Genomic DNA, 72089 nt, shown 5'->3' with positions numbered 1-72089 from the left:
TCATAATAACATCTTCATCTACTATTTCATAATCATTTATTAGATCCCCAAAGGATTTCAGGTGCTCCTCAACACTAATTGCATTGTTCCTAGCAAATTTATGGAGTCTGTCTCTTAACTCAGTGGGAACATGATTGGGATATCCCAGAATCCCATCAAAGAACAATTGTCTATATTGTTCTAAATTGATTGGTCTTCTTTGAAAAGGGGTAATAGCATTGTTATTTCCCATGGTCATTTTAGCTTTTGGGATTGGAGATTGTGGTATTTGAGTGCACTATTTATTCACAGGGATTTGACTTACTGAGGCAATATTAGCTTGTACTGCAGGTTGAGTATTAGCCTGAGGAAAGGAAATGTGTTGGGGATTAGGCTTGCTAAGATCTTCTGATGGGAATGTAATAGGGGGAGCCTTTAAGTAATTAATCTTTCTTTTTACTTCTCGATTCGCTGCTTCTAACTCAGCCTTTTCTAATTCCATTTGGAGATCTTCCTTTTCTTTCCTCATCCTTTCCATTTCTCTCTCATGTGCTAAAAGCTTATGAGAGATCTCTTCTATTGTTTTAGATTCTATTCCATCATCTACCCATTTCTATTTTCCTTTACCCATATTAGCTTTAGGAAGCTGGGAGTCATTAAATACTTCCCTAGTTGGCTGGGCTACTGACTTACAAGCTTGTTTAGTTTTGGGGATTAGAATTTCTCTAACCACAGGGCCTTCCTCATCACTTTTTTCTTTCTCCTTAGCAAGTATTTCAAGATCAGCTACTTGTCTAAGGAGCCTCCATTAATTTGGCTTTAACTTCCCTCTCCTTATTTGCTTCCTTTTGGGCTCTTAGGGAGATTAAGTGATGGACTCTTCTATTTAAGTCTTCAATCTCTTGAGAAACTTTATCTTCATCAGGGAAGTTTTCTTCAGAGTCTGATGCATTAACTTGATCTATGTCAATCAAACTAATGTTCCCATCAATTGTCCTAGGAACGGAGTGCCTAATTGCATTTGAGCTGGTTCTATCTCTCGCAAAAACACTAACACGAGATAAATCTTGATTTAAAATAGGTGCATTATCAATATTTCCAAACAATCCCGAATGGAAACCTAATATATCATGTTCTGAATCTCTGGAAGATGAATTAGACTTTGCATAAATAGGTCGATTAGGCATCTTACCAGTATTATTATTTTTTTGCACCCAAGCAGCATTTGATGGCTCATGCAACATAGATCTCTTCTGGCCTCTCTGTGACTATTGTGGCAGACCTTCTTGCAAGGTTTCACGAGGATGTTTCTTCATGAATGATCTCGTGTTTTTTACTCCTTGCATCTCGCTTGTCTTCCTTTTACAAATATTTGTATCTCACAAGGACTGGTTCAAAAGTAACAGAGTTGCCACCCACAAAACTATGGGAAATATGAAAACAAGCAGTCTAATCCACAAACACACAACAATTTTCTTTATAAGCCTCAACACAGATCCGCGTTTATATCTTTATTGTGACTCTCCCTAGCAGAGTTGCCACTTTTGTTGTCCTCAAAATCTGATTCTCTTTAACATCCTTAAAATAATATGATTGAACTCGGTGTAGAAGAGACATCAAATATAAGGAAATTCTCAAGACAACATATGACAAGGTTTGATTGAACCTTCTACACTTCGGACTTACTCAGAGCCCAGGTGGGTATACCTTTGTGAATTAAATTCACACTTTCAAACATAAACCCACAACAAAGAACTGGGCTCCAATTAATTCTTGACACCTGTATCTGCTAGGTCATCTCCTAACTTGTGACCTGACTCACCTCTGGGGCCCACCTTTTAACCTTTAATCCTGACCTTTTGATTGTTGTGGCTTATGCCACATGCCACCATTTTACTTGCTCTCATCAACCAGCTAAATCACCTAGTTGGCATGCCACGTCATTTTCGCAACTTTGCTGGTTTTAAACTACGCTCGACTTCGCCTAGCAAAATAGCGAAAGCTATAGATCCATCCACGAGATGCACACTAGTTACTGGACCCGACAACTTTAGGAGGAATACACATAAGGCATATTTTTTTTTTGATTAATTAACATGACCGCCTAGGCAAACGACAAGGGGGGACACTTCCTACGATCCCATAACCCATTACTTAAGTGGATAAAGTAATGAAAGAATAGAAACCAAAGGGTTTTAAACAGACATTATGCGATTTAAAATAAAAAACCCTAAACCCTCAAGACCCTACACAGAGCTGAAGCAATTAAAAAAGCACCCTACTCAAAATTTCAAAAAACCATAGCCAATTATGGGAAAAGAAAAACCCATTTTTAATCAGCGATAATAGCCTTGAAGGATATTCCATACTTCATAGAAGAGACATCTACCTCCTCGAAGGAACACATCCAAGATGTGTCAAGCATCTGCACTGTGTTTAATGTCACTAAATACAATGTGGTAGTGAGGCCCCTTGCCTCCTCATTGAAAGGAAAGGCTCTACAATTGTATAGGGGTTTCCCCTCTGGCTCTATCCATAATTGGGATGAATTGGGAAAAAATTTATGCAAACTTTTTAAAGACAAAAGTGATCATTTGTCAATGGTTGAGCAGCTAACAACCATCAAGAGAGCACCCCATGAGTTCATGGGAGACTTAAACTATAAATTTCAAAAGACATGGGATAAAATCCCATCATTGGTAAAGCCTTCATCAAATCATGCTTTCTTGTATTTTCTTAGGGCTTTGAATAATGACATAGCTGCAATGATTCAATCTATGGGAGGAGATAACCTTCCAGGGGCATATGATACTGCCATAAAGGCAGAAAATTGCTTAATAGAGGTAGGAAAGTTGTCTCCTAGGCCTCCAATGCCCTTATTTCCAGAAGCTCCTACACAACAACCTATTTTAGCACCAATACCAATGACATTAACAAGCCATTTGCTCACACCTGCACTGACTCCATTATCTTTAGAGATTAGGGAGTTGCGAACCTTACTGCAGACTTCAATGGAAAAAATGGATCAGAGGATGGACCAATGGATGCAAGGATCAGGGAATGAACTAGTTTCAATTAGTAGTAGAGATCCAATTTCCAAGGGCAGAACCAATGGAGTAGTGCTAGGCTCTTGAATAACTTGAATCCCTCAGCTGCAAGTACCTCAAAGGCTATAGTGCCAATTCAGAACAATCTTTCTCAAGAATAAGACTGGTATACTCCATGCAATCAGCCACATAATCAAGCCACATGTCAGAATGGTGATTTCTCTTAGGTCTTAGTGGCACAAAATGAGCCAACAACATTAGGGTAGCAATAGTTTGTTGATGGCTCTAGTCATCCACATGGAGATACAACTTTTATGAATTGGCAGGAGGCTGATTTCTATGGAATAAATCAGACAAGTGGGGACAATGTGGCCAATAATACAAGATCAAAAAAGAGGGCCATAGACCCTAGTGCTTCTTCTACCATATAAGCTCAAGCTCCATAGGCTGCCATGAAGACTACAATGCCAAAGATCCTTGATAAGGTGGCTTCTCTAAATAAAGAGAAAGTTTTGACTCAAAAGGTCATGCAAGGGGAGTCACCTAGGGATCCTATAATGTTAAAATTGGGCCTTGTTGCTACCAAGACCTCTACTAAGGCTACCATCCCCTTTAATATTGTTGAATAGATGAAGAGGGCCAACTTCAATGTATCTATGTGGGATGATCTTTCTCTTCCATCTCAAAGAGATCTACTTCAAGAAGCCCTAAAGGGGATTGATGTTGCAGAGGGTGCCAATCAAGGTTGTAGTTCTTTAGTTTGTACAAGCTTGGTGTAACCTTTGGAGGAAGAGAATCGAAAGAAAATTAGCAAGCCTCCTACTTTTTATCTAACATTAATCATAGGAGATAAACTTGTTCATAATTGCATGATAGATAGTGGGGCTAGTAGTTTAGTTATGCCTAAGGGAATAGTTGACCGCCTAGGTATCAAGTATGAACCTATAACAAGAGGGGTGGTACAACTTGATGGCACATTAGTTCAGACTGTGGGGATCATTAAGGATTAAAATATAACCTTGCATGCTTTCCTGGGTTGCAGTGTGTTGCAAGACATCTCAGTGATTGACCTTCCTGCTTATTTTGCCATTTGTCTATCTAGGGAATTCACTACTAAGATAGGTGGCTACCTATCTTCTGATTGGTCTCACATGTTGTTTAGGACAAGATATGGAACAAAAGTAAATATTAGGGATGAGCCTATAGCCAATGATCATATAGAGCCCTATACCCCAAGTCCTATCAACATGAATTGTACTCTCCATGAAGAAAAAGAGGAAGTTTCAATCAAAGAGACTGCAACTTAGTTGGAGGAGTTTCTTGATTGCCTACTTTATGAGTGGGAAAATGCATTTTATTTTGACCCCATTGATGAGATCAAAGATACAAGGCTAGGTACCTATTGCATCCATGAAGAGGATTCCCCTATCCCCAATCTCTCAAAAGAAGACAATGATATGCATGGACTGTGGGATATGTTCTTTGATGGCTCAAGGAAAAATATGGTGCAGGGGCTGGTGTGCTTCTTATTTCTCCAAGAGGCGATAAATATTACTTTTCTTTTAGACTTGATTTTGGTTTCACTAACAACGTGGCTGAGTATGAAGCTTTGATTTTGGGTCTCCAAATGACACAAAAGAGAGGGATCAAATCCTTGAAGGTACATGAAGATAGTGAGTTGGTTGTGAATTAGATTAGAGACCAAAGCACCACCAAGAACAACCTTCTCAAAGCTTACAAGCATAGAGCATGGGATCTCATTGAAGGTTTTGAGGCCTTCAATATTTCTAGTGTGCCTAGAAATCAAAATAAACATGTTGATAGATTAGTAGTAATTGATTCTCAACATGATGTTCCATCTCCATGTTGCAACAGAGAAAGAACAACATATCAAACTTATGGTGAGACCACCAGTGCTTGATAACCAAGTGAATTGGCAAGTCTTTGACTTTGATCAACAAATTGTGAGCTTCCTAAAAGATGAAGTAGAGTTCTTACATAAAAAGCAAAGCATGCTACAGGACCAATATGGAGATCAGATTATGCAACTAAGCTCAAACAAGATTCCCAAGGGATTGATCACCTTGGAAGGGATCTTCAACATTGATGATTAGTTGAAAGGGAGAGCAATGAACCTATCCGCAAAGAAAGGAGACTACAAATCAATCCCTATATCTGATGGAAGAGCTCTCAACTTGGAAAAGGTATGTTCTCCAAGTGATCAAGGTACTTTTGTCAATCTTTGTCGAGAGTATAATGATATTTTTTCTTTTATATATGAGGATCTAAAAGGGTTTGACCCTAGTTTAGCTTAGCATACCATAGAATTAGATTTTAATGCTAAGCTAATTAGACAAAATCAAAGACCTATAAACCCCAAGATTAAGCCTTTGATGAGGAAAGAGCTATCCAAGCTTATAGAATGTAGTATTATTTTTCCAATCAAGCATTCTTCTTGGGCAGCTAATCTTGTTCCAGTTAGGAAGAAGAATGGGGAAATCAGATTGTGTGTATATTTTAGGGACCTCAATAGAGCCTCCCTCAAAGATCATTATCCCCTTCTATGGAACAAATTTTAGCCAAAGTTAGTGGCTCTGAAAGATTTTTATTCTTGGATGGATACTCAGGGTATAATCAGATCCTAGTCCAAGAATCAAACCAATTTAAGATTACATTTACTATTAAGTGGGGCACTTATTCCTATTGTAAAATTCCCTTTGGACTAACAAATGTAGGTAAAAACTTTCAAAGAGCCATGGATATGGCCTTTAAGGGAGTGTTAGCAGAATTTGTACTAGTATATCTTGATGACATCACTGTATATTTCAAGCATGCAACATACCACTTTGCTCACCTTGAGCAAGTATTCAAAAAGTACAAAGAATATGGTGTGTCTTTTAACCCCAATAAGTGCATATTTGCTACTGATCAGGGAAAACTACTTGGACACATTGTATCCAAAGATGGTCTAGCCATAGACTCAGAGAGAGTGGAAACCATTGTGTCTCTTCCACTTCCACATCACAAGAAAGGCCTTCAAAGATTTATGGGAAGAATCAACTTTGTTAAAAGTTTTATTCCAAACCTTGTAGCCTTGGTCAAACCTCTCACAACCATGCTTAAGAAAGACCTGCCTTTCAAATGGACCAATGAAGGGAAAGAGGGCTATGATCAGATCAAACAAGCCATTTCTCAGGCTCCTACCCTAGTAAATCCAAACTATGAGAAGGATTTCATCCTTTATACATTGGGGGGAGATGCAAGTATATTAGTTGTCCTAACATAATTGAATCCAGAAGGATTGGAGCAACCCATAAATTTTTTTAGTGAAGGCCTACAGGACTATGAATGCAGGTACAACTATGTGGAAAAGAAAGTCATCACAGTGGCGAGAGCATTAAAAAAGTTTAGGCACATGCTGTCAAACAACATGATTTAGTTGCTAGTTCCACATACCAGTGTTAAGGATTTCCTTCTCAACAAGGACATAGGTGATAAAAGAGCTAGATGGATCACTAAGGTCATGGAGTATGACCTTGATATCAAAATTACCAGGTTAGTGAGGGGAAGAGGACTTCGTGAGCAATTTAATTCATCTTTTGAGAAAGCTTCAAAGGTATCCCTCTTGCTGCAAGAAGAAGAACACATTGAAAACCAGGAAAATGTACAATTTGACCGGTTCCAGAATCTGACCACCTTCCTAAGGGATGACAACTATCCTCCTCACTTTGATAGAACCAAGATGAGACATCTCAGGTTGCAGTCCATACCCTAAGCTTTGGTGGATGGGATTTTGTTCAAAAGGGACCTAAATGGTGTCCTGCTAAGGTGCATCCATGGAGCTTAGACCAATAGGTTGCTAAAGGAATTTCATAATGAACCCTCAGGTGGCCATTTCTTAGCAAGGACCACCACCATGAAAATCATAGGGGTAGACTATTACTGGCCTTCTCTATTTGGTGATGCTTACAAATGGATCAGTTAGTGCAATGAGTGTGCACTCTTTGCAGACAAACAGAGGTTGGCAGCCCCACCCCTTCATCCTATCTCTACTGATCAACCTTTTGCACAATGGGGGCTTTATTTTATTGGCCCTATCAATCTAGTATCAAGTACAGTCCACAAGTGGATTTTGGCTGCCATAGACTATTTCACAAGGTGGACATAGGTTGTTGCTTTGAAGGATGCAACTAAAAATTTAGTGGTTCAATTGCTTGAGGGGATTGTAACTAGATTTGGAGCCCCTTCCACCATTGTATCAGACAATGCTAAGGCCTTTGTGGGATCCCAGATTAGTCTATGGGCAGTCCAACATGATGTGTTTTTGAAAACCTCATCAAATTGCTATCCCCAAGGCAATGGATCACTTGAGTCCTCCAACAAAAATCTCATTAGAATCATCTAGAGGACTCTTGAAGACAATCAGAGGTCATGGCACCTCAAATTGGGAACAACCCTATGGGCTAATAAAATCACTCCTAAAAGAGCTTTAGGCAACTCACCTTCATGCTAGTATATGGAAGGGAAGCAAGGATTCCCTTATCCCTTGAGTTGCTATCTCTAGACCTAGCACATCAGTTGGAGCTCCTAGAAAATGATGCCTTATTAGTGAGGTATGCTAAACTTACAAAGCTTGAAGAGGTTAGAGAGAAAGCCAATCAAACCTTAAATGTCCATCAAGGACAAGTGAAGAGGTACTTTGACAAGAAATCCATTTTGAGGACCTTCCATGTTGGAGATTTTGTCCTCAAACGGGATGCCGATAGAGAAAAACCAGGTAGGCACTCAAAATTTGATGCCATATGGAGTGGCCCTTATGTGATTATAGGCTGCAAGGAGGCTAATTCTTTCAATCTAGCCAATCTGCTACAAGTATACATTCATAGCTAAGAAGAGAAGATATCCACATCCACGCAAGATAATCCAAAAAAGAACATCCCAATGGAAGAAGGCATCAAACCACCCAACCATGTGGAACCATAAGGAACCACCTCCCATGCTAGGAGATGACACAAGATCCCACTCATACTCTAGATCTAGGATAACACCTAACAACCAAAGGAAAGACCAACACAACAAAAGCAAGAATGCAAAACATAGAATCCACTCTCAATACATCCAAACATGAAACCTCCAAACACAAACCTCAACAAGAATCTCACATGGCAAAAAAGTGACTTTTTAGGACCTTCGGAGAAGTTTGGAGCTCCCAAAATATAGCTCAGTGCCCCTGGTATGCAGTGCAGTGCTTTTGGTAGGTACTATGGCATTCTAGTACTTTACATAGCATTTTGGGATCAAAGGATATCGTTTTGGGTCCATTGGGTGGAGTTCTGGGTGATTAAGATCAATTACTCAGTTTCAGGACTTCAACTCCCTTGGTATGCATTCCAGCGTGCCTGGTTTCTAGAATGGTGCTCTTAGATCATATGGTAGTGCCCCTGGTCCATAGGATATCACTCCTAGTAGTTCTCATAATGTTTTTGGCAAAGAGATAAAAAATCTTGCAAAAAGAGCTCATTGGGTTAGGGCACTTGCCTAGATCTACAAAGGGGTCAAAAATGGCCCTCAAAGCCAACCCAGTAGGTCTAGAAACTTCAAAACTCAAAGAGGGAATACACAAATGCCAAGTTGCAGACTTAGGGAAAGAAAATTGCATAAAGATCCTTCTCCCAAAGGGATCAGAATGGCACTTAGACTCAAAACATCAAAGGAGAGAAGCACTAATTACACAACAACCTCAAGGAGACCTCAAAAAAGCTAAAAAGAGTTCAAATACAATTACAAAACCTTTCCCAAGGTCTGTCCCTGTAAAATACATATCACTACAACCAAAAATGGCTCCCGACAAGCTACAAGAAGCCCGAAATCACCTAAAACCAACACTGAGACTAGAAAGATTCAAAGAGCACATTACATAAGAAAAATCATAACAAATTCAAGGAATATCATCACATATCATTCACAAAGAGGAATAATGATCATTCACAATGAGAAGATGGAAAATGCACTCCCAACAAACAATATTTCAAGCTGAATATAAAAATATGCAAATTATCCTTCCAAAATCCCCTTTCTTTCTCAATCTTTTCCAATTACAATTCAATCCCTAAAACCATTCTAAAACCCAAAACAATCTTTCAATCAAACGCAGAGAATACAAGCTTTCAAAATTGAAATTGCAGAGAAGAGAACAAAATCTCCAACGAGAAAGACACACTCCAAATCAATAGAAATTTCGGTGAAGAGCACAACAATCGGCAACCAAGAACCAGTTCCTCAATCCAATCTTCAAGCAATCAAAAATCCAATCCAAAATTCTACCAAATGATTAACCCGACAACAAACTCAAAAAAACCATTAAATAAAAATCAAACTCAAACCATAAGGAAAATCCGGCCAATCATAAAATTCCAAAAACTATATAATATACCAACCATCCCAAAAATCTATGCACAAATAATACAAAATAATATTTATCTAACTTACCAAGATACTGACAAATGGTAAAACATGGTAGGTAGGATAAATTATAAAATTAAATAGCCAAGAGGATAATTTAAAACAATATGATCAGCCAATATAAAAACACATGGGCACAATTAATAAAATAAATCCCATAAATTAAATAATCAAAAGAATATAATTAAATAACCTCAATAATCAAATAAATAATAATTAATTAATTAATCCTTGATAAACTATAATAATATTAATTCATTACTCTAAATACCAAAGGATAAAATAACAATAATTACACAATAATATTTAAATATTTATATCAACTATTTATTTAATTTATTATTATAATAAACTATATTAATCCATTAATTTAATTTAAATTATTAAACTATATTAATCAATTAATTAATAATAATTAATCCAAACAATAAACACAACTTTGCATCACAAAATATCCCAAGGAATCATGAGATGCTAAACAACTCGCACCAAGACTCTAAACCGACAAGGCAATCAACCTAAACCTAGAGCATTGAATGGGTTCTCATGTCATCTCCGATCAACTTGCCATTGGGATAAGACACGCTCAGACTTGTGAAGCCAGGAGGAGTTAATGTTTGGTACCTGCAAACTTGTCATCACCAACACGTATACAACAACATATACAATAATTTTTCATAAAATAGACAATCAAGTGAAAGGAAATCGTAACGTCATATCATGCTCACGAATGAGTGGTATTGCATTGTTCCTTATCACGATTGCAATAGAAGACACTCAAAAACATCAAGTAATATCATAGTCATCCTCATCATAAGATAAGGTTATTACATAATATAATGCAATCGAATCAACCTAAGCAAACATGAAACACACATATAACACAAGTACATATCAATCATCAAAGAGTAATCCATCATCACAATAATCCAGGAATATCATTGTCTCAAGTAATCATGATGTCAAGCACAGTATAATATGTCTAATATCCATAATAAGGAATCTAAATCATAAGACAAATCCATAAGCATTTGATCAAAACATCACAAAATAGTCTAAGCTATATCAAAGAGATCTATTTCTGTTCAAAAGAGCAATATGGCTCAGGGAGAGACACTACACTAAATTAGGGGCACAAACATGAAGTGTAAATTGGCTTAGTGACAATTTACGACACTACATTTATCTGCCACTATAATAGGATTATGAGCCTATGCAAATACTCACAGTAAAGTAGATGAAAGAGAGGAGCAATTAGGAGCACAATCACAAGGAGTATAAGATGTCACTAATTTCGAGGAACTAAGCCCCCAATCTTAGGATCTTAACTCACTCAAACGCATGCAAGAGCACACAAAACAAGACAAAAAGAAAAAAGGAAAATAAAGAGAAAAGACACACAACACACAAAAGCTAAAAACCGAAAACAAGACCTCAAGTCAACTAGCCGAAGAGACCTCGATATGAAAATATCTCAACCATTAATATAATTCTTGAAAAATGTCATCTAAAAAACACAAGTGATCACATAAAAGAGAAAGAGCACACAACATCCATGAATTACAAATAAAAAATCTATGAGCTCATGAGAAGAAAGAGAGAAACATGGATACACATTCTAGATGTGTTTTTCTAGGTGATCCATGTTGGGGATGAGAGTAGGAATAGTATAGTTGTGTTTTGATAGTTCCACTCATCCTCATGCGTGTGTGCAAGTGATGTCTAGTTTTAGGTGTTAAGCATCTTGTATAAGAGTTTTTTTCTTTAGTTTTGAGCATGTGAAAACTTTTGTATGACATGAAATGAAAAATTCCAAGGGACATGTGTTTGGTATCGGGAAAATCTCGTATAAGAGTTTGTTTTCTCTAGTTTTGAGAATGTGTAACCCCGTGTAAGATAAATATATGCCTAGTTTTGAGGACACCTCATGTAAGATTTTGTTTGCTTTGGCTTCGAGAATGTGCACCCTGTATAAGACATATATCAATGTTGCTTCTAGTTTCAACCATGAAGTATCTCATGTAAGATTTTGTTTTCTTTGGTTTTGAGAATGAATGCCCTGCTTAAGACATGCAAAAATATAGTAAAATATAGTACAAATAGGGCAATATATATGCCCCCCCTTAAGATGTCAACATAGCCTTATGTTGATATCTTAAGGAAGATAGAAACAAGGATATCCACCTTCAACATTGTTATCCCCAATTTGGAAAAAATATGGTAATCCCGCAAATTTTGTCCAATTTATTTCTTATATGCTCTATGCATGCTTTTCGAGGTAATTTGTGTCACTTCCTGCATGATTTTCTGCCTTAGAACCTTCATTTGAAGTTTTTTGGTGTTTTGTGCATCTTGTAAATGCTAAGTGTTCAGGTGCAATTAGGGTTTACAAACCTAAATTACACCATTTAGTCATCCTGGTGCAAATTGGGTTTACAAACCCGAATTGCAACTCCTCCTTTCTTTACACCTTTTGGTGCTATTTGGGTTGGTAGACCTAGACTACATCATGTTATTGGTGTTGTTTGGGCCTACGAACCCAAACAACATCGTACGCCCCTTGCCATTGCTTATAAATGGGCAGTGCATGTCGAGGTCGTATGCCTGTCATGCATCGAAATCCATTGCTTGGTGCATGGCAGGTTTTCAACCCCACCTTTCACTTTGCAACCCTTTGTGCCATAGCCTTTGTGTATGGCAGGTTTGTAAACCCGCCTTATAGCAAGTTTGAGTTCTTCCCTTTTGAAGTGCATGGCGGGTTTATAAACCCACCATACACTTTGATCCTTCCACTTAGGTGTACATTGGACCTGTAGGTCCAACTTACACTTGATTTTGATATGTAGTCAATTAGTGTAGTTTGGACCTATAAGTCTGATTTACACAAATCACATGTTTCTCCCCAAGGTGAAATTCAGGTTTATAGGTCCAAACTACACCTAGCCTTTATTCCAAATGTAGTTCGGGTCTACAAACGCGAATTGCACCTTTTAGCCACACGTAGCCTTAAGTATAATTTGGGCATACAAACCTGAATTACACCAATTGCACACACATGTAAATTAGGATCATAGACCCAATTTACACTTGATCTACCATAATACAATGGGTTTTTTTTGGAAACCCTAATGGTACCAAATTCAACACATACATGATCCTGCTCAGTTCAAATGGTCAAGATGGTTAGTGATTGTTTCTTACAAGTATGGATGTTTTCCCAATGCTACAGTGTTGTTCTTGTATAGATGTCTAAACCATATCTAGGGAAAATACAATAAGGTTCAAGAAGCAAGACTCCTATCTGTGCTTCCTCTCATCCTCAATTGAATCAAACATTGAAAACACCTGATGATTTAGAAATACAGGTTACCTGGCAACAACATGAAGATTTTCTGAAGAAGGATGATCATAATAAAGATGTGTCTCTAGACACTTAGTCATTTTTATGCATCTCTGGTGTAGTGGCATTTTGTAATATCATTCAACACCTCAAGTGTCATTCTATGTATGCTCTAGTACACATGTAGGATTTCACGTGTCTTAAATCAAATGGGACTCTACCTTTGACTTGGTCACAAATTAGTTGTAACTTTCCTACTTTCATGTTGTACCTCTTCTCTATATATATGAGGGTTTTCATTGTAATGAGGATGGATGAATCTTTTGGCAATACAACAAAACTCTATCGGTTTGGGAAACACTCTTAAACTTTTTTTTAAGATGTAAATAAAATTGCAATCAATAAAAGAGACAAGTTTCTTTCAATCTTTGTGTTGGATCAAGTTGTAATGTGAGGACATTATTCAAAGTTGATTGTGAGTATTATGGTGTTATTTGAAAGATATGTAAACCCAATCTTGTAGTCTTTGAGCTGCTTATTGTGTTTATAATTAATAATATATTGTCAAACTTGATCTTGTATTCTTTGAGCTACTTATCACATTTGAAGCTAATGTTTCATGCTCAAGCAAAAAGATAACTTGTTGTCTTTGTGCTACTTTTACCTTCTACATTTGTGCATTTAAGGTGAAGTTTATGTTGAAGTCTTGAGATACACGTATTTCATCTTTGTTCTTGAAGATTTATAGGAAGTCATGGAAAGTCTTTGAGCTTTCATGAACTTCTTGGTTAATTCTATTTGGTTTTACTTGAAAGTTTATTGTAAGAAAGAGTCATCTATTTGTAAAGGTTGATAGGATAGTGATAAAAAGAAGGTTTTGAGCTTTATTATTAGTTTCTCATCCCTAAGTTATTTTTAGAAAAAAGGGAGCAAATGAGAAGCTTTGTACTCTTATGGACACTTTGCTTCCAATTAGCATAGATTCTTAAGATTACTACAAGTTAGAATTATTTTGTTACTCTATTCTAAAAAGAGAATTGGAGATACTTGTTCTGAAAAAAGAGAACTAAGTTGTTGTACTATCTAGGATTATTGTAAAGTTAGCAGGTAGAATAATATTAGATATAGATTTGCAGTAGAAAGGGGGAGCCTTCCCCTATAAGTAGGAAGAACCATATCTTTCCTTCTGAGAGATATTGTCTCATGTACTATCGTGAAACCCACATTTTGTAAGCCTTCACTAGTTTACAAAATTTTCACCCAAGAAACACCAAGGAGATATCCTTTAGGCAATAATGTTCATAAATCTTAGCTAAAGATGGAGTACTCTTATAACCAAAGATAAGAGTTGAAAAAGAGATACCTTGCTACAAGTGTAAAGAGGATCCTTGGAGGAGAAGAGATCTTTTCTCAAAATGCATCTACCTCCAAGAAAATTTTCTTGAAAAAACATAAAATCTTCTACCAAAACAAGGGAAGGAGAACAATGCTAGAATAGATGTGTGTGAATGGCTCAAAGATGAATTGATAGACAATCTGAAAAAGATCAAAGGAGATAAGAAAGGAACCTTTAGATTTGGAAATTTTCTTGTATGTTTAATGTTGTATATAACTAAACAAGTACCCGGTATTGGTAGAAAAGATTTTGGCTTTGATATACTGGTAGGAAAGCAACTATTGGATCTATTAAAAAATATGGGGGGAAATAGAGAGAAACATAAACAAACATTTTCAAGCACTGAAGGCTTGAATGAAGACAAGAATAAGACTGTCACAGGCAATTGTAGATAAATATCAGAAGGAAATATGCTTTGTAATTAAAAAGGATGAAATCTGGATGGAGGCAATTGTCCCTAGGACTATCTGGGTAACTGAAATGGGCTATGAGATAGATGATAACATTATTGAAACTTATGCAAAATCCCTCCTTGAAGCACCAAAAGAACCCTCTGAGAAAGTCTTTGGCAGTGTTGAAACAATAGAAAGTGGTATTCAGTCTAGGAAAAGAGTGAAGAAAATTGAACAAACAGTAAGGAAAGGCACTAGACAAGTGAAATAGCTTAAGGAAGATGTATTGAAGCAAACTGGTATCAAAGAAAGTGAGTTGGAAGGACTTCAACCGAAAACTCATCTTTCACCGGTTGCAACTTCCTCTGAGAGTGATATGCCAGCGGTATTCAAAAGGGTAGAAAGGAAAAGAAAACCCTCACCGATACCCTCACCCACTCCTAGAAAAACAAGACAAAAGCAACAGGTAGTGAGGCCTCTAGTTAAGAAGTTAACTCCTAAGAAGAAGAAGAAGGTAAAACAAGATATTGCTCCATTGGATAAACTCCTTAGTGAAATAACAGAAGATGGAAAGTTGAAAAACATCAGCAAACTGTACAACACACTTTTCGCCGATGACAAAGAAAGCATAGGAAATAGTGTAATTTAACACTTGGATATATACAAGAAATTTTTGATGGAAATTGTTGATGAAATACCCAATGACTTGTATAGAAGACTAGAAGCTAGAAGGGTAGCCATTGTTGAGATGGACAAGAAGATAAATATTGAAAAATTACTTGTAGTGAATCCAGTAAACTCACCTGATGAGATAGACAAATTAATCAGTGAGGCTAACCGGACAATATTTTCAACTGCTCACTGACATGTAGCACTGATGGCAGGGAGAGTGAATGAGGTAACAGAAGAAACTATAGACCAATTGGACATATTGCAAAATTTTGTAGAAGCAAGACCCCACCAACAAATAACAAAGGTCCTAGTTTAAAAGGTAAAGAAAAGGTTGAAGAGGTAAAGCAAGAATTCTCAAAATAATGGATCAGAAAGTTAGATCAGAATGTTGATGGGAATACTCCTCCACTGGTAGGACAAAGTAACACTCCACCGGCAAGAGACTCTTCATCTAACTGAAGAAAAATCTTTGGGGGTTTAGCAACAAAGTGAAAAATATGCTATTATACCCTCGGTTGATGGTAAGAAGTTGAATTACTTCTTTACTGGTAGATGAGTTAAGTTGTGACTTAACCGACAAGCATTAAATGCGATAGTTGGAGAAAAGAACATTATAAAGCAAGTGTTTTGGCTCTTTTTTATTCACCAAGCATTCAAATCTTCGAGAGCGCAAAAATTCCCGAGCGAAGGAATTCTTAGCGAAAAAGTGAAGCAGTTCATCCAAGCACTCATCCCTAAGGCAGATTGAGGTATTTATAAACATGGCATCCTCCTCTGTTCCTAAATTTATAGAAAACCCTACTGTAATTGAGGTTATCAAGTGCCCTAGACCCATATTCAAGCTTGTTCCCGAAATAACTAAGAAAGATGATAACATAGGCATTCTCTCAAATTCCTAAAGGAGTAGTACATGCTGAAGAATCAGAAACCTAATGGTGATACAAATGGCCTTGGCTTTGAAGCTGGTGAAAGCTCTAGTACTGCAAACAATCATGATCATAGCAAACCGGTAAGACAACCTAATGCTTACAAATTTAATGGGAAATGCTTTAAGTGTAACAAGTATGGTCATTGAGAAAATCAGTGTAGATCTAGAAATTATCAGAACACTAATACACCCACCAGTCAATATTCTAAATGCAACAAAGTTGGTCATAATTTAGAAAATTGCAGAATGAATGTAAGATGTTATGTTTGTGGATAATAAAGATTCTTTAGGTCAACTAGACACATTGTCTAAATTCATCACCGACAACATTTTGATAGTTGATCAAATAAATGAAGACGCATTCAAAGAAAGGATGATTAAGGAGAAAGAAAAATTCTTTGAGGAAATAGTGAAGACGAATAAGGAACAAACAAAAACCTTATTATCGGCACTAGGAGAAACAATTTTGGATTTTAAGAAAATGTACAGGGATATTTGCAAAACCGACATCTTGACATAGGACATAGATTCAGAGATCAGCAAAACACAAACTAAGATTAACAATATTGTTGACAATCTGATAGGCATATCGGATTCATTTTTGGAGATAGAAAAGAAAATTGCAGTACTTGAAGAGAAAATTGAGAAGTTAGAAAAATATAAAGAGAGAATAAAGGATAAAGGAAAGAGCTTAAAATGTAAACTTGGTCCTAAACTAGACCACCTCATTTCTTTGAGAAAATAAATTTCTGAGGCTTGAGTTCCTGGGCTTAAGACACCGGAAGAGCAAATGCACATACTCATCGATACAGTTCAAAGAACACAAGAGGCATTACAGGAAAGCAAAAAATTCAGCGATAGTTTAAATCTGGTTTTGGTAGATATATTCCAGATTGTAACCCACTGGGTACAAAAATCTAGGCAGGAACCACACTCCACTGACATCGAATGACAAACTTTGCCATTGATGTCAAAGGGGGAGTAGTGTGATGAGAAAAATGATTAGAACAAGACATCATCAGCTCAGGGGGAGCATACATTTTTGGGCACACAGTTTTGGCAAGAAAATTTTTGGCAAATTCTTTTTGGACACTTTTTGATTTTTCTCATGAGTGTTGCCATCAATGCCAAAGGGGGAGATTGTTGGCAAATGCACACTCCAATGAGAAATTGTAGGTGATTGAAGGTATTGTCATTGATGGCAACCTTACAATCATGTGATATCAGCAGGAAGACTTAGGCACCGACATCGGCAGACTCTACACCAGCAAATAGTTCACCGGCACCCTGGCCGACATGAATTTTGTATAAATGTATTTTATAATTAATTGTAAAATATTTTGTAAGCCGACATGGTGGATTGTAATATGACTCATATACATGTTTGAGATCATTGTAGATCATTTAGAATATGACTCATATACATATATGATATAATGCAAAGTATGAAAAGAAGGTAGCAGACCTAATATGCGAATTATTGGATAAGGGTTTATGTATATTGCAGAGCTTAAACCGGTACTGAATCTAGGATAGCAGATGCTGATCTGAAGCAGTACAAGACATTGGATTAGTATAATCCATTTTTGTAAGTCAGTGTGACTTCTTTCGTAATTGAGCAGTGAGCTCTAGGCACTTGGCCTTCCTGCATGTGTAGGCCCCTATTGTAAGCAATAATATTCTCTTATTGGTCAGTAAGTGAATATTGTGGATCACAAATCCCATCGAGGTTTTTCCCACACCGGGTTTCCTTGTTAAAATATTGTGTTATGGTGTGCTTTTCATGTTGTGGTTGTTATTCTTATTTGTTGCATTATTTTTGGTTTACCGGTACATAGTTTTAATATGTTTTTTTTGTTATAAGTTAAGAAAATCTTATTACTGGTTAGATACTGATTCACCCCCCCCTCTCAGTATCTTTGGTAATCCTACCATCTTCTACGAAAACAAGGGAAGGAGAACAAGAATGCATAACTTCCTCCTATTGTTAGGTGAAAGGGATTCTTGATGAAGGATGACACACTTTTGACCCAATGTGATGGGTAAGTTTATAATAGATATACATTTCCAATTGAAAAAGAGGTTATAGACAAGGGTACACACCTCTTGCATAAGAGAGAATTGTTAAGCAAACACAACTTCACACCAGGAATGTCATCAAATCATAAGAAAACACCACTCAACAAAGGAAAAGTGGATCCTTAGACAAAATAAAATAGAGATCCATGCCCCTCAAGTGTGGGAACAATGAAAAGAATTACACAACCTCTAAGGAGAGATTTAGACACAAGAAAATGCACAATATACTCACATGAAGTAATATTCAATGTAAGAAAAGACATTATTTTAAGTAAAATGCATTTATAAAGAAGAGGTAATATTCAAAGAGAGAGAGAGAGAATTAGATGAAATATCACATACTCCCCTAAGGAGAGATCAAACATAAGAGACATACCATTCTATGCAAGAAAAGATATAAAAGTATAAAAAATGCAATCCCTAAAGGGAATAGTGACACTTTGGATATAAAGAAGAAACACTAACTCATTTGGGTGCATTTTCCGATGAAGATTTTCGAAGAACTATGGGATTTCTTTTTCTTTGTCAGATTTTACAATGCAATTTGTGTCAAATTTCCCTTTTTTTTGAAACCTTGCCTACGTTCGTCAGAATTCTGACGACAATGGTGTTCGTCGAAAGTTCTCATCAGAATTCCGACAAAAACAGGATATGTTTTAAAAAAAATAATGTACGTGCCTTAATTATATGCAGGAATGGTACAAAAATTGGTAGGAAGCGGGAACATGATGAGCATTTTTCAATTTTTTTGAGATTGGGTAAGTTATGATCTCTTGCCATTGCCATTGTGTTATCTATTTTTTCACTGCAAATCTGATTTACATTTTGCATTTTTTTACATTTACATTTTGCAGGTTCAGGCAAGTCCAAGTGTTGACCTAGGTTTGATTCAAGTTTTAGAAAGTTCACCGTTGTTTTTCTCCTGGCTTGCATTGTACATATACATTCTCAAATTATTTTCTGCATATTAAAAATCCCAAATACTTCTTGCACAAAATAGTATGAACATTGAGAGGGTTTTTTCCTGTACATGATCGAGCTCTGCATGGTCTGTAATCCTTGATTCACAATATTCTTATATAATCCTAAAAGAGTGAAATATTGAAAGAGTTTACATTGAAAACTACCAACTCATGGCAGACTATACCATAGACCATTAGCCCCACAATCCCCTCAAGAAGCACCAACACAGCTATCAAATAACCCGAAGAACCTTAGCAACACCAAAAATTTATATATCCCCCATCCTAATACATACATGGACCATACATAATTCAAATGCAATTACATAAGATACAAGATGGTAGCCGCTCGATTACCCAGATCTACCAATTTTTCTATACTTGCATCTGACAACCATTTTTCCTCAATATTCGTCATCCTCCTAAAGGGAGCCAAGTCACGGTTGATTACCCCGATTTGAAATACCTCCCAAGACTCGGCCAAGAAGTTTTCCTTCCTCTTTCTCTCCACTTTTAGTATTTTGATCTCCTCTTCCCCAGCTTCAGGATCTTCTTCTTGGTCTGAAAAGAAAGCTGTAGGGTTAAAGTAGACCCTCATAATACTAGACCATTCCTCCTCTAGTTCCATAACGACACTACCAACAACGTCTACATCAACTTCTCTGACAAAGCCAACAAGTCGTTCGACGCATTTTTCTTTTGAGGCGAGTATGTCCACTAGAATTGTGAGCACCGCTTCATACACATAACCATTGCACCAATGCCTATTTTCACTCAGTACGTCCACCGCCAACCCCTTAATCGCATCATTTCCCTCAACATCAATGTCAAAAATCCCTTTGCATTGTTCCTCCAACGTTTCCTTCGTGCACATACAACTCACACCATAATAATGAACCATTCTAAAGCCAACTCCATTTAGCTCCATAGTCAAGAAACATTTCCCCGCCTACCTTAAATAGCCTTTCTTACCACTAAAAGTTTCCCAGTGTTAGCACCTAGAGGCAACTGAGAGGGGGGGGGGTGAATTAGTTGTCTAATAATTTCAACCCAAATATAACTTAAACAAACTTGATACTTAATATCAATAAACCAAACTTAATGCCGGTTAACAGATTAACAGTTAATATTAATACTGGTGAAGCTCAATGCATGAAATAGAAAGAGAAACAACATCCACAACACATAACACATAGATTTGTACATGGAAATCCTGTAAGGGGAAAAACCACGGTGGGAAACCTTACCCACAATCAGAGGATACTATTGCAGATAGTATGTGTGTACAAATGGGGTCTGCACATGCAGAAAGGCCAGTTGCCTAGATCTCACTGCTTAATCACAAAATGGGAGTCTCACTGACTACAATTGGATGATTAAATCCAATGATAATGTACTGCTTAAAGTAGAATCTCCAATGCTAGATTTAGTACCAGTTAAGCTCTGGTTATCTCCTTCTCTATGGTCTGCTCATATGATCTTCAATGTTCGTAGATACCATGTTACAATACCATAACCATATACCATTATCTTCTTTCTACCTATTACATTATCTCACAAATGAGATCTTACATATATACCAAAACCTAAGACCAAATGTGTAGGTCGGCTCACTAAGAATATTACAATAAAATCAATTACAAGTAAGTCAAGATGCGATGCATTATGTCGACTCAACAACAATACCAATTGATTAAACCATCTCCATAAAGTGTCATGCTGATCTGGAATAGATAACACATGCCAGTCCATAACCTAGACTAATTTGCTGGTAACAACAAATATGTCAACATGATTAGACCAAGAACCAAATATGCAAAAAAAAGTGTCCAAACCATGTGTACGACATAGCCAAGTGATCTCCAGATGATAACAAGTAATCCTCAGTACCGATGAACAATATAACTTGCCGGTGAACCAAATACCGGTGATTGTGCATAAGTCACTGAACTTGCCGATGAACATAACCAAAGATCTCCAGAAGGATAAGTGTTGATAAGTGTTGACATCAATGACAAAACCAATGCAACAAATCCATAATACCAACAATCTCCCCCTTTGGCATTGATGGCAACACAAGATGGAAAAACCATCTAAGTGCCAAAGCAAAAATGCCAAAAACCAAAAATCAACAATCTCCATAATAGATCAATACCATAAATCAAAATACAAACGCAGAGAGTAAAAATCTCTGTCCCAATGAATAATATCTCCCCCTTTGACATAAAATGCCAAAGCAATACAAATACCATATACAACTAGTTCATAGAACCAATTACAAATACCAACACCCAGGAAATTCAAAGATATCTAATCCTTATTCAAATCCGACCCCTCCCTCAAGAAACCATGATCTATGTCTAGATCGGGTTGATTTCACCCCGCAGCCAAAGAGTCCCCTTTAGTCTCATCCTCAGATTTTCTCAGAATCTTCTTATAATGAATCTAATTGTTGTACATTCCAATCGATACATATTGTAGTACTCTCTGTGGCAATTCATCTCTTTCAGTTGCAAGAGATGACAACACCAACACATGGGACGAACAAGACACCCGTTCTGACAAAAGCTGCTACCTATATCTTATCCCAACAAAGCCCTTCAGTACCATTACTGCTACAAAGGCCAAGATGCTATCAATCTTTCTTGTTCTGGAAGGAATCTCGATGCACACTTGATTACCCAATTCCTTTCTTGACCACAATCTCTGTATCTGTAAAAAGAATATCCATGAAAGATTGATCCCATTCGATGCTATTGTCAATTGTCTAATCCAAAACTACTTCGACCCCCTTATTTGCAAGCCAATATGCCACCCTATTTCCTTCTCTATATGTGTGTTGTATCCTATAATCCACTAAAGAACTCAATAGTTGTTCAATCCTGTGAGTCCACATTTGAAGTCTCCAATTAGGAAAATGTACTTTTAAAATTAGATTTCAATTACATTTATTTATGGTTAAATGCTCATCGTATGAGCTGCATCTAGAAAATTATAGACTCTCAATAAAGTCTCTCTTGGATGGGATACAAACAATAGTTGATAGAGTATATTACTGAAGTCCTATCTCCATATACATGGATGTTCACTCCACTGTAAACAATGGAGACTAATACAAATTTGTCAATCATTGAATAAATTTTCTTGCATGAGAAGTTACAACTTCAAGATCAATTTCTAATTATAGTTTTCGTGACATAGATTTTACAAACAAGAGAAAGGATAATCACATTATTTTCAATGAATATACCTACATAACTATAAACATATATATGCATGTGTGGTGCCACAATTTTTGAATAGTAGTAAAATCACATCTTTGGGGAATACCAAGGAAGTTTAATTTGTCTTTAAAATGTTTCATACATCTGTAATCTCAAAATTTGCAGAAGTGCTTATAATATCTCCTTCTTGTCTCTTTTTACACATAACAATTAATCTCCCTGTATAGAGAGAGAAACATTTTGAAACTAAAGGGACATGCCCTTTCGAAAACACAACTAACTAACTGACAAACAACTATTGAATTCTTAACAGAATAAATTAAATAAACCAAGATGATGGATGTAATAATCACTACAGTAATATTGGAATTCCTTGGTCCATTTCCTCATGGCATTCTCTAGCGCATAAGCTCGACCAACCACATATCTCAAAAAGGGTGTCATGTCTCCATTTTCATCAACTCGCGCCCTCGACCTGTCTAGGAATCCAATCAAATTTCCTCGATGGGTATTTCTCTTTTGAATTGGATCAATATTAAACCCTATTTACAAAAATATTTATTCTAGTGGGAGCAAGGAGGGTTCCTCAGACACTTTTTGTTGTGTGATTTTGGTAAGAAAACTTAGGAAGCTTCATTCCAAGGGTGATACAAAGTCTTGGTGATGACAACTTTAGGTGGTGAAAACTTTGGTCATAACAGGACCATCTGTGGGTCCTTATCAGATTAAACAAGTGACAAAGGTGCCCCTGCACCACCTAGTTCAGGCACTCCTATTTATAAGAATTTCCTATGATTGAAAAATAAAATTGGAATGAAGATATATCATCTTGTTAATGACTCATTTCTCTAGCTTGTAATAAAAAAAAGGAAAGGTTATCGAATTCATTTCTACATGGCCTTATTAGGTTACCTATTACATCTTCTAAGTGGCCTTATTAGGACCTTACAAACATATTTCATTCTCAAACCCTTAATTAACCATTAAACCCCAATAATGTCAAATAATGATATAAATATGTCTGCAAAGATAAAAATTGGAATGGTGAGTCGATGTAATGAGTTTTGATATCAATATAACATGGTTTTCTGCTCATTTTTAATGTTTTTGACAGTATAACAGTTTGATCACTTGATTTTTCTATGTTAATACCTTGAAGTTTTGGTTTATCCTCTATTGGATATATATGGAACTGAATAAACTTCAATTTGGTTTTTATTTTATTCAAATTCATCATTGTTTAGGTAAGATATTCAAGTTTTTGTCCAAATTACAAACCCTTGGTCTAGGGTATCTAGTGACTGGTAAAAACGTAATAACTTTTGTTTTCACATGCATCAAGTCCCCAAACTTGGTAGAATAGAGGGGAAGGATGTGTACAATATGTGTTTAAGCTTGGAGGAGACCATGTACGGATTGACATGTGTGTTGGTGGATGAAGAGGACTGAAAATATGTCTCAGACTGAGACAAAGCAGTGAAGTGGCAGTTTGATAAAGGTTCTATCCATGTAGGTTTATTGGAAGGAAAGTGGTGGTTTGGAGAGATGTAATAGTTACTTTTGAATGTGTCCAAGTGTTTAAAAGGGTAAGGGACACTTGTTTGGGGTTGTGTTGGGTGACTGTCTCAGATAAAGGTATGACTGTCACAACTGACAGTAAATTCTTGTGTTGGAACTTAAGTTGCAGTCAAAGGTTGAATTGTTAGGTTGCATTGAGGAATAGTATTGAGTTGTGTTGAAGGTCTCTTAATATGTGTGAGGAGTCAAGATTCCTAAGGTTTAAAGGTTTTTTTCAAACCAAGAGTTGTTTAGGGTTGTTGAATGCTCAAGGGGAAAGTTTATGGGACAACCACAACTATATAAGTTGTAAAATGTGTTGATAGAGGTTTGAAGTTGTTAATAAGCCATTGTGAGTGATTTGGAGTATGGGGATGGTTTGGCTGTGTGTAGGTGACTCTAGGTTGTTACCACAAGAAGTGGAGCCTAGTAGTCAATACAAGGGTTGGTAATTTGTCAATATGACAGATGTTGTCATAGGAATGGGTATGTGTTCAAACAAAAGTTGTAGACCAGAGTATGTTATGACCAATAAGAGCATTGTTTGCGAGATCAAGTTTGGTTTGAAAGGTTGGCTAAGGGTGTTGAGGCCTAATACATGAAGGCTTGACCATAATGGTCATTTGAAGAAGCAAATAGATTGTGAGCGAGTCATGAATGATGGTGGATCTTGGAGATAGGCCTTGATTGTGAGTTTGAAGGTGTTGTTACCAAACAATGTTGGAACCATGAAGTGTTTCATTGCAATTGTTAAGAGGGCCATGATGGATCCTCATCATCACATGACCCTACTTGTGTTCCTCTGGGGTTCAAGTGCTCCTGCACCACTTGTGACCTCTCTTTCAAGAGTACAAGTTCTCCACCACTAGGCCAACTCAGGTTATCTTCAAACTCATGCATTGCCACTACTTTGTAGGCATTGATATCACTATTTCATAGAGCAATAAACTGTCAATATATATGCATCCACATTATCTTGGTTCATTTCTAACTTTGGGAGTCATGGTGTTAAGTATTAATGGTGCCACTGTCCTAATACTACAGTGGTCACTACTTTGATCTTATTAGAGTGCTTTGACATTGTTGTAATATAGCTTTTGCTTTTGTGATCTGTCAATGACTGTTATTCATGATGATAGTGATGCCTCATGTTTAGGTCATGCCTACGACAAAATCTATACCCATGCTTTAAGTTTTCTTATTAACCTAAAATTGGCATTATGTTGATCTCCACAAAACCTCGAATTACCTGTCCCCGGGACATCCCCGCACCGGGTACTTGGAGTACTCGAGTACTATGTTACTATGTTGAATGTTCAATGGGTTTGGTTTGTTTTGCAAGTTTTCCCTATTTAATTATTTCAATTTGGTATATTATATTGAAACATCATTTCATAACTAACATTTCAAGTTCTTTATAACTAGTTCTAAGAAGAATTTCATACTTGCGACATCGTTTTGCTTAGTTTGTGAAGGTTATAGACCAAAGTTTCCATAGCCCGATTTTTTTTGCCTATGAAGAAAGATCATGTTAGATAATATCAGCAAAGAACAAAATAAGGAGACAATTGCTAGATTGTGGTCTAGCTTGAAAAGAAAAGGTGATGAAAAATGCTATTGTCCTTGCAAAAATTATAAGGGCTTAAATATTAGAAGACTTCTAATCACATCAACTAAGAAACATTGTAGGCAACATGGTCACATTGAAGGGGGGCATGATTATCGTCCATTGGTAAGTTGTTCATTATATCATTTTAACAATTTATATACATAAGAAATCACTTAATGATGAGATCATGATCATGGTTTATTTATGTTGATAATTTTTATATAGGTGGAGCGCCCTAGGGCACATGATATGGACTGCCACAACCCAAAGAATGTGGTTTTCCAAGTGGAGGAACATGGAGGTGTGAATATCGAAGCTGAAGATAATGATCCTATGGAAGAAGATGATCATGTGCCAGAAAACATAATTGAAGATGATGGTACAAATACATTGATCCACGACACATTTAGTGCTAGCGCAACTGATCATGATGATCAAGATGACTTTGATGTTGTTCATGATGTACCTCTACTTGAGAAGGCATACGAGCCCCTTTACGAAGGCTCCCAAACAACTCTTCTCTCTGTTGTATTATTGTTGGTGAACTTGAAGGTTATGAACAATTTATCCAACATATATGTCATCTTTTTTCATCTATTTTTGTTGTTATTTTATTATACTTAATAAAGGGTGAAACATGCACCATTAAGATTCTTTATATTAACAAATTATATTTTTGGTTGTAGATTGATAGGTGATTTTTTGTTACCACCATCAAATATTCTACCTCGCTCATACCGAGAATTATTTGCCATTATGAAAGATATTGGAACAGAGTATCAAGCAATAGATGCATGTCCCAATGATCATATTATATATCATAAACAACACGATTTTGCAACAGAATACCCTAAATGTCATATGAGTAGATATCGAATAGATCAACTAACAATAAAGGTGCCTTGCAAGGTTGTTCATTATATTCCCATTATTCCACTTTTGCAATGATTATTTAGGTGCAAAAGCTTGGTGCAATTTATGGATTACCATGCACACAATAGAAGTCTAGATGACATTATTCGAATGCCTATGGATAGTTCTGCATTTATGGACATAGATGAAAAGTGAGCACACTTTAAAGAAGAACCTCATAATCTCAGGCTTTCATTGGCAACAGACGGTGTCAATCCATTTGGAAAGCTAAGATTTACTTACTTGGTGTGGCTTGTTTTTGTTATCAACAATAACATTCCTCCATGGATGTCAGTAAAGAGGGAGCATATAATGTTGGCAATGATTGTTCCGGGTATTTTTTCATTTAATAGTCATCTATATTAAATTATAAATATTGTAGCAAAATGGTCATAATAATTATGTGATGTTTCTGTTCATTCAACTAGGTAAGTACCAGGTTAAAAATATGAATGTATATATTGAGCCTCTTATCAACGAGTTGCTGAAGTTATAGAATGGTGTCACTATGTATGATGTCTCTAGACCAATAGGACAAAGACAATTTAAATTCCATGTAATGCTTGTATGGAAAATTCATGATGCCATAGGGCTAACACATTTTTGTGGTATGTTATAGTGTTCAACTTGCGCATAATTATAAACATAAAAATTATCATATTTAATCTAAATATACATGATCTTGTAGGTCTTCAAACAAAGGGAAAATTTGCATGTCCAGTTTGTGGTCCAAAGATGAAATCTCATCATTCAAAATTTTTAGGAAAATAGGTATTTGATGAGTATAGGCACTTCCTCCACAAAAACCATAAGTATCGAAATACTGAAAAACATCTTTTCAATGGGAAAGTAGAGACTACATCAAAGCTACGAAGAATGAAACCTTCCCTATGGAAGTTGGAATATAATAGAATTAATTGTCAAGGTAATGTCATTCCATCTAATGGTTTATGTTTGGAATTTATATTTTTATATTGTGTTTTTTTTACTGATGATGTAATTAATGATGATTGTCGTTGTTAACTTTTTAAACTTATATGGCTCGTGAAGGTCATCAAGGCATTAATGACCACCTTCCAAAGGGACTAAAAAGTTATCCGAGACAATTTAGTAGGTTTCCCTACTACGAGAAGCTACAAATTGTGCATTTGTTTGATACTATGCATATTGGAAAGAATATAATAGAGACATTATGGAAAATATTGGATGGAAGGTGTGACAAAGAAAAAATTGTCAAAATTTGTAGTGACATTCAGAAATCCAATCATGCAATGAAAAATGTTATTCAATCAAATAGTGATGGAGACCAGATAAATATAAGTTCCCTTCCTTGGTTATTAACAGAGTAGCAAAGCAATGCTATAAAAGTAGTCATATGAAAAATTTGATTTACCACAGGATTTGCTGTGAACATAAACAATCTCATAACAAAGAAAAGTGAATTTGGGCCAGGGATGAAAATGCGTGATTGACATACCTTCATTAAGGTAATTCATTTTCTTGTGTATTTACTATATATTTGTATACTGCATGTACTTTTCATTGTATTATGTTAGAAAATAATGAAAAAGATCATTTTATAATTGTTGCAGTACGTTCTACCTCTATCTCTCCCAGACCAATTCAACAATAATGTCAAGAAAGTTATATATGATCTTGGAAAATACATGAGGTAAGTAGTGATATTTGTTCAATTTGTTGTATAGATATTATATTTGTGATTTGTTTTACTTGTTATGTAATATATTATATATTATTTTGTGAAGTCTCGTTAATATATTTGTGTCTTGAATCTCTTGTAGGTGGTTGTCATCTAAAGAAATTCATAAAGAAGATATGAAATATTGGAAGAGAAAAATTCCTCGTCTACTGTGTGAAATGCAAAAGTGTCTACCTTCAACTTTTTTCAATGCACAAGAACACTACTTCATACACCAAGTTGAGGAGATTGAATTGTGTGGACCTGTACACACAAGGTCAATGTGGATGGTTGAGAGGCACTTGAAATTTTTGAAGTCTTTGGTTTGACAAAGAAAACATCTTGAGGGTTCTATGGTGGAGGGATATATGGTATACCAGACTATGGTGTACATTACTGAATACCTTCCTAAGTTCATGGGAAAGATCCGTGTAGATCGTATTTGGGATCCCAACTCCATTAACAAATTTGAAGGGGAGTACCTGATGGGGAAAGGTAGAATGAGGAAATTGAGAGGTAATTATTTGATATTGCAGTTATTTTATATATATTGCAGTTAATTTATTTGTAATCTCCAATATACTTTAGTTGTAAATTTCTAGTTATTTTTTGTATAGTTGCTCGAGAGTGGGATGCACTGAATTTGTATGTTGCAAACAATCTTGATTGTATGATGGTATGGATTCAGTGATGCCAACAATCTGGTCGTGCATTAACATGGGAAGGTGTGGCTTCATTGGTTAAATGAGATCACCGTAATGGAGATTCCAGTGTTACACAAAGGTAAATTGATTTAGAATATGGTTTAAGAGATAAATAGGTACATATAAATATATTAATCACCCACATTATTTTTTTTTTCCAATCGTAATGATGTACATATTATATATGTTTGACATTTTGTAGGTGAAACACCACAAGGCTATGTGGTGCAATGGTCATAAATTTCACATGAAAAAGTTGGATGACATAAAGAAAACTTTTGATTCTAGAATAAGTGCAGTATTTCAGGTGACTAACATTTCGTCTAGAAGTGGCATACATCCTCGAGTCTCAAAAAATCAATACTATGGAATTTTGGATGATCTACTTGAGTGTGACTTTAGGTCCTTAAAATTAGTTATTTTCGTTGTCAAATGGTACAGGCTAAAATTGAATGAAAATGATCCTGATAGAACTGTTATTGAACATGATAATAGATTTACAATGGTTAATACAAGGTCGTTTGTGCGAGCTGGAAATGAGTCCTATGTTCTTCCAAGCCAATGTGAGCAGGTATTTTACTTAGAGGTTCCTCATAAACCAGGTTGGTCATTTGTTGTTAGACATGATCCAAGAGGAAGACTGGTAAAGTATAATGTGATGGAAAAATAAGATACCAAAGAAGTTTAAGATGATGTAGATGATGATCATGATCGATAGTTAGTTGATGATGTTCCTGACGGAAATGTTCATGAAGAAGAAGATGATGATGACGATGATGATGATGTTGTTGTTGCTAACAATGATGATTATGGTGATGATGATGATGATGATGATGATGCTATTGTTGCTGACAATGATGATTATGGTGATGATGATGGTGATGATGATGATGATGATGATGATGATGATGATGATGATGATGATGATGATGATGATGATGATGATGATGTTGATGATGATGATGCTGATGATGATGATGATGATGATGATGATGATGATGATGATGATGATGATGATGTTGAGGATGATGATGATGATGATGATGATGATGATGATGATGATGATGATGATGCTGATGATGATGATGATGATGATGATGATGATGATGATGATGATGATGATGATGATGATGATGATGATGATGATGATGATGATGATGACGACGATGATTTTGATGATGATGATGATGATGGTGATGATGATGATGATGATGATGATGATGTTGATGATGATGATGATGATGATGATGGTGATGATGATGATGATGATGATGATGATGATGATGATGATGATGATGATGATGATGATGATGATGATGATGATGATGATGAAGATGATGATGTTGATGATGTTGTTGTTGTTGATGATGATGATGATGATGATGATGATGGCGATGATGATGATGATGATGGTCATGATGACGAGTTGGATGAAAAAGAAGATCAATAAAATGTATTGGTATGCGATTAGTATATTATCTAATGCCACCTGTAGGAGATGGAGACAGATAGAGTGTTGGCTAGCCCTCATTTTGTGTGACATTTTTTGAAGTTTGTGTTTATTTATCGAATGTGGATTGTTTATTAGCTATCTGATGGATGGTGATTTATGATACATATGTGATGGATTAAAACATATTTATGATGATACATATGTGATATATGATATATATGTGAAGGATTACAACATATATGATGGATTACAACATGTTTATGATGATACATATGTGATTTATGATACATATGTTTCTATTATTACTCATATATTTAATGTATTTATTGTTTATCAAATTGCAAATGTAATGCTTATGATGCTCAATTGTTGGTGTTGATTACATGTATATATTTTGTGTGATTCTATCATCCTTGGTGGAAATAGGTAATTGACTATACACATCCTCAACCCTTTTGTTGAGGACCCTACACTTTCTAGATAAACGAAAGGTAAGGAATTAAAAAATATACAATGACTATGATGTCTGCATATTGTTCATGTTGTCTACTATGTAATTTTTAGCATACGTATCATCTAATGCTTATGATGCTCAATTGTTGTGGTTGATTACATGTATATATTTTGTGTGATTCTGTCATCCTTGGTGGAAACAAGTAATTGACTACAAACATCATCAACCCTTTTGTTGAGGACCCCACACTTTCTAGATAAATGAAAGGCAAGGAAAAAAATATACAATGATTATGATGTCTGCATATTGTTTATGTTGTCTACCATGTAATTTTTAGCATACGTATCATGTAATTTTTAGCTAACATAAGATAAATGAATTACATATGCAGGAGCCTGAACCCCTTTGATGAGGATCTTGTATAGTGTCATGGATTGATAGGTATAAGTCAATACACCCTATAGAAACCTTTTATTAATTGCTTTCTTTCTCTTTAATAATAAGCCAGGTTTTAGCAACAATATTTTATCAAAACTTTGATTTTTTTTTCTCATCAAAACCACATGTTATAGCTCATTCCACCTTCTCGGCCCTCCTATATGCTTTAAGTGATGAGGAAGACTATTTTTATGAGTTTAAAACTCTAAAATTACTAGGAAAACAAACAACCCCTATTTTTCAGACCTCGACATTAGCAACAAATCTAATACAGTTATCAACACTTGAGGCCTTAGTTGGGTTTATTCAAATTTTAATCTCAACATCAACTTTAGGGCCGACTTCTTCGTAAACATTACCCTCATTTGCAAAATATCAACAACATATGGTGAACCATCTATTACAAATTATTTTTGTCTCTCTCCATGGAATCCTAAAATTAATTTCCTCTCACAATAGCAATCGACCCTATACCAACTATCTCTCTCATTTGATGGAGTGTAGGTACCACCAAATAGGTATTTTTCAGATCTGTCTTCCTTGAGTGAGGGAAATTCAGGAAGAGAAGATGAAAGTGAGACATATAGTATGTCTAAAAGAGGGAGATCAACTAGAGGTCAAAAGATTAGGAGAAAATTCAATAAACACATGCAATTTTTTCTTACTCAAGGGGGGTCATGTTCTTATGATGATGAGAGCATAGGCGGCATCGAGGTGCCCTTGAGGTACAAACATCTATGGAAACAATGGGTACCCAAGGAAATTCCTCCAATAAACACTGATTTTTATGTTAATAAGAGGATATATCGCATAGCACCATCGTCATTACATGGTTTGGGCCTATTTTCCATGGATGGCATAAAGGTCTTGTTGGTGCTCAAATCAACAGATTGGAAAATTCTATGAGTATGCCTTGCTCAATGATCAAATCTCCCAACTAATTTGGCTAACTAATAGAGTGAACCAATTAGGTTTCTAACTCCCTCACTTCAGGCTCTGTAGAACCTAGGCGGGTATACCTACTCACCAACTAATCTTTCTTACTTGGTGCTTTTTATAGCAGATTTGCACACTGTATCTTCTACCTCTAGTATTTATCTCTAAGTGGAATATGTATTTGGGATAAATTATCTTACTGTTCTGATTACTTTATCTTCTCCTAATTCTTATTGCTTCAATTTGATTACCTTTTACTCCTACTCTTTACTTTTATCTCCTACTTGCTTGAAACTGAAATTGAAAAATATAAGTAATGATTGAATTGAAATTTATATGTAATAGACCAGTGCCTTATGTCTCTTGGGCAATAGAGTCATTCACTTGTAAAACCTACATATAACTCTGAAAGAAAATTTTGAAATCCTCCCTTGGATGGATCTGTCAGTTACCCAACCCCCAACATTGCAATTAAATATCTTCAATCATAGTTAGTCTGACTGAGTTTAACTTTCATAGAAAGAACAATCAGAATAAAATGCAAATAGCCGCCTTTTGTCTCAAATGCACTTTATAGTATTCTAACTTGTAATTATAATAAAAAATCTTCACACAAGGATTTAATATAACAACCACTTACTTTAAATGGTTATAACAGAGAACTGATTTGAAAATAAAGAACCCACAACACAATTGAAAATAAGAAAACTGGTTTTCTTTGTATTATCTTGAAAATAGTCTTTTGACTTGAAACACAAAGATATACTTCAATTTTTTTTCTTCTGTAGCTACCTATTTCTATCTTCCAAAACTTATTCTCATCAAATGATTACATTGAATATTATATAATATGCCAAAGGGTCATGCCCTTTGATTGAAGTCTTTTGAGAATAGATGAAACCTACGACTAATCATCTAGTTAAGCATAAATGCACATAAGTTAAATGTGCTAGATACTTATCATTGTATCTAGTATCACAATCATGGATTGTGTCTCAAGCTTCCACCTCCATCGTGACCATTCTTTCCATGAAGTTTGCCACCTTATCAATGTTCTAGTCTTCAACCACTTTCAGTGCACTTTTGAGTATATGTTGACATTCACAGATCTAGGCCATTTTCTCTTTCTGCTCTCCATCTTTGATGATTAGGGATGAAATATTATATGTTCTATTATGGAAGAAGGTTTCTCCTTATTCTCTTATCTCTCTCAGGTATTCTTTGTGATCTTTCATCAAATCCTCATAGTTCTACATTGCATCAGGATGTGCTTCATCTCCATTATGTAACTCCTGGGATCTCTCATGCAATCACTTATCCAACCATTCATGTTCTTCAATAATAGTGTGGTTCTTGTTGTATATGTCCCAGTACTTATCCATCCATGTCATCATATTAGTGAACCTTCTATGAATGAGGACTGGCATGGTTTCATTTTTTGTTGTTTTCAATTGAACCTGCAGCTAATAGTTTTCTTCTTTGAATTTACTAGTCTTGGTCTGGGGCTATGAGCTCTCACTCTACATCAACAATCTTTGTGGCTCCTTTTGTTTTAACATTTATTTCAAATGATCAACCTTTGTTCTCATCCTGACAATTTCAATCTTGTTTGATTGATTCTCCTTCACCAAGAATTGAATATGTGCCTTGTTCAGTTTGGCTATATTTACTCCCAAATTTGTTGTCATTATGGGATCTGCCTCGCCAACTTGTAAGGTCATGATGTGTCTGAAATATTTTTGAGTATCCATAACCATAGGCTTCTTACTTGGGGGATACAGTGACCATATTCACATAGAAAGTTTTTCAGGGTTATATAGTGATCCCATGTACACTTGGGTCACACCCTCAGGAGACAATTTGTACTTAGTATCAATATCATGAAGAAAACTGTCAAATATTAGGGAAGAATTCATATCCCATCCAGGAAAGATCAAAACACCTGCATCTTTGAGAATATTCCTTCCTCTTTCAGGGGTCATCAGGGCCATTTCTTGTGCTACTTCATTTTCTAAGGTGGCTGATAATTGTTTTTCATTTGAGGTATTGACCTCATCAACACTCTCCCTGATTGATTTTCTTTTTATTCTGTACAAGAATGACATAAACTTAGGAGATGTTATAAAATCATCATCATATATAAAAGTATCATAGGAAAATTACCTTGGATCATCCTCTACTGGGATTCCTTCATTAGGATCCCTAACAGGTGACACATGTTCTTCAATCAGTATCTTGGTAGAATTGTTCAAATGAAATCTCATCTTCTGCTAACTCCTCCTCCTCCTCCTCTGAAGATGATATATCTACAGTCTACTTCTCCCTAGCCTTTTGTTCAACATCTTTGTTATGATCATCAATATCCATTTTGGCATCCTCCTCATCCAGATTCCTTATTAAATCATCCCTTAAATATGAGATGTGTTCATAATCACCCAGTCTTTGCTTCTTCTTCACTAAATGAATATACCCTTCTGGGTCAAAGTTTTTCCTTGGAGAACCCAATTTCATGTTATAATTGAACAATTTGTTCCATGTGAGCTCCTGTCCTTCTCTCTCATTCACAACAAACTCGCCAACACATAGAGTCCCAGGCATAAATGATTGCTTATCATGTGAAGCTAAATGCATATAATTCGATTCCCCCATTTTCCTTGTGATCTCTAGATAAGCTATTTTGTTAGGAATCGTTTTAGGAAATAATAGTGGGGAACCCTCAAAGACATAAACCCTTATCATGGTTACATCAAAGAAGTAGTACTAATCTCCCTAATTGTGTTTAACAGTCTCTGGTCCTCCAAAATCTACAAGCCTTAATAATCTCTTTGTTGAAAGTGCAAAGTTGCAAGGGTAATTATAAAACCTGTAAAGTATTTTAACAAAAAAATTTCAAAATGATTGTAATTTGACCTGACAAATCTACAATCCCATATTGAAGTCCATAATTGGACTGGTAGAGAATGGTTGTCATCATCATATCTTCTTATCCTCATTTCATCAGGCCATAGACCCATCTCTTGCCCATAGAACAACACCATATGCATGAGTAGGGAATAGTGTGCAAAATGAATCTTTAAAGAGTCCTTCTAGATGGTTGTAAGTCCCATCACAAGTTGCTATGATACAAATGTGAAAAAAACAAACTCTCTGGCCTTTTGGGATTGAATGGCTACTACAATAATCATGGATTTGACTCTCATAAAGTTTGGAGCATTCAACCCTAATACCTGACCAATTGAGTAATATGTGTATTTAAAATAGTCCTTAAACAAGTTTACATGAAATTCCAAACCTTCCTCTATTTCCAATGGTACCTCGGGATTTAGCAAATGAAAGGGTAACCTCCACTTGGTATAAGTGGTATCCAATCTTTTGTTTTCTTCCAGCAGATTCCCAAGGATGATAAGATGATTGTAAATTCCAAGCAAATCAAAAACCAAAGAAATTGCCTCTCACGACATGAAGAAGTAGGGGTTCCTATCCTGATTGTATATTGCCCCTTTGTTTGGATCAAAGTTTTGTGCCAGAACCTTCAGGAGATCAACATTAACATACACATTTAGAACCACAAGTTTTCCCAGACTCTACTGCCATGGATTCCAAATGGGATCTAGTTTTTCACGTCTGTGATAGTGAAACAAAAATAACTCATATCCCCTAATAGTAATGTATACATCTCCTACATCAGCATAATTATCTTCTAATTTCCACTCTATGGACCTCTTAGGTTTAGGGGTGGAACCTGGCAATTGATCCAATAGGTCCTGATTTAGTTTTTTGTCCTCCCCCTTGGTTTTCGGACTTGTTTCTGCTATTTTTTGTTTCTTTCCTTTACCCTTGCTTGTTCCCCCTCTTTGTATCTTTGAAGAACCACTAGAGCTTTCCTTTTTGTAAGCAATTCAATAGATTATTTGAAACAATCATAGGGGAATCGATCATAACACTTACTTGCCGCCTTCTATTGTATCTTTAGCCTACCTTAATGTCATTTCCAAGCTCCTGTAATTCTAGGTGCAATGTCCTTTAGGATATATTTCTCAGAGAATGTCGTTCCTTTAACAATACATGTGTCTTAATTCTGCAAATCAATGTGTCATCTCTTCAAAATTTGAATGTTTTTGATGATGTATGACATTGGCTTAACTCCTTTCATCACTGTTCTAAATTTGTCACTATAGATAAATATGGCTACATTAGTAACTATCTACATTTTGTGTCATTTCGGCTTGAGCTATATCGACGAGTAACCGTTAACTTATTTTTTGATCTTCAACTATTTATGCTGATAATGTCTCGGATGATGCCCATCGGTATTACTTTTAGTATCAACATATCCAAAGATTTATTTCCCTAAGGGTCTTATTTATTTTCTCCCTATCGCTAATCTCTTGATAAATCGAGATAGTTCCCCCGACATCATTCCATTGATTGGGATAAATTCATCTATTGGGACATTGCTGATGCGCTATTTCAACTTTGCAAGCTTTCCCGAACATCTCCTAGATTATGTTCATCGACATTATTTTCATTATCGACGAAGCAAAAAGGTTTTCTTCCATCTTCATAAGTTATATCGATAGAGGCTTTATCCTTGAATTTGTCACAAGTCATCCTGACATGTGTATCCCAATTCATGGTATGTTATTAGAGAAACTAATTAGAATAAGCTTATTCAATGCTTATGTTTTTGGTTTGCAAACTCCTTTATCATAATAGTTTTCCCAATATTACTTTATTCCTTGACTATCAGAATAGTTTCACTAGTCGGGATGTGCTTGATAGGTTTGACCTAATAAGTTATTCCGATGAGCTTCAAAAATTTCTTCCATCAAGATAGTTTACACTATCTAGATAGCCTGATGCTCCTACCCCGATCTTACATGTTATTCTGATGGGCCTTGTATTGTTATAAGTGATCCCTAGATGTGTATCGAGATAACCTTACTCTGTCAGCATTGTGAAATATTTATATTCCGTCCTTAGTAATTATTCTGATATACATATCAATGTTTGCGCTTGGTATATCTATGCCGATAACTATGTCCAACATTGACTTATCAGATCGGTTTAGCTATCTCGAAATAAAATGCTGCTTAATGTGGGTTATTTTGCTGATCTTTCTTAGGTCTATAAGGGATGATTTTAGGATATTGTGGTTATAGTATGTGAGGTTTTGTATTGAGTAAAAGAAATTTTTTGTAGCTTCAACCTTTTGCCATGTTAAATACAAAATCTTGGTGATGACAGACATGCTAGGGGTATTAGGTGTTATTACTGGATTTTATTATTAAGTTTTTTTGCTAAGTGGTGCAGGAGCACTTAGTGAAGCTCATGGAGCACTTCATCAAATTTTGGTTTGAAATGGCCTATGTTGGTCTCAATTGAATAATGGAATTTTTGTATGTCAAAAGGGTGTGTTTAGTGTGTTTAAGTGTCCTTTGTGTCTTAGTTTTGTTGTTTGTTGAGTTTTTGGTCTATTTTTAACATTTTATGCTTTGTAAGCATGGAATGGGCAAAATATGGAAAAATGGTCAGAATGCCTTATAAATCCTTGTTAGGCATTGAAATATGTTTGTGTGGTTATATTAAACCATTTAAAATGGTGGAGTTAATTCTAATTGGCTCACAAGTCAAAAATACTCATTGTACTAAAAATTGTCAAAGTTGTCAAGCAACATTTTGACAATTTTTGGAAAATTTATCAAAATAAGGAAAAAGGTGGTTATTGGTCCATACCTGGGCATTATTTGGGTGGTGAGTGTCTATTTAAATCCTCACACAACTTTGTATCAGGTTGGAATTCAAAGAAAATAAGATTTCAATACAAAAACTCAAGATTTTGTCATTTTTCTTACACTTTTTTGCTCCAAATGGTATAGCAGTCCGTACTTCCTGAGCATTTGACTGTATTGTTTTAATTTGGGAAGTTGTTCCATGTTGTGTTAAATTTTTCTCCCCTGGGTTTGTGTGCTAATGTAGAGTTTTAACATTGTAGCAAAATTATTTTGTTTTTGCCCTGTTCTCGGTTGAGTAAGGGTTTGGCTTCAATAATGGAAGCAACTTGATTTTCTTTGGCTCTTTCTCCATGGCCTATGAGAGTCAAGTTTTTGTACATATCCTTCTTATACATACAATTTTTTGTTTATTGGCAATGGCAAAGAAAGTGGTTTTTGTTGCTAACTAGGCGAGCTCCCATAGCCCGACTAGTGAACTTTCATGGTGAAAACAAAATTGCTCTACAAACCCACACCAAGTGAACCTTATTTTTGTTTCCCAAGGTGGAATGAATTTTTATCAGAGCTTTTAAGCCATATGGAAGAGTTTTTCAATGAATAATTAGTTGAGAAAAGCATTTTGAGCAGCCAAAGTATTGAAATACAATGATTTTTGAGCACTTTTCCTCTTGAAACTTGGTTGCACATCAAATGTTTGTCTTTATTGTTGAAGGGAAGGAAGTTGGAAGGCTTAATAATGATTTTATAGACCTTCTCAAAATATTTGGTGGTTTGAAGAAGAGTTTGTAGTGGTGATAAGGTGTTTGAAGACTTAAAACCCTTGAAAACCCTTGTTTTAAGGCACATTTATAAGACAACAGTTGTACGGTCCTGCCAGACCTCCTCATAGCACAAATTTGAAATATATCCATAAAGGGTATCCATAAATGCCAAGATTTCATGATTTTTTTTGGCAGTTTGTGGAGTTATAAGTATTTTAGCAGTTTTGGAGGGCTAATTGGGGCTCTTTTCTTGTAGCCATGTTTTGAGCTTTTCCTCAAATCGGGTAAGAAGACAAATTGAAAGACCATAAAACTAAGTTGAATTAAGCCTAAGAGGATGTTAGACAATGTGATAAACCTCCTACAACTCTTGGTGAGTGATTTTAGTGTTTGGAGCTAAGAAGCTAATCTTCATTTGTGTGAGACTTGAGAGCAAGTTTGAGTGAAAACAAGAACTGACATGGTAGGAAGATCTCAGGGTTGATATGAAGCTTAGAGAAGGAAAGAAATAAAAGAAATAGTACCTAAACAAGTGAAAAAACCTTTAACAATTACCTTTGAGGGAACTTGCAAGCCAAATTGATTGCAAACACACAAATTGAGCCAATTCTTGAGTATCTCCCTATCATAGTGGTATCAGAGCAAGAAGTAAGTCTTGGGTAGAAGTGAGTAGTTTCAAGATGGTGACCAATGTTGAGTTAGCCAAGAAGGTAGATGATCAAGAAGAGGAAAATAGATCACCAAGGGAGAGATTGGAGCAACTAGAGATACAACTAGTTTCAGTAGAGGTCAGGACTGGAGAAGTGAGTGATAAGGTGGACGATAAGGGAAAATTGGTAGAAATAGAAGATGAGATCCCTATACCTATCCCTTTTCTTGAACAAGAAACTTTCTTGAAGGCTTTGAAAGCATTGAGTGGAAAAACCTTAGAAGGTGTAACCCTTTTTAGTGGCAAGATGGATCCAGATTCAATCATGGAGTGGATTGAAGGCCTGGAGAATCACTTTGAATGTGATGGGGTGATAGAGGCCCAAAAGGTGAAGGTAGCTAAGTCTAGGTTGAGAGGGGCTGCCTTAACATGGTGGAAGTTCATTCAAGCTGAGAGAGAAAAAGAGGGGAAACAACCTATAGTAACCTGGAAAGGAATGGTGTCTAAGGTCAAGGAAACCTACATACCAGATGATTATGAAATCAAACTACATAAGAAGAGGCAGAATTTGAGGCAAAGGGAGTTAGATGTGAGCAGCTATACAAAGGAGTTTCAAAGACTATGTTTGAGGTCAAAGGTTGTGGAGGATGAGAACATAAAATTTGCAAGATATCTCAATGGCTTGAGATGGAATATACAAGAAGAGTTGAGTTTGTTGTGTCCCAATATAGTGCAAAAGTGCTACCAACTGGCACTCAAAGTGGAAGAGAAAATTAGGAAGAAGCAAGAACAAAGAAACAGAGGCAGATGTAGGGGAAGAGATGGTAGAGGCCATAGAGGTAATTTTGGTGGAAGAGGAGCTGATCAAAGGTCCCAAGGAGAGTCCAAACTTATAGAGCAAAGTGGGGATTCTAATAGCAAGAGCAGCTATAGAGGAAGGGGATCTAGCAACCTAGGAAGAGGTAGATCTAGTGGACCACGAAGAGGGTCCTACTTCTCCACCATGAAGTGTTATAATTTCCAAAAGTTGGGTCATCCCACCTATAGATGCCCTGAGAAATCTTCTTCATCTCAAGGAGGTGAAAGAAGAGTGACATATGTGCAAGAAGATGTAGCAAGCAGTAAGACACAATAAGTGAGTTTAGCTTCAGAATATGGGGAAATTTTAATGATGAGAAGAGTCTTGATCAAGGAGCCAAACAAAGAGGAACCAGCTCAAAGAAGATCTTTATTTAGAATCAAGTGCAAGATCATGGGTAAGGTTTGTAGAGTGGTGATAGATTCAGGTTCTACAGATAATATTATGTCAGAGGAAGCAACAAATAAACTTAAATTGGAGAGAGTTCCACATAGTAGTCTATATAAGGTCACTTGGCTCAACAAGGAGCAACATATGGTGGTGAATGAACAAGCTTGGGTTGAGTTCACAATAGGGGGTTATAAGGATAAAATTCTATGTGATATACTCCCAATGGATACTTGCCACCTACTTCTGGGTAGGCCATGGCAATTTGATAGAAAAGCCATTCATAATGGTGAGAAGAACTCTTATTCTTTTCAAAAAGATGGAGTCACATATAAAATTCAGTCCTTAAATAATGAAGGAGAGGGCAACAAGTCCAAAAACCCAAATGCCTTGTTGGTGAGTGAAAAAGAGTTCATAAACACTCTTGAAGAGGGTGAAGGTGTGGGATTTGCTCTCATAGTGAAACCAAAGGAAGAAAAGAAACAAAAGAAGGTTCAAATACCTCATGAAGTGCAGCAAATACTAGACAACTTTAAAGAAATCATAAGTGATGGAGCACCAACAACCCTACCACCTAATAGAGCCATAAGCCATCAAATTGACTTCATTCCAAGAGCCTCATTATCCAACAAAGCAGCCTATAAGATGACCCCATAACAGAATAAAGAAGTGGCTAGACAAATACAAGAGTTGTTAGATCAAGGTTTGATAAGGAAGAGCATAAGTCCTGGTGCCGTACCTACATTGTTAGCACCAAAGAAAGGAGGAACATGGAGGCTATGCATAGATTCAAGAGCCATTAATAGAATCACTATTAGATACATATTCCCTATCCCAAGGATTGAAGATTTGATGGATTTCTTGAGAGGTGCAAAGTTTTTTACAAAGATTGATCTAAAGAGTGGTTACCACCAAATCAGGATAAAGGAAGGTGATGAGTGGAAAACAACCCTCAAAACTAATGAAGGACTTTATGAGTGGCTTGTTATGCCATTTGGTTTCACTAATGCTCCTAGTACATTCACGAGACTCATGAATGAAGTGCTTAAAGATTTTATTGGTAAATTTGTTGTTGTATACTTAGATGATATCTTGATTTTCAATAGAATGAAAGATGAACATCTAAAGCATCTTCAATTTATATTGCAACAATTGTATGATGAGCAACTAACAATAAACTTGGAGAAGTGTGAATTTATGAAGCATGAACTAGTCTATCTTGGTTTTGTAGTTTCAGGTGGAGACTTGAAAATGGACACATCAAAGGTGGAAGCCATCACCAATTGGCCAACACCAAAAACAACAAGTGAAGTGCGAATCTTTCATGGTTTGGCACAGTTCTACAGGAAGTTTATAAGGGGATTCAATGAGATTTGTGCACCTATGCTAGATACTATTAAAGGTGGAGTCAAGACAAAGTTTCAATGGACCAAAGAAGCTAATAAGGGGTTTGAACTCTTGAAACAAAAGGTAGCTACACAACCAGTACACATTCTTCCTAGTTTTGATAAGTTGTTCACTATTGAATGTGATGCAAGTAACATAGTAGTTGGTGTTGTTTTGAGTCAAGATAATAGACCAGTAGCTTTCTTTAGTGAAAAGCTCAATGATGCAAAAAATAATTATTCATCCTATGATCTTGAATTGTATGCTCTTGTCCAAGCTCTTCGAAAATGGAGGCACTATTTGCTACCCAAAGAGTTTGTTTTTTACATAGATAATCAAGCTCTTAGTTTTTTGAATTCACAAGATAAGTTGAGTCATAGACATGTTAAATGGGTTGAGTACTTGCAATCATATACATTTAATATTAAGCATAAAAAGGGAAAATGTAATAAAGTAGTAGATGCTTTGAGTAGAAGGCTACTAACAATTGAAGAAGTGCAGATTCAGAGTATTGGAGTTGATTGCTTCAAGGATTTGTATCCAAATGATGGAGATTTTGCAGCCATTTACAAGGTTTGTCAAGAATTTCAAAACCATTTTCATAGTGAATATGCTGACTTTATCTTGCAAAATGGTTTGCTGTTTAGAGGTGGATAGTTGTGTGTTCCCAAAGGCTCAATGAGGGAAAATCTGATCCAAGAGAAGCACAATGGGTGTTTGAGTGGTCATTTTGGTTTAAACAAGACATTGGAACTTGTGCAATGTTTCTACTGTTGGCCAAGAATGCAAATGGATATCAGGAGGTATGTTGAGTAGTGTATGGCTTGCCAAAAGGAAAAAGGAACATCTACCAATGCAAGTCTTTATCAGCCATTACCCATTCCTACAAGGCCATGGGAATGTGTGAGTATGGATTTTGTGGCTGGTTTACCCAAAACAAAGCTTGGTTTTGATAGCATTTTCGTTGTTGTTGATAGATTCAGTAAAATGGCACATTTTGTTCCTTGCAAAACTATTCATGATGCTAGTCACATTGCACATTTGTTTTTCAAAGAGGTTATTTGAATCCATGTTTTGCCTATTAGTATTATTTCAGATAGAGATGTCAAATTCATTGGACATTTTTGGAAAACTCTTTGGAAAAGATTGGGTACTAGTCTTTTGGTTCATCTTATCATCCCCAAATCGATGGCCAAATAGAGGTGGTCAATAGGACACTCAGTAACCTCTTAAGGTGTTTGACAAAAGAGTATGGACAGAGTTGGGATCAGATTCTTCACCAAGCAGAGTTTGCCTACAATGACAGTGTCATCAGGTCTACTGGTAAGAGTCCTTTTGAGATAGTGTATGGTATGCACCCAAGGGGTGTTATGGAGTTGAGAAACCTTGGTAATGTGCATCAAAGAAGTGGTCAAGCTGATGATGTAGCTTAGTCTATGAAGGAGGTTCATGATCACGTAAGGCAAGCTCTCCAAGATGCCTCACAGAAGATCAAAACTAGAGTGGATGCAACAAGGAAAGATGTACAATTTTTAGTTGGTGACTTTGTGATGGTGCACTTGAATAAGTCTAGACTTAAAAAAGGAATTCCCAACAAACTCCAAATGAGGAGGATAGATCCTTGTAAGGTTTTGGCTAAGTATGGCTCTAATGCTTATAAGATTGATTTTCCTAATGATGTTGCATTGTCTCCTATCTTCAATATTGCAGATTTGGTTGCATACAAAGGGAAGCTTCTTAAGGAGGATGAGAGAGTTTCAGAAGTTCACCAATCACTTTCATACCTTCCTCTTCCTTCTACACCCATGCCTCAAGCTGAAAAAGTTTTGGATTCTAGGATTCTCAAAAAGACTCGGCACCAGGTCTATATGGGGCATTTGATCAAGTGGAGAAACAAACTAGACTCTGAGGCTACTTGGGTACCTAAATCAGACTTGCTTCAGTCTAGAATTGATCCCTCATTGGTTCCAAACTGAGTCACTTGACTTCTTTGTCTTTGGGGGAGTATGGTGCAGGAGCACCTAGTGAAGCTCATGGAGCACTTCATCAAATTTTGGTTTGAAATGAACTATGTTGGTCTCAATTGAATAATGGACTTTTTGTATTTAAAAAGGGTGTGTTTAGTGTGTTTAAGTGTCCTTTGTGTCTTAGTTGTGTTGTTTGTTGAGTTTTTGGTCTATTTTTGACATTTTATGCTTTGTAAGCCTGGAATGGGCAAAATGTGGAAAAATGGTCAAAACGCCTTATAAATCCTTTTTAGGCATTGAAATATGTTTTTGTGGTTATAGTAAACCATTTCACATGGTGGAGTTAAGTCTATTTGGCTCACAAGTCAAAAATGCTCATTGTACTAAAAATTGTCAAAGTTGTCAAGCAACATTTTGACAATTTTGAAAAATTTGTCAAAATAAGGAAAAAGGTGGTTATTGGTCTGTATCTATGCATTATTTTGGTTTGAGTGTCTATTTAAAGTCTCACACAACTTTGTATCAGGTTGGAATTTGAAGAAAATAATATTTGAATACAAAAACTCAAGATTTTGTCATTTTTCTTACACTTTTTTGCTCCAAATGGTATAGCAGTCCATAATTCCTGAGAATTTGGCTATACTATTTTAATTTGGGAATTTGTGCCATGTTGTTTTAAATCTTACTCACCTGGGTTTTTGTGTTGGTGTGGAGTTTAAGCATTGTAGCAAAATTATTTTGTTTTTGCCCTGTTCTCGATTGAGTAAGGGTTTGGCTTCAATAATGGAAGCAACTTGATTTGATTTGGCTCTTTCTCCATGGCCTCTGAGAGTCAAGTTTCTATACATATCCTTCTTGTACATACAAGTTTTTGTTTATTGGTAATGGCAAAGAAAGTGGTTTTTGTTGCTAACTAGGTGAGCTCCCATAGCTCGGCTAGTGAACTTTCATGGTGAAAACAAAGTTGCTCTACAAACCTATGCCAAGTGAACCTTATTTTGGTTTCCCAAGGTGGAATGAAGTTTTATCAAATATTTTAAGCCATATGGAAGAGCATTCCAATGAATAATTATTTGAGAAAAGCATTTTGAGCAGCCAAAGTATTGAGCACATTTCCTCTTAAAACTTGGTTGCACATCAAGCATTTGTCTTTATGCTTGCAGGGAAGGAAGTTGGAAGGCTTCATAATGATGGTACAGACCTTCTCAAAATATTTGGTGGTCTAAAGAAGAGTTTGGAATGGTGATAAGGTGTTTGAAGACTTAAAACCCTTGAAAACCCTTGTTTTTAGGCACATTTATAGGACAGTAGTTGTACGGTCCTATTAGACCTCCTCATAGCAAAATTTTTAAAGATCTCCATAAAGGTTATCCATAAATTCAAAGGTTTCATGAGGTGTTTTGGCAGTTTGTGGAGTTATAAGCATTTTAGCAGTTTTGGAGGGCTAATTGGGGCTCTTTTCTTGTAGCCCTGTTTTGAGCTTTTCCTCAAATCGGGTAAGAAGACAAATTGAAAGACCATCAAACCAAGTTGAATTAAGCCTAAGAGGATGTTATACAATTTCCTAAACCTCCTGCAACTCTTGGTGAGTGATCTTAGTGTTTCAAACTAAGAAGCTAAGTTTCATTTTTGTGAGACTTGAGAGCAAGTCTAAGTGAAAACAAGAACTGACATGGTAGGAAGACCTTAGGGCTGATATGAAGCTTAGAGAAGGAAATAAATCAAAGAAACAATACCTAAACAAGTTACAAAACCTTCAACAATTACCTTTGAGGGAACTTGCAAGCCAAATTGATTGCAAACACACAAATTGAGCCAATTCTTGAGTATCTCCCTATCACTAAGTCTATTGGTTTCATTTTGCTAATTTTTTTTATTATATTTAATCTTTTTCACAGGGTGACATTCATTTGACACATAGCACAAACATGGATGTAGCTCCCAGCCCTTCTATCCAATAGGTAAACCTCACTGTAATTGTACGAATTAGATAGAAGAAAAATGTTATATTATTATGTTCTTTTCTTAGGGTTTTGGATTAATTTTGATAATGTTACTAATATTCTTGTCACAGACGGATGTTTGGGGAAAGGCACCTGCATTACTTGATGACATCTATACAGAGTTGGACTAACTATTATGCGATGATGACATCACATATTCCACAAACCTTGTCAAAATGATGAGAAAGATCCAAAAAAAAATTAATAGAAAAATTCTTTCTTTGACATACTGAGTCCCTCAAACTGATGCAATAAAAGAGAGGGTACAACAATTCATGCAGAGAGCACAAAACTTGGAAGTAAGAAATAATGAAATATTAATTATAATATAAGTTCAAAAATGGTTTATATTTTATACTCTTTTATGTCATGAACTAAAATATGTACGTGTTGTTTTATAGGAAATATTGTGTCCTCATCGAGCTGGTGGCCATAATTAGGTACTCTAAGTAGTTCAAGTGATGACCATGTTCCTTACATTAAAAATACTTTGATGCTATGATATATCCTTTATGTGTTCACAGGCTCCTTGTTGTTATCAAACATGTGACTACTATCACTTGTGTTTTGATATTTTTTTAGACAATATGTTTCCTCTTTTACAGATCATAGAACTATTCATTCTTCATAACAACCCCAATACTTCTTTTTTAACTAAGTTATTTGTCTTGAATATTATTGCTAGTACTTTGATTGCATGATTCCTCTCACTAATGTAGAGACACCTCAAATTTCTCACTTGGATCCTAATCTGATCCATTCAACCTTCCAATATAGGCTACATTTTAGAGGCATTCCTAAACCAATATCATGGAACTACCAACCTTCCAAGGATCCAAACTGATCCAATCTTTCAACATGTTCAACAACAATTTCAATATATATAAGAGGCATAATTCAAGTACAAACTCTTCTAGATACACCAAGTGGATGGGTTTGAGACATCTAACAAGATTAATGTTTTGTATATTTAATGTATTGCATATACTTAATGTATTATTCTTCAGGTGATGTCCATGTTCCTGTGCAAAGCCATAATCCCCACCTATAGTGCCAACTGTAATGTTGGCAACATGTAGCATGCAGACATCCTCTAGTGCACATCATACTGACTCGGGAGTTGGTAGATCCCTCTTTTGATCTCTCTTTTGTTATGTGTTTATTTCCCTTGAAGTGTTCTTTCTTGGTGTCTTTTTATAGTGGATTCATTTTCTGCAGCAGGACATGTACAAGACGATGCAGAGGCCACTAGTGGTGATACCATAGCAACATTTCCTAGATCTTCCTGTATTACTAGTATGAGAACATTGCTGGTCAGTGACCGAAGATTTGCTTCCCATATAGATAGATAAGGTTCCAGGTACTTTAAAATTATTATTATATATAGTCTGATTATAATTTACTTATTGATCACTCATTTTGGACTAATCATCCCATTATTTTTTTGCAGGAAATGATATTTTTTATAAAAATCTTAATGAAATTACATTGGAGATCTTCGGGCCCACCATATGTAAATGATGGAATGAGCAAGAAAAAAAGTTAAAAGATGAACTCATAAACCATTTGGTTGGGTTGTACGGAAATGACACATTCGAGAAAAGCAAGGTCCTTGACCAAGCTGGAAAACATCTTAAGTGTGTGAGGGACCAGTATAGGACACATTTAGAGAAGAACAAGAAGTACGATCATCCCCCCATGATTCCAGAGAGGGAGTGGAAGGATCTGATTTTGGATGCAAAGAAGAGAGTTGAAAGGAAAAAAGGAAATACACCACCAGGCAGAAGAAGGGATGTGATACTATTAAGAATGTAATTATGTACTAATTACTCTTTATATTTATATAATCTAACATATTTCAAACTTTTCATAGACTACTCGACACATCAAAAGCAACTAAGGCAAAACTAGAAAAGCACGAGCAACACAAACTCGACTCTGGTGGTTATATGAAAGTTATCGCACGAATTGTAAGTATCAATAACTGAAATATCGGATCGAAATAATAAATTGCAAACAATTTTTTTTAATTATTAAATAATACAAGCAAAATTCATGATATTAAGTAAAAATGCAGGGCTCTGAATTCAATAGAGTGCCCACAGAAGATGACATGAAAATTGCCTTCCAACAAGGCTATGGAGTCGTGGCTGAACGCCTAAGAGAATTGAGTGGTCAAACACAAGATTCAAATGCATCTGTCACACAAGTAAATAAGCTAAATGAAAATTATTTAAAATTTAATACTTGAGAAATAATCTATTCGATGTTAATTTCCAACATAATGTGACTATATTTGTTTTAAATAATAAGCAATCATAACAATGCACATGATGTTGGAATGTAGCATGGACATGGTGGAACACAACCTGCACATGATGAAGGTCGTGGTGTGCATCCCGGTACTGGAGGTATTCATGTGGTAAACAATTTTTTTTTTTTTGTAATGATTAATATAATTAAACATCTTTAATTGAAATTGGTGTAGTAATTAATGTAACCTTTTTTGTTTTTTATTTTTTAGGATGTAGACCATGGTGACCAGGTTGAGCATGATCCAGGTAGACAACATCAGGAACGTGATGGGGCCCCACCAGGTAAAAAGGACCACTATTATTCCTTTATATGAATTTAATTACAACTGGTGTATTGATTAATGTAACCTTTCATGTTTCAACTCTAAAGGATTTAGAGGGTGTTTAGGATGTTGAGGATAAGGATAGACAAAATGATCAGGAAGATGATGTGGCCCCATCAGGTAAAGAGAGCCCCTATAATTTTCTTTTAATTATGAAATACTTGTAAAAATAATAACAAACTCATGAATTTAACCCATTTCTTTGTTATTGCAGCGGACCCCCCTTTGCATACGCGTCCTCATTGTGAGTACAAGACTATGCATACATTAACTAGATCACGAGAAGAGGGTAAAAGGACATCATGATATATGCATTCGGTCAACCCCTCTCTCCTCTCCTTTATTAACTTAGATAGTACATTTTCTCAAGTATGTCTTCTATATTGGCAAATTTTGCTTCATCCTATGTATTTTTGTCTCATCTTTCATCTGTAGGTTGCTTGCTTTCTTCTATATATTCCACTTTTCAAGGATCCTCGCAATAGAGATATCACATCTTTCCATAAATGTTCAAGCTTCCACAATAATTTCACAATAATTTTACCCCTTCCCCAACTTTTCCCATCCTCAAATTACCTGATTACTTATATCCCACATGTCTTCGTACCCAAACCCTTCTTTGACTGATCATTCATGTTCCCTATGATAGCAAACTCTTTCTTCTCACTACCAACTCAATCTAGGATTCATTTGATATCTCTTGGATCTCTTCAAACACTTATTACTCATTCTAAGCCTCATAAAAACCCAAATAACTCTAACTCAAACCAAGTTAATGTGTTTGATAAGGTTTCTAAGGTCTGAGGTGTCAAAAGCACAAAAAGTGGGAAAAAGTGCAAAAATGCAACTTTGATTTTTGCAAATGTTGCATATGAGTTCTTAGCCATCGGTTGAAAAGGGAGTGGTTAAAGTTTGTAACTGTCATATGGGCCTATAAATTCCTAAATTTGGTCAAGATTGAGTAGAGAAGGTGATGCAAAGTGACCAATGGTTCTTCAAGTACTCTTAGGGTTTCTCATGATGCAGAGAATCATGGGAATCCATCCAAGTGTCTTAGGAACCAACTGATCCAGTTCTTCATTTCAACATATCAATCATTCATTAGAGACATTTCCCACATAACAACACTCCTTAAGCATGGAATCTTTTGGATCTCAAATCAATAGATTGGATATGTTCTAAGGAAATGCCAACTCCTATCTGCAAAGTCTCCAATTGATCTAGCCAACTTGTGGAGTGAACCAATTAAGTTTCTAACTCCCTCACTTTAGGCTCTGCAGGACCTAGGCAAGTATACCTACTCATTAGTTATTTCTTTTCACTAATGCTTTTTATAGCATATTCAATGTTTCACTTTGGTTTTCTCCCTATCTTAGAATGGCATAAGGTCCCAAAATAGAGTGCTACTGATGAGTTAAAGATTGTTGTTGTAGAAGCTATTCAATCTTTATGCTTGAAGTCTATATATTCTTACATAATTTATGTTTCTTATTTGTGTTATCTACTAACCTTAATCTTTCCTACTGATCTCAACTTATTCCCTACTCTCTATCTACTTTATCAATCCTACTACTTGAATTAAATTTAAGTATATTCAATATGGCAAAGTAAAGTATTATTTTTAGTAAATAATTGAGTAATGATCAGTTCCTATCCTTCACATATAACTCCTATGTGATAGTTTTTTAAATCCACCCTTCCGATGGATCTGTCAGTTGTCCTACTCCCAAGTGTTTATAAATTGACTTCTTTCTCTACAATTCACTTAAATGAGTTTAACTTCCTTTTGAAAGACCAATTAAGCATGAAATATAAGGAACAATTAGGTTTCACATACAATCTTGTTTTTTCAAATTGAAAATTAAAGCAACCAATTTCTACACTGAGAAATTTTTAAAGCAACCTTATCTATTCCAGATAATAACATAAGAGAACAAGTTACTGAAACAACATTTATCCACAACAAATGTAGAGGAAATGAAAACACTTGTGTTGATTAAAATTCTGAACATGAAAATAGTCTTCTTGTTGATGATATCTTCATATTAGAAAACTCCCCTCGTACTTATATCAGAGCCAAACAATTTCAAATGAAAGGGTGCACCCATTTAAAAGTCAACAACTAACTAAATATCTTTTCTATTGTAATTGAGCATAAATAAATTTAACATGCCCAAATGATTGATGTATTCGACATCCTTGTAGCAACGAATATCTTTTCTCCATCTCTTCATATCATATTCTAACTAAGAGAACTCATATACCAACAAATTGACATGGGGTGTCAAGTCCTCTTTTGTGTCCAGCTTCTCATTTTCCCTATCAAGGATGCTTGTCAACTTAGCTTGCCATTATTCTAGTGACACAAGGTCTCCATCATGAATAATTAAAAGCATTTGGGGTGTGTTGGCATTTTCCAATGTCTGAATATCATTATTCAGTTTTTTACCAAACCTATGGTGTGCTTCCATGAATGCATTCCCTTCTCCCTTTTCCTCTATAGTCATTGCGTCATGCTTATTCATTACTTCCTGCAAACACTCTTGTAATCTCATATGCTCATTTAGGGCCTTTATGGTGCCGGTGTATGTTCTCTAGAAATTGGTTGAGTATGACATCATGGCTTTGAACCAGTGGTTCACCACATCACTCGCAAGTTTGTTGGTTCTCCTTTTGGCTCCCTCGAGTTGCTTCACCAATTTCTCATTCTTTAACCACCAATAGGTTGCATCTTGCAAGGCCTCAATGACTCTTTGTTCTGCCCCAAATGAGGATTCCTCAATTTCAGTGATCCTAGGTGCTGATTCTAGTTGTAATGCTTTATCTTTCCAATATTATTTTTCCACTTACACCTTTTCATATAGGGCTTTGAGTGTATGGTTTTCTTTGACCAGGTACTCAATCTGATCCTTGTTTAGCTTGGCCACATCTAGGTTTAATTGTGCAGATATCCTTAGATCTATTTTGCCCACTTGTTGGATCATAAGGTGCTCAAAAGCTTCATCGGTGTCTACAAGGAGTGGCCTCTTATTTATGAGGTATAAGGCCCACAGTAATGAAGCATTCTGATCTGGATCATATCCTGAACCAAAGAATACTCCATCGATCTCGGCTGGCACAATATGTTTTCCATGGTGCTGCTTCTTCAAGAAACTATCAAACAAAAGGACAAACTTCATCTCCCACCCGGGATAAATGATCACACCTACTTCTTTGAGTAACTACCTCCCCCTTTCAGGGGTCATTTCTTTCATTTCTTTGTCAATGTCCTCCTGCAACATTTGCAAATTTTCCTCCTCATCTCTCTCTCCTGCATGTTTTCTCATTATCTTTCCCCTATATTGATATAAGAAAGTATTAAACTCTGGTGTATGGATGAAATATTGATCTGATATGAACTCTTCATGTTCCAAGATCCTGGTGTCATCCAATTCTTGCATGTGATATTGGCCTGTAGCCAAATCCATCTATTGCTCATATCCAAACTCAGGTGGAGACATATTATCCTGTGAATCAGTAGGAATATATTTAGCAGTTGGCTAGGGAGATAAATGTTCTATGGGTTCAGGATCCCTCAAACTTTTAGATCTATTTCTTAAAACATATTGTGGAACATTATTTACAATCTCCAACTCATGTAGCAATAATTTCTCAGCTATGGCCATAGGGTCATCAATCCCCTCCAAAATTTTCTTATTGATCTTCCCTCGGCTAGCCTTCCACTCATAGGCTTTGGAAATTTTATCATAAGTTGCCCTTTTCTTCATTGCCTCTTCTCTTTCCATATTCCTGATAAAATCATCAATCATCATAGGGGAATGCTCCCTGTCTTTCAACTTTTGTGATGCTCTGGCTCCTCATATGTAGCCTTCTAGGTCAAAATTGGGTTTTTGTTCCCTTTCTGCAAGGTGGTAGTACTCTAACTTGTTTTGCAACAAATTATAACTTTTTGAACTTTTAACAATAAAATCTGAAAATACTAACAGTCTAGACACTATTGATTGTTTTCCATGATCTGTGAGATGTTTTGCATTGGCTTGAGACAATTGTTTGATAATTTCTAGGTAAGCAACCCTATCTGGTACTGTCATTGGGAGAAAAAAGGGTTTTCCCTCAAATCCATATACCCTAATCTATGTATAATCTAGGAAGCAATACCAATATCCCCAATTATGGGTTATTTGGCTCTGTTCATCGAATTCTTTTGATCTTAAAAATTTCTTAATCTGTGGAGACAATGAAAAATCACAAGGGTATCCTAGCACTCTGTGCAGAGGCTTCACAAAGAATTATTCAAAATGCATGTATTAACTATTGTCGTATCTTTGATCCCATGCTAACAACCACAACTGAACATGTTTACGGACTCCAGCCTTATCATATTCTTTGACACCTAGATCTTCAGCCCATAACCCTGTCTCTTGTCCAACATAGAGAAATAAGTGTACCAAGTGGGAGTATTGTTTGAAATAGATGTTAATCATGTCACTCTTTAAGTTTTTCAAGCCCATGGTTGATACTGTCTGCTAAGAAAGTGGCATAATCAAACATGCGAGGGTCTTTAGACTGAATATCTACACTGATAACCATGGCAACAATGTCAATAAAGGGAGAAGCTTCTACACCCAAAACTTATGCCACACAATAGTATGTATATTTGAAATATGGGCATAACAAATTGACATCAAATGGGGCTTTCTTATCATCTGCAAACAGAATGACAAATCCTCGTAACCTTGGTTTGTGTGGAGGAAGCCTCCATCGCTTGTAGATATGCTCCATATTAAAGTACTCTTGTGTGAGTTTACTCATATCAATGTTCTCTTGACATCTCCACTCCAATTTGAACACTTTCTCAATGTAATCCTTGGTGATGCATATAAAGGGGTTACCCATGTAGTCATAGACAACTTTTGTCTTAGGTTCATACCTATCCACCAGTGCTTTTATCAACTCTACGCTTATAAAGACATTGGGGACTGCAAGCCACCCTAAATTCAATGTCCATAAGTTACAGAATGGCTCTACCATGGATCTCCTCACATAAATGAAGATAAAAAGTTCATGACCTCGAATTTCTATCCAAATATCCCCTAGGTTTTTTAATTTATCTTCCAATCCCTCATGACTTGGCTTGATTTTCTTTGAACGATGACTTGAGGCAAGGAATTGGTCCAAGAAGTCTTGGTCTAGAGGTCTCCCTTCTTTCTTCTATCGTTTAGGTTTGTTTTCCTCCCTAATTTACTAAGGTTTGGGGTCTTTCCTTTTTCTAGCCCTAGTTTTTTTAGATGACGATGTCTCCATCTCAGATGTAATGCTAAAAGAAAGAGGATTGGAAGAGCACTTACTAGTTTTGCAAAGTAAACCCAATTGTAGAAGCTTTCACAGAATCACTCGGTCTTTGATTGCTTCGAGCTCCTCTGTCCTGATGAATTCATCAGACAATTGTGACCATTCTATCAGTTGAGTTCATTTGTTATGTGCAACAATCATAAATAAACTTGATTTGAATTCATTGAGACATGACTTGTTTAGGATTGTGTGGGATTTTGCAGTAGAATGATAAAACTTTCCTCTTTTCAAAGTTTGTTTTTGTCGGTGAATCATCATGAGTACTCATCGATATTACCTCGCCTCTATTTTGGTTTCGATAAAACATACCACTTCAGCCATCTGCTTATCGTTCTCATTGACACCTTTTCATCGAAAATATCTTATTTCGTGGCAAAATGATACAAATTTCCTCTTTTCGATGAAAAGAAGGTGTCGATGAGAACAATAAGCAGATGGCTAAAATGGTATATTTTATCGAAACCAAAATAGAGGTGGGGTAATATAGATGAGAACTCATGATGATTCACTGACAACAATACTTTGAAAAGAGGAAAGTTTAATCATTCTGCCGCAAAATCGACTTCTTTTCGATGAAAGGTGACATTTCGATGAAGGCCTTTTCTATTCGGTCAATGACTCAATTTGATCGATATATATATTTTTAAATGTTGGGGAACATCGGAATTTTGATGAACACCACAAGACATCCGATGAGGTTGGCATTCCTGTGTCGTTCATGTCATCGCAATTTCTCTTGGTCATAAATAGGATTAGGTCTTGTCTCTTGAAATGTAGGACAAGGGTTGTTCGAAGAATATGGATTGTCATCTACGACCACTAGAAATTGTAGGACAAGGGTTGTTCGAAGACTATGGATTGTCTTGTTTGATGACTATGATCACTAATGAGGCTGCATCCTGGTGGTCGTTGAAATATAGGACAAGGGTTGTTCGAAGAATATGGATTGTCATCTATGATTTTGACTATGCCATTATCAATGAGTCCTTGTGTTCCATTTTGAAAATCTAGACAATCATTGGTATTGTGGTCATTAGTTTGATAATGTAAGAAGAAGGATTGTTTGAAGAAGCACCTTTAGATGGGAAATAGGTTCTATGTCTTGCAAGATAATCCTTAAAGTTTTGAATTCTAATGAGATCATCCATAGGTGAACCATGATAATGACCTATACCTTCCATACTAGTTTGTGTAGGAGGGTTTATAGGGACTCTAATTCCTTGTTCAAACTTTTCAAGTCTTTGTCCTCTAAAAACTTGTTTTGATATTATGTTATAGCCACTCCTATAAAAATTTATTAATTGAGAAAGAGGAGGAACATTATAATGGTTCTCTTTAAAATTTGTAGTGTAAGTGTATCTAGAAGGAGAAAAAGGAAAAGTAGACGAAGAAGGAATATCCTATGTAGAGGGATTTCCCTTTCTATAATCATTCATATCCTCTTTGTAGGTTGACAAGGAAGATCCTTATCTAAGGCCTCATCTTTACTTAATGTTATATGGGGAGATAAATTATGAATGAAATTCATAACATCATCTTCTTTAGAAATGTTTTGATGGTTAAGATAGGATCTAGGAGAATAAGGGAGATCTTGATAAATTGAAACACCAATATTTTGATCTTGCCCCCTTTGTGCTAGGGTATGTATGTATGTATGTATGTAAGTATGTATGCATGCATGCATGCATGCATGCATGTATGTACATACACACAAACACACACACACACATATATATGTACATACATATATACATATATACATACATATATGCATACATACATACATACATACATACATACATACATACATACATACATACATACATAAATATATGTATGTATATATGTATGTATATAACATACATACATACATACATACATACATATATGTATGTATATATGTATGTATATAACATATATGTATGTATGTATATATATATACATATATATACATACATATATACATACATATACATACATATATACATACATACGATATGTATATAGTATACATATTGTATGTATGTATATATGTATGTATATGTATGTATATATGTATGTATATAACATATATGTATGTATGTATGTATGTACATGTATACATACATACATACATACATGCATACATATATATACATATATGCATACAAATATACATATATATGTATACATGCATACATATGTATATACATATACACATATATGTATATATATACATACACACACACACACACACATATATATAATACACATATATATACATATACACACACACACGCATATATATATATATATATATATATATATATATATATATATATATATATATATATATATATATGTATATATGTATATATGTATGTATGTATGTATGTATATAGATATACATGTGTGTATATATACATACATATAGTATGTATGTATGTATGTATGTATGTATGTATATAGATATATGTGTGTGTATATATATACATATATATACACATATATATCTACATACACACACATACATATGTGTGTGTGTGTATGTAGATATATATGTATGTATGTATGTATGTATACACACATATACATACATACATTCATACATATATACATATATATATATATATGTATATATGTATGTATACATATATACATATATATCTATGTATGTATATATATACATGCATAGATATATATGTATACATACATATGTATATATACATATATGTATATACATACATACATATACATATGTATATATATATATATATCTATCTATGAATATATGTATGTATGTATACATACATATATGTATGTATGTATGTATGTATGTATATATATATTTATGTATCTATATATGTATGTGTGTACATATGTATGTATACATTCTATCTATCTATCTATCTATCTATCTATTTGTATATATATATATCAAATAATTTGTCGAACTACAATGTCAATGTCATAGTATAATAAGGTTTGCAGGCTCAATCAAAATGTATAAGTGTCTATAATGAACTCAAAGTCAGTAAGTACTCTCTCTATCCTTGATGTCTATGGATTTGGCTTAACCACTAGTACTTGCCCTTGGGTGCCCTAATGATGGTGTTGGCCTCAATGGTGGACCCATGACACCCCCACTGCTAGCAGTAGCCCATGACTAAATCTAGCTACGGGACCTATAACTTGTGCTCTTTGACCCTCTAGAACAACACTCTCATAAAGAACCATCTAATAGTGTGTCTCCTTTCCTACTCGATATAACTAGCATCCAAGATCCCCAATACTTGCATCTCCTATATTGTCAATAAATGCTCGGGTGCTCTCCTTAACCCTCTATGCCCTAGCAACTATCTCATCCCTCTTAGCCCAAAGGCAGGCCCTCTTGTTGATAGAAAAATTTCTCTCAACAATAAATTTGTCCCTCTCTACTTGCCACTCATCCTATGTCTAGACCCAGAAGGCCCTATACTCAACCCTACCCCTTTGTGTTGCACCTAATTGTGTCTGTAGATCTACAACCTACGCTTGTAAGGTATATCACTATGCCCTAATAACCTAAGGGTATAGAATCTATGTGACATTGTAACCCACCTATATGTTTGATAACTTGACATCATGGACCTGTATATCAGGCACGATATCATCACAATTATTCTAATCATCATCGTCATCAATAGAATTTGAGTTGTCTAAACTTGAGGAATCTAAAGAAGTGTCATCAGAGTCATTTGTCTCCTCCTTTGTCTCCCAAACATCCTTGAAATCAATGTCCATACCCTCCTCATCCCCTTCTGCTACTTGTGGTGTCACTAAAACTAGGGTAGACTGATCTTGATCTCCTCCTAAATACCTATCCTTAGGCTCATCCTACAATCACATATTTGCCTCATCCTATCTCCTATAGATCAGCCTCCATCTCCTTTAAGACCCTATCCTCCATCCCCTCCATCTTTGTTCCCATTACCACCTCCCCTCCTTCTCCTACCTCTCCCCCTCCCTCTCCCTCTCTATCTCCTTCCTCTATCCTCTCATCCTCCATCATCCCCATCATATCCACCCTTATCCTATCCATCTTGTCTTTGTCTCATTCATTTCCCAAGGCCACCAATGATAGGAACTATAGGATTTGTAAATAGTGTAGGCCTATGTGTTGCCCACCATAAGTCATAATATGGTGTAGTCCATGCATTAATGACTATAGACTACCATCCCCATGTTAATCCTATAGGATCTGATTAATACTGAGAGGGGGGTGAATCAGTATTAACAAAAACTGAAATTTTCAACACCAAAACAGACTTATCTCAGATTTAAAAACATTCAACACTTAAACCAATTCTTCATAATAGATTTCCTTATTAGATCTAGATAATCATTTCCTCTTATGCAAACTTATTAATCAGATTAGCCATCAACTCAACATCAATTCAACAAACACTATTACCAACTTATTAACTAATAAAAAAAGCTTCATCAACCATTTAACCATCAATATCGGTAACCACTTTAAGATCTCTGATAAACATACATAAACTATCTTAACCAGTAATCACAAATAAAATATGAACATCAAAAGAAAATCATTCCACACATGAACACCATGATTTTTACATGGAAACCCAAAATAGGGAAAAACCACAGTGGGAATTTGTACCCACAAATATTTTGCACTCTTTCAGAATGCGCCCTGTTAGGAGCCAAGCCTGGTTAGAAGCTTACAATGATGTCCTGTTAGGAGCAGACCTTGTTAGGAGTCACTCAGTTAATGGATTTACCTGAACCTTGTTAGAATCTTTGATCTGTTACGATCAACCTCGCAAGAGGATTTAGAACTCAGATATTGAGTCACCTTGTTAGGGGATTTTATAATGTGAGGCCTGTTAGGACCTACTCAGTTAAGGGATTTAAGTTGTTGTAATTTTTAGAGAATAGCAATGAATGATCTATGTATAGAACTCAACATCTCTCTTGATCAGATCCAATTAAGTTCTAAGTCTGCATCACTCTGGCATATCTTCTCACACACTTTAGTTCAACTTCACACACTTCTAAAAATCACCGACACTTCAAAACATCAACCTTACCGACATAAATAACTTTTACAACTAGGTCGACATCAAAACCCTAAGAATTGCTACATAGATCATCACAAATCTTTACAACTCATTGCAGATCATCATATGGATCATTACAATCAATTACAAATAAATATTAATCGTTGAATGATCATAAATCGTCACAACAAGTCGATCTGGTTTAAAGTCAAACCCTTAGCACATTCCGCTAAGCACTTTGCACATTCCCAAGAAATTCGCTCTCCAAACAGGCTAGAACATCTTTCAAACACATCATGTGGTTTGTGTCGTGTTATCATCAACATGTGAACTTGATGTAGATCACCGCCAAACCAAAAATCATTACCGGTTAAGAGAATTCTTTACTAATCCTTAAACCCTTCTTAAACCCTGACAAAACTCATCACAAAACATGCCTTCCAGTAACCATCATAGGATGCAGTTCCAATTACATACTCAAATCCATTATAAAAGCTTATATTTCAAACCACAAGTCACCAAACATCATCAATTACCCGATTCCATCAAAACTTATCTGCTTTACCGGTTAAGGTCCTAATTCTCAGTCTTGCTAGTAAACTCTATCAAACTGTCAAACTCTTAATCTGGTAGACCAAATCATTTAGCCAACAAGTCAATCACCGAAAACCAACTATAAACATCATCAAACATTAGTTGACCCTGGTTGCCATCAATGGCAACACAAATAACTGATCATGTCATCTTTCCTCTACTGGTGCAATCATCCATCATCATCTCATCTTCATTAGTTATGCCAAACATGTCAACACCCCACTACACTAGGTGTAGACTATCAATCTCAGCATAGGCAACCTGTGGGCTGATACACGGCTCTCAATCTATGATCTCCCTGAAGGATTGAGAAAATAAAGTGGCAAGTTCTATGACACTCCCTGTATCTCTCCAAACTGTCTCAATATACGATCTGACAACTATGAATCTATGATCCTTTGTGATCTGACAGTTTAGCCTATAAAATACCTTTGTTGCTTGCAGTATGATAGATGTTGCATATCATCATACCATCTAGAATGAATCATTGTATAGTCTCCAAATGAATTGTTTATGAATATCAATGTCATGCTTCTAGTATAGGGTGTGACCCATGTGTCTTTGACAAAGTGCATTTGTATACTTGTATACATAAGGTCATTTATCCTCTAACTATACATGTACTACAACTTTGAACACTAATATATGCTCTCATGCCCACACCTAAAGGAGTGTAATGCCACAACTAATCGACTAAGCTCCTAGATATACTACATAATGAAGCTATAGTATAACATAGCTAATGTGCATGGTCCTTAATCATACACTTTAGAATCATCTACCATGCCCTCTATTACTCAACCGCTGATAGGAAAACTATTATTTTGTCTATCTGAAACCAAATTACTTGCAATCAAACAATAATGAAATACACCAAACCTTTAATATGATCCTATCAAAGACCCCCAATTGATCTATGGGGTGAAAATTTTGTAAACTGGTGAAGGTTTACAAAATGTGAGTTTCACGACAATACATGAGATAATACTTCTCAGAAGGAAAATTATAATCTCTCCTAATTGTAAGGGAAGGCTCCCCCTTTCTACTGCAATTTCTATCTATTCTAAATCTACCCGCTCACTTAATACTAATCCAAGGTGATACAACAACTTAGTTCTCTTTTTTCAGAACAGTTTTATCTTATTCTCTATTTAGAACAAATTTATCCTTTTTCTCAATAAAACAACTCAAATTTGCAGTAATACTAAAATCTATATTAATTTGGAAGAAAAGTGTTTGTGAAAGAGGAAAGTCCTTCATTGCTTCATTTTCTAAAAATAACTTTAGGGACAGATCTTTTGTATGCAAAAGAACTCAAAGTTTCTTTCAAATACTTAAGCCATATCAACCATTGTAACCCAAATATCGATATATTGCTAGCTCAAAGACTTACAAATATATCATAAGATTTTCTACTATAATAAGATAGCCCAGTAAAGCACACATACTTTACCTTATTACCTACTTAATGCAAACTTTTTCAGCTAGATATCATAAAACAAAGTCCACAATATTTCACTTAATCTCTTCAATCAAATACTTTTCACAATGAATTTAATGTTATAGAAAGTACAATTATTAAGTAGGGTTACAAAAAATCTCATTGCATCATGGTAATTCAGGTGTAAATTGTGCCTATCAACCCTATTTATGTGTGTGCAATTGGTGTAATTAGAGTTTGTAGGCCTAAATTACACTTATGACAAAGTATGGTTCAAAAGTGTAGCTCAGGTTCTTAAGCCCAAACTACACTTGGTAAAAAGTATAGGTGTAGTTTGGACCTATGAACCCGAACTGCACCTTAGGAAAAGCTTGTAATAGGTGTAGGTTGGACGTATAGGTCCGAACTACACTTATAAAGTGTAAGGAAAAAATTGGTGTAGGTCATACCTATGGGTCTACCATACACAAAAGAGGGAAGAACAAAGTGTAAGATGAGCCCATAGGTCTGCCATACACTTAGAAATGTTGGGATTTCAAATTGGTGTAGGGCGGGTTTATGAATCCGCCATAAATTATATTTAAGATTCCCAGTGCAAGGAAAGTTCGTAAACCTGCCTTACACCAAGCATAACACTGTGATGATGTAAGGTGTAGGTCAGGTTCGTAGACCTACCATACACCAAGAAAAGGGTCTATAGTGTATGGTAGGCCTATGGCCCCGCCTTACACTATGCATGCAATTGATAAGGGGGATAGGTGGAGTGTGGGTCTGTAAACCCGAACTCCACCAAAGCTTGGTGTAGTTCGGGCTTACGTACCCAAAATCCACCTATTGGTTGGTTCAAAATGCAATAGAAATGGTAAAGGATGTTGCTTGGGTTCACTGACTTGAGCAACACCACGAATGTGGTCTTTCTTGGGTTGATGAACCCAAATAACACCAAAACATGGCGCACGATTAAAAATGTCATGAAAGGAAGGGAAGAACAAGGTGGATATTCAAGTTGATGAATCCAAATACCACCTTTTAATGGCATGGTTCGAGTTGAACAACCTGAATATACTATTTACTTGGTGAAAAATCAAAGGAAATGATTAAAATGAAAACTGAAAGCCATTAATAGAAAAAGTACTAGGTTTTGCAAAACCCCATCAAATCAAGGAAACAACTTATAATGGAAAATCATTTAATCAAAATAGAAAGAATGGAACTTACCAATAACGAGGAAGAAATCCACAAATTCGAAGTTGAAGGGCACGAACTCCACAAAGATACCTTAGCAAGAAATGGGAAATCAAAACAAAAATGTAGAGGAAGATACAAAATTGAAGCAATAAGACTCCTATTAAAACTTGTTAAAGGAGAATTAATAACACACAAGTGTCATAAATGAGTGCAATTTGGGTTTGTAAACCCAATTTGCACTTTCCATGGGCAAAGTGCATTTTGGGTTTACAAACCCGATTTGCACCTAGTGCAAAAAGGTGACATAAAAGAGGTGCACATTGGGCCTATGAACCCAATTTGCACCTAGAATTCAAAGTTCCAATCTAAATCAAGTTTATAGGCCCAATTTTCACATACAATTCAAAGTTGGTGATTAAATGGGAAAATCCAAGCAATGATCAGATACAAGATGATGCAGTTGTCTCGAAAAGTGTGTAGAGTGATAAAATCACCAATAGGCCAAAAATCTGTGGGGTTACCCCAATTTTTCTAAATGTTAAAATTGGGGATAACAATTTGACTATGCCTAGCTCAATCTACATCACACTAATATAACTGACATAGTGCTACAATCCTAAAACAAGGGTCATATGTCACTCTCTCACCATGTATTGAAATGTGCAAAATACATCAACATCCTCCAAATTAACAAATGCCTCATCGGTAGGTAAATGAAAGAAGCTAGTCTATGTATGCCACTACTCCACTAGTGTAGTAATCAAGCTCCTATTGGTCGTAACCTTGGGCATGTAACAAATGTGATACAAACTAATATGGCAAAGGTAATCACACTCCTCATCATCCAAATAATGGTGCCTATTCTCCCACACACCAAGGATAGGGAGAACAACCTACAAATCAATCCTAATATCATCGTACAACTATCAAAGAACCTATTCAAGCTATTCAAGTGTTGATCGTAGACACAAAATGCAGGTTAAAGCCCCAAAAAGCAATTGCAAAATTCTAAATCATCAAATGTGAGAATCAAAGGAATCTTGTAGAAAGAGAAAGGCCAAAATTTTTTGAGTCTAACTAATTGGTGTTGGCATTATGTTAACCGGAATGTGGATATAATGACATTGTATGTTGTCATTGATGTCAATATGTTGAAAAGGTATGAACCAGCATATTTGTGAACCCGTATAACACTGTGAACTAGCATTTGTGCCAAAGTGAAGTGGTGTGCTTATTCAAGATGAATCAACATATGGTTATGGGAACCGGCACATGGAAGCATTGTATGACTACTAGTTCGTAGTCTCAACTTCAGGGTTTCCGGTTGAAGTGCTTCAAGCCTGTATGGCTCAACCAGTGATCTTTGTGTGATGAGTTAGCAGTATAACGAAGAATAGATCGTGTTGCCACGTAAGCCCTGTGCGGGTGAAGGATCTTGCATGGAGAAGACTATCCCTATCCACCTTGGGAATGTGCGAAGTTTGTTAAACAGTGATAATGCGTGATGGGTTATTGGCCGCCATGAAATCGGTGGATAATGGATGATGGAGAATGTCTTGAGATCAATTCAAGATTGTTGCATTTAATGCAGTATGATCCAATGGTTAGGATTGAACCATTTGAATTTATTAACCTAACAGGTTTAGGGTTTAGGGTTTTTGCTACCGACCTGTCTATTTCCTATAAGGTCGATGTTGTGTTTCTTTCAAAAGTTGTTGGCAAAAGTTGTATGTGTGTATCCAAGGGAAGAGATACGTGATTCTTGCCAGACCAAAGGAGAGAGGATATACCTACAAAGTGAATGTGAAGAAGGTGAAGAGGAGCCAAAATGGATCTGCATTAGCATTGAGTGGTGCTACCAGATCATTGTAATTCTTGTTGATCTTTAACCACTTCAATAGTTGTGAAATCCCTTAACAGGGTAGCCTTAACCGGCTTGATACAAATCCCTTAATAGGGTAACTTGAAGTTATTGAGTTTTGGGAAGCTATAGAGCTCTGGAGATCCTTTAGCTATTGAGTTCTTGAAATCCTCTAACAAGGTAACCCTAACCGGGTTTAACCCTTAACCGGGTTTAACCCTTAACTGGGTTTAACCCTTAACCAGGTTTAACCCTTAACTGGGTTTAACCCTTAACCGGGTATTGTAGCCATCCCTTAACTGGGTGATCCCTAACAGGATCGGTTCCTAGCATAACCTATTGTAATGTCTTTAACCGGACAAGGCTCCTAATAGATCGGACTTGTAAAAAGTTCAAAAAGTAGCTCATGGGTATTCATCCCCATCGTGGTTTTTCCCAGTTGGGTTTCCACGTGAAAATATGTGTGTCATGTGTGATGCTTTGTTATTGCTTGTTAAGCTTATGATGGTTCAGTGTTTTATGCCTGTCTATAAAACATATTGAACTAACTATTGTGAAGATCTGATGATAGTTTACCTGTTCATGCATGAGGGTGTAATGGTACTATAGTATTGAGCTAAGAGGAAAGCTAAGAGAGTAACGAGTTTATGATTGTTTTAGTTGTTCTGGGTCTTACCGGTTGCATTCTGTTTCAATCAGTGTCACTGTTTGCCAGTCATTTGGAGTATTTGCTATCAAACCAGTTTTGGACTATATTTTTGTCTGTATTGATTCAACCCACCTTCTCAGTACCGGTTTGGTACTAGTCATTCATCATTGAGTTATCAATTGGTATCAGAGCACTCTAGGTCCTCTGTGTTGTAAGCTTAACCACTTGAGGTAAAGATCCCAGTCAAATGATGAAGAGGGAAGGTCCAAATTTTAACAGGGAAAGTTTCGGTATATGGAAAGATAGGATGAAGATATTCATCAGAAGCATGGGTGCTCAACACTGGAGTTATCTTGAGAATGTCTATGTTGTCCCTATCGATACTCTCACCGATGACCAAAAGAGAGAGATATAAGAAAATGGGCAAGTCATGGAAGCCCTTATTAGTAGTTTATCTGACATTGAGTTTATTGATGTTCAGGACAAGGTAAATCCCAAAGAGGTATGGGATGCTCTTGAAAATATCTATGGTGGTGATGAACATGTAAAACAGGTTAAGGAAGAAAGCCTGAGAGGGAAGTTTGAAGATATGCGGATGGTTGAAGGTGAGACCATTCAATAGTATGGAATAAGAATCAAAATAGTTGTTGGAGAAATCAAGAGTGTAGGTGGTAAAATAGAAGATTCCACTGTGGTAAGCAAAGTCTTGAGATCCCTATTGCCGGTCTATGCAATAAGGGTTGCTGCTATTCAGGAGCTAAGATCAATAGACAAGACTAAGGTATCCTTGGAATCCATCATAGCCAAGTTGATAGCCTATGAGCTAAATAGTTTCGATGGTAGTGTTCAAAAGACTGAATCAACTTTTAAAGCCTCTGCTATACCATCCAGAAAAGGAAAAGAAGCTAGCACTAGTGGTGAACCTAGACAGAGCAGAGAAATGGATGATGAGGAGATTCTGATGGCATTTGAAGCTCTCCTTTCCAGGAAGCTTCCTAAAGGAACCGGTAAATACAAAGGTAAGCTACCTTTGAAATGCTTTACTTGTAACTAGATAGGACATATTGCTATAAACTGTCCTAATGGCAATAACACAGACAAACCATAAAGGTTCAGGAAATTCAAAGGAGGAAACCAGAGAAACTGTTTTGTGGCAGTTGATGAAGGTGTCATAGATGGAGATTCAATGGATGAAGAAAATGAAGATACTGTGTTTGTTGCTATCAAAGAAGATGTGTCAGATAAGAAGGCTCTTGTCTCCCATTTTGATAATTCCAATGAGTGGATCATTGACAGTGGTTGTTCTCACCATATGACTGGTGACTGGAGAAAGTTTCTATCCTTGGAGGAGTATGATGGAGGTGTGGTTTGCTTTGGTAATGATGCACCATGCATGGTCAAAGGCAGAGGGTCCATCTATCTGAATGGAAAGAGCAGTGCTAACAATGTGTACTGGGTTGATGGTCTCAGACACAACCTTGTAAGTGTTGCCCAGCTGAATGACAGTGGCCTCACTCTGGAATTCAAGAATGGATTTTGCAGAATCAAAGGAAAAGATGGTGAATTGGTGGCCACCGGCATGCAGACCAAAGGTAACCTATTTCATCTGAATGCAAATATAAGTACATGTCTTATGGCTAAGTTTGATGATAGCTGGATATGGGATAGGAGACTCTGCCATGTAAACTTTGATAACATTGTGAAGGCTAGTAAGATCAAGGTAGTTAGAGGGTTGTCGGTGCTAAGCAAACTAGATAAAACCTTGTGCAGAGAGTGTCAATTAGGGAAAATGTCTTCCTCAACCTTTAAAGGTAAATCTTTCACTACTGACAACTTGCTTGATCTTGTGCATACTGATTTGTGTGGTCCTATGAAAACTAGAAGCATGCAGGGTGATAGGTACTTCATGATTCTCACTAATGACTGCTCAAGAATGATGTAGGTCACATTCTTGAAAGACAAGTCTAAAGCCTTTGTGAAGTTCAAAGCTTTCAGAGCATTAGTGGAGAAGGAAAGCGGTAAAAGGATCAAGTGTCTCAGAACCGATCAAGGAGGGGAATTCACTTCCGGTGAATTCAACAAGTATTGTGAAGAATTTGGCATCAAGAGGCAACTGTCTGCCCCCCGGACTCCATAGTAGAATTTCCTAGCAAAGAGGAATAACCGGACTATGGTTGAAGTAGCTAGAACCATGTTGATTCAATGAAAGGTAGCTCACACCTTTTGGAGAGAAGCGGTGAGCACTGCAGTCTACACAATGAACCAGGTACTCATCAAGAAAGGTAAGGACAAAACTCCGTATGAGTATTGGAATGGTAAGACACCTGTGGTTAGCTACTTTAGGGTATTTGGTAGCAAATGTTACATCAAGAGGAGTGAACATCAGGGGCAATTTGAAGCTAAATGCGATGAGGGAATATTCCTAGGATATTCCACCAAGATTAAAGCTCTCAAGTGTTACAACAATAGGACTTAGAGAATTATGGAAAGTATCAATGTAAGAGTTGATGAATCCTCTAAGAAAATTGAGGAAACTGATAGTGAGCAAGCTATAAATGAACCGGTTGCAACCTTTTGGGAACTGGTTGTCAGTCAACCAAGTACCAGTAAGAGTGTTCCTGAACCGATGAATGTTGATACTGATGAAGATGAGGATGAAGAAGAAAAGAAAGAAGAACCAATCAAGACCATTCCTCGGTATGTCAAGCTGAATCATGATCCCAAGTAGATCATAGGAGATAAGGATGAAGGAATCCTTACAAGAAGAAAGATCAGAGAAAACTCATGTATGATCTTTGAATTTGAGCCTAAATCATTCAAAGAGGCTCATAAAGATGAAGACTGGATCAAGGCAATGGAAGAGGAACTTGACCAAATAGAGAAAAATGGTACATGGTCCTTGGTACCTAGACCAGAGCATAAAAATGTCATTGGCACCAAATGGGTGTTCAGAAACAAGCTGAATGAGGATGGTACAATGATTAGGAATAAAGCCAGATCGGTGTGCAAAGGATATGCTCAAGAAGAAGGACAAGACTATGGAGAAACCTTTTCTCCTGTAGCCAGATTGGAAGGAGTTTGTATGCTTCTTGCATATGCAGCTTTTAAAGGCTTCAAAGTATATCAAATGGATGTAAAATCTGCATTCCTAAATGGTGTACTTGAAGAGGAGGTGAATATTGAGCAACTAGATGGGTTTGCCCTATCTAAAGATAGTGACATGGTATGTAGGCTACATAAATCCTTATATGGTCTAAAGCAAGCACCTAGGGCATGGTATGAGCGCCTACATTCCCATCTTGTGAAGATTGGATTTGAGAGAACAAGTGAAGATAGCAATATCTACTTGAAGTCAGAAGGAGATCAGATCCTGATCTGTGAGGTTTTGGTTGGTGACATTATCTTTGGTGGAGATGACAAGATGAGTCATGAGTTTGCTGATGAGATGAAGAAAGAGTTTGAGATGTCACTCATAGGGGAGATTAAGCTCTTCATTAGACTTCAGATCTAGCAGATGAAAGATGGAATCTTTATCACTCAGTCCAAATATGTCAAAGAGGTGTTGAAGACCTTTGGCATGGAAGATAGCAAACCGGTTGGTACACCGATGGTGACCAGTTGCAAATTGTCAAAAGAGGATGATTCCGCACTGGTTGATGAGAAGGAATACCGATCAATGATTGGTAAGTTGGTTTATGTAGTGCATAGCAGACTAGATATTGCACATGTAGTTGGCATTACTGCAAGGTTCTAGAAAAGTCCAAGAGAATCCCACTTGGTTGCAGTCAAGCGGATTCTTAGGTATCTGAAGGGAACAATTGACTATGGATTGTGGTACCCATACAACAATGATTTCATTCTAAAAGTATTCACAGATGCTGATTGGGTAGATAATGTGGATGACCAGAAAAGCACAATCGGTGGTGCATTCTTTCTCGGTGGTAGACTGGTCTCATGGATGAGTAAAAAGTAGAGTTGTATCTCTCAGTCTACAGCAGAAGCGGAGTATGTTGCAGCTTTCATGAACTGCACTCAGACAATCTGGATGAAGCATGTTTTAAATGGCTTCAAAATCCTTGTATTTGAACTGATAAGTATATTCTGTGATAACACAAGTGCTATCAATATTTCAAAGAATCCGGTTTTACATTCTAGAACCAAGCATTTTGAGCTTAAGTATCATTTCTTGAGGGAAAAGGTTCAAAATAAAGAGATTGCACTGGAACATGTTTCTAGTAAGGAACAGTTAGCAGACATATTCACCAAGCCTCTCCCAAAGGCTACATTTGTGCATTTAAGAGGTGAATTGGGGGTACTGCCCCTTCAGGAGGTGAAATAAAAGTATTGGTTCCACGCCAGTCAGGTATTGCATAGTCAAATTTTTGTTGATTGATGTGTTGAAGGATGCTACTTCTCAGGGGGAGCAACATAATGGAACAGGTATGCTTGTGCCTCCACTTTGACATTGTTGTCAAAGGGGAAGAAGATGTCAAGTGGAGAAGATATCTCTATATATTGGGGGAGAAAAAGTTGAAGCAGAGAGATATCTTTGTATATTGCTATCAATGCCAAAGGGGGACATTGTTGGCATTATGTGAACCGGTATGTGGACATAATGACATTGTATGTTGTTATTGATGTCAATATGTTGAAGAGGTATGAACCGACATATGTGTGAACCAGTATAACACTGTGAAACGACATTTGTGCCAAAGTGAAGTGGTGTGCTTGTTCAAGATGAACCAACATATGGTTATGGGAACCGACACATGGAAGCATTGTATGACTACTGGTTGGTAGTCTCAACTTTAGGGTTTCCGGTTGAAGTGCTTCAAGCCTGTATGGCTCAACCAGTGATCTTTGTGTGATGAGTTAGCAGTATAATGAAAAATAGATCGTGTTGCCATGTAAGTCCTGTGCACGTGAAGGATCTTGCATGAAGAAGACTATCCCTATCCACCTTGGGAATGTGCGAAGTTTGTTAAACGATGATAATGCGTGATGGGTTATCAGTCACTATGAAATTGATGGATAATGGATGATGGAGAATGTCTTGAGATCGATTCAAGATTGTTGCATTTAATGCAGTATGATCCAATGGTCAGGATTGAACCATTTGAATTGCTTAGCCTAACAGGTTTAGGGTTTAGGGTTTTTGCTATTGACCTGTCTGTTTCCTATAAGGTTGATGTTGTGTTTCTTTCAAAAGTTGTTGGAAAAAGTTGTATGTGTGTATCCAAGGGAAGAGATACATGATTCTTTCTAGACCAAAGGAGAGAGGAGATACCTACAAAGTGAATGTGTAGAAGGTGAAGAGGAGCCAAAATGGATCTACATTAGCATTGAGTGCTACTACCAGATCATTGTAATTCCTGTTGATCTTTAACCACTTCAAGAGTTGTGAAATCCCTTAATAGGGTAGCCTTAACCAACTTGATACAAATCCCTTAATAGGGTAACTCAAAGTTATTGAGTTTTGCAAAGCTATAAAGCTTTGGAGATCCTTTAGCTATTGAGTTCTTGAGAAGCTATAAAGCTTTGGAGATCCTTTAGCTATTGAGTTCTTGAAACCTTCTAACAAGGTAACCCTAACCGGGTTTAACCCTTAACCGGGTATTGTAGCCATCCCTTAACCGGGTGATCCCTAACAGGATCAGTTCCTAGCAAAACCTATTGTAATGTTTTTAACCGGACAAGGCTCCTAACAGAGCAGACTTCTAAAGAGTTCAAAAAACAGCTTGTGGGTATTCATCCCCACTGTGGTTTTTCCCAATTGGGTTTCCATGTGAAAATATGTGTGTCATGTGTGATACATTGTTATTGCCTGTTAAGCTTATGACGGTTCAGTGTTTTATGCCTGTCTATAAAACATATTGAACTAACTATTGTGAAGATCTGATGATTGTGTGTGTGAAAAAGTGAACCTGTAGCTGCAAGCACAACACTTCAATTAAGTCATTATATGCATGGTTAGTAATCAATAATCTATAAAAATAAACCATAGCAAAGCGACCCATTGCCTTCTACAAGATGCGAGTATAGGATTGCTCTCAGTTTGTTATAAACAATACCAGTGACTAGACTACACCAAGACGAAGGATTTAATCTATATGATATTAAGCTATATGGATGCAAAAAATGGATGAATAATTCAAGCAAAAAATCACTTCAAGCAATAATGGATGTAAGATGGATGCAAATAATCTAAAAAAAGCAATAATAATCAATCAATGAATCCAGACCAAAATCAGTATAATAATGACATATTCTCAAAAATCTCCGGGGTGAATTGGAATGAGAGCTGATGACTAAATTTATAGAGAATTACAGAGAGATGATGAAAAAGCTCAATTTAGGATTAATTGAAACAATTGAGAAATCATGTTGAGTTAACCTTGAGATAGATTCCAATTATAGTTGAATTGAAATGCATTCGAATTAGAAGTCCAAGTTGCATTGGAAATCAATAATAAATCAATTCCATGCATTTGTGATAAAAATAGATAATTCTTCAATTTAATCAAGAAAAGAGTCTTTTTAATGCAACTGAACTTCTTTTTCTGAAAAGCTTTGAGTTCCAATTTAAGAGAATAATTAATAATTCAATTAATTGCTTTTCTGATTTCAAATTCTCAATTTAGAAAAAGAAATAATATCTCAAGTTTGATTTCTCTCTCAATTCAATTCTTTTATTTGATTTTCAATTCAACTCTTTGTTTTGTAATAAATTCTTCTTTTTGTAGCAAATTAATTCTTTTTTGCATGATTGAATGGCAAATTTATTAATTAATTAAATATGCAAAGATATTCAATAAATTAAAATAGGATAATTGATCAAAATGAATATTCTTGGAATGATTCAATTAATTAAATAAATATTTAATTAATATTGGGTAATTGATTTTGCCATGTGATATTTGATAATTAAAGAATTAATTATGTGCTCAAGATGGATTGAATTTACTTTTGGTTAGGACCTTGGTGATGTTGTCGAGATTAGGGGCCCATGGTTTAGATGACCATTTTTAGGGTATTACATTTGCCCCTCTTTGAATTAATGTGCGAGCAACGTGTTGGTTCAAAGAATGTGTGATGTCTAGGAGATGTCAGTTCTGAACTTGATTGATCACGAACTAGATGAAAGCAAGGTGTTAGCTTGATTTGAAGTGACAAAGCTGAATGAAGTTTGATTAAAGCGATACTGATCCTAAACTTGATTGAACTAAGGAACGATAGAAAACAAAGATACCGAACTTGAACTTGATTGATCAAGAAGCGAATCTTATTGATCTAGAACTTGATTGATCTTAGATGCAGTGAGTGATGATAAAAAA

The sequence above is a fragment of the Cryptomeria japonica genome, chromosome 10 (genome assembly GCF_030272615.1).
Source record: "Cryptomeria japonica chromosome 10, Sugi_1.0, whole genome shotgun sequence".
Lineage (NCBI taxonomy): Eukaryota > Viridiplantae > Streptophyta > Pinopsida > Cupressales > Cupressaceae > Cryptomeria > Cryptomeria japonica.
This window is presented reverse-complemented; position numbering follows the sequence as displayed.